Source organism: Pseudorca crassidens, chromosome 6 (genome assembly GCF_039906515.1).
Source record: "Pseudorca crassidens isolate mPseCra1 chromosome 6, mPseCra1.hap1, whole genome shotgun sequence".
In the NCBI taxonomy this organism is placed as follows: domain Eukaryota; kingdom Metazoa; phylum Chordata; class Mammalia; order Artiodactyla; family Delphinidae; genus Pseudorca; species Pseudorca crassidens.
The window spans coordinates 28443623-28504570 of NC_090301.1; the positions used below are offsets into that span (position 1 = coordinate 28443623).

The window sequence follows — 60948 nt, forward strand, 5'->3', positions numbered from 1 at the left end:
AGAAAAGAGCTATCAAATCATGAACAGACATGGAGCAACCATAAAATGCATACTACTAAGGGAAAGAAGCCGATCTTAAAAGGCTACTTACTCTATGATTCCAACTAAATGACAGTCTGCAAAAAGGCAAAACTGGGGATTAATGGTTGTTGGGGTTGGGAGAAGGAAGGGATTAATAGGTGGAGTATAGAGGATTTTTAGGGCAGTGAAAATATTTCTTATGATACTATAATGGTGGTTACGTTATTATACACTTGTCAAAACTCATAGAATATAGTACCAACAGTGGACCCTAATACAATCCATGGTCATTGGTGATAATGACGTTTCAATGTAGGTCCATTTATTGTAACAAATGTACCACTTTGGTGTGGGATGTTGATGATGGGGAAGGCTGTGCATGTGTGAGGGCAGGGGGAGTATATAAGAAGTCTCTGTACTTTCTACTCATTTTGCTAATGTTTTGTTATTTGTAATTTCTTCTAAAAAAAAAAGAGGATATTAAAAAAAAAAAGAAATGAGTTATCAAGCCATGAAAAGACACAAAGCGACCTTAAGTGCATATTGCTAAATAAAAGAAGCCAATCTGAAAAGGCTACATACTGAATGACTCCAACTATATGACATTCTGGGCAAGAAAGTAAAAAGATGTGATAGTCAGGGGTCAAGGGTCAAGGCGGGGTGAGGAAGTGATGATTAGGTGAAACACAGGAGATTTTTAAGGCAGTGAAACTACTCTGTAGGATACCGTATCGATGGATACATGACATTATTTGTCAAAACCTATGGAACTGCGTAACACAAAGAGCGAATCCTAATGCAAACTATGGACTTTAGTTAATAATGGTATATGAATATTGGTTCATCAATTGTAACCGCACTAAGGCAAGATGTTAATAATAGGAGAAACTGTCAGTGGGAAAAGGAGAGGATATATGGAAACTCTCTGTACTATCTGCTCAATTTTCTTTTTCTAATTTTATTTTACTTTATTTCTTTATTTTTGGCTGTGTTGGGTCTTCGTTGCAGCACGCAGGCTTTCTCTAGCTGTGGTGAGCGGGCCCACTCTTCGTTGTGGTGCGCGGGCTTCTCACTGTGGTGGCTTCTCTTGTTCCGGAGCATGGGCTCTAGGCACGCAGGCTTCAGTAGTTGTGGCACGTGGGCTCAGTAGTTGTGGCTCACGGGCTCTAGAGTGCAGGCTCAGTAGTTGTGGTGCATGGGCTTAGTTGCTCCACAGCATGTGGGATCTTCCCGGACCAGGGACTGAACCCGTGTCCCCTGCATTGGCAGGCGGCTTCTTAACCACTGTGCCACCAGGGAAGCCCTATCTGCTCAATTTTCTGTAAACCTAAAACTGTTTTAAAAAATTGTTTATTAATTTTTAAAAAAGTGCAACCGATGGCTTGACGAGTTCTGTATATACCACTTTCTTAGGCAGTAAATTATCTTTGCAGAGCGCCTTTGGGCAACAAGCAATGATGCAGCATAGCCCACATAGACAGAAGGGTTTTGAAGCCAACAAGCCTTCAAACTCATCCCCCCACTAGAGTGTGAGCAGGAATGACAGAAGGGGGAACAGAATGTGGTGTGTGGAACCCTGGGTCCCCCTTTTAGCTACAACCAAGAAGTCACTGAGCACAGGAAGGCAACCTTGCAGGGGTAGCACTGCTCTAAGAAACAACCGACACTTCTGACTTGTTTTACCCAAATAACTTAAATAAGCAAATAATAACCAAGTGATTCATCCTACACGATCTTCGGTTTTCCCATTGATACAACTGACGGTATTATGCATTACAGATGCTGCTGTGTTGTTTTCAAGTCTTCCCTGAAAGCCTTAACAAAAACGTCAAAACATACTCGCATACGATACTGATGATAAGGAAGTGGATATGTGTGATCACATATGAGATATCTTATTAAGGAAAGTGTGGAGGGCTCTTCTTTAGAATATTTTCAAAAAGCTCTTCTAAACATTAGATACATTTTTTATTACTTTTACTGCTGTTAGTCTCCTACTTGTTAACCTGAAGTTTTGTCTAAGGACCGCAGGGGTTTTCTTAACCTTACAAGTAAGTTTCTGTTAAATAGAACCTTGTCACGCCACTTGTTGCTATTGATAGACTTTGTTAACCCAGCAGTGAAAGCAATCTGTCCTCTCAATGCATGGTAGCCCCTCAATAGTGGAGATTCTGTAATGAATTTTAAAATCAGAGATGAGAAGCATTTCCTCCACCCACCCGGGATTGGAAAGAGAAAATTCAGTAAGACAAAACAGGATGCAGAGATGAACAAGTGGGTTAGAGCCCACGAAGTGCTAAGAATCACAACTGTTGAAGAAATATTAAGCAGACCAGACAATAAGTGAAATGAGTCCAGGTTGAGTGAGATTGAATGCTTTCCCCAAGTCCCACATGGTAACTGCTTTTTTTCTTCTGTATGGAGAAAAAGAATTGGGAAGAGAGTTCAGATTTCTAGAGATTCACCTGAATAGTTCCTACTGCACTGCTCACTGGGACAATATTCTTTCTCCTCCCCAAGGTGGCCATATGCAGCAGCAGTTCACCCCATCCATTCACTCTCATCACTTAGAATGGAGTTGTCCCCATTCAAACATCGAGGAATGGCACCGTGAGAATTGATAGGCTCATGAAAGCAAGGCTGATGGGAGCCCTGGGGTGCACCCCCAAACTAAAAGGACTCAGGTTGCAAGATCTGTCACTTAACAGTCACAGCAGGATATATTTTTGGTAATTGAAACCTAATTTGGATTGTGTTTTTGGAAAATGATAACATTTGTTTCCTAAAAACTAGAAAATTTTTTAGCAGGGAGTGGTGGTTCTCTCCAACTCCACTTCGAAGCGAACAAGGCAAACTGTTTAGAGTACAAACTTTTTCTTCCCATGGATTTATGTAGTAGATGTTTCAAAATGACTCTGGCAAATACATAGAATTCATACAAAGTTAGAGGCAAAAGGGTGCTCCAGAACCCTCTGGTTGAATCTCCTCACTCTATAGTTGAGGAAAATGAGGTCCAGAGAGGCTAAGTGTTATGCCCAAGGGCACATAGCTGGCTCACAAGATGAGACTTGAATCCGGATTGCCCATGTACTGGCCAATGCTCTTCCCTCTCTACTGTGCTCTACTTCCCAGCACCACAAGAGGACACCTATTGCGTCTTGCAGAATCTAGACTATTGTTTGAAAGCTTGGAACTAAACTTGTGACTAATTAGAATACAGTGTTCCACCACCTTTAAGTCACCAGCTAAAATCCACTGTTCCCCGTCGCAGCACGCCCGAGGCCTTCTGGGTAACCAAAGAAAGATTATTGTCTCAACTCAGTCCTCTGTGTCTAGGTACCCACAAAATGGAAATCACTTTACTTGGAGAAGAGCAAGAGGACAAGATGAGATGAAAAGGAAGCATGTTTAAAATGGATAAAAGGAGGCACTTTTTTCCCACTACATACAATTGAACTGGGGAACTCACTGCAGCAGGATATTAAGATCAATGGTGAAGATTTGTGTTTTAAAAGATTAGACATTTCACATGCATATCATCAACAGCGACACTCAATAGGATGAAAGTAAGATGGATGAAAGTTCTCAAGCTTCAGTGCATAAGTTGATCACCAACTGGGTCAGGTGAAAAGAAAAAAAGTTGTCTACTGGGTTAAAATTTCACAGAAAGGCAGATCTGGGGGGTTCGAGTCATTGCTGCTGTGCGACAAACCACTCCAAAGTAGTGGTGTGAACCAACAGGCATTTTATTATTCACACGGGTACTGTGCATCAGGAATCTGGAGAGGGCACAGCAGGGATGGCTTGCCTATGATTCATGACATCTGGGGTAGACTTGAACAACTAGGGGTGACTTGAGGTTGGGGGTTGGAATCATCTGGAAGCTTCTTTACCTAACCTGGGATGACCTGAAGGCTCACCCAGCTGGGACTGTCAAGTGGAGCATCTATATGTAGGTGTCCCAAGAGAAAGCACTTCCAAAAAACAAGTGTCCCAAGAGACCCAGGTAGAAACTACACGGCCTTTTATGACCTATCCATGGAAGTTTAAGAGCATCACTTCCAACACAGTCTATGGGTCAAAATCGTCACAAGCCCACTGAGATTCAAGAGGAGGAGACTTAGGACCTCCTACATCCCTCCCCTATGGGGAATGGCAAGATCACATTGCAGAAAAACCTGTGGGATGGGAGAGGTTTTTGCAGCCATCTTTGGAAAATGCAATCCCCCAGGGAAGGGGTGGGTGATGTGAGGTTACAAGAACACACAATCTAGTGGAAAAAACGGACATATGAACAGAGAATCACAGTACAATAAAATAAATTTCAAGGTAGTTATTTCCCCCTCTTTTACAGGAACTCTTTTTTTTTCCCTTTGATAAGAGTCATCACATTTAAATTTTTTCATTCATTTTCTGTCTTCCACTAGATTGGAATCTCCAGGCATTTAGTTTCCTACTGTAACCCCTGTGCCTAAAACACTACCAAGCCCAAAATAGGTACTCAATAAATATTTGCTGAAAGAGTATAGGAGTAAAGTGCTGTAATAGAGAAGTAGTGGGAGGGCTGTGGGAGTACAGGCAATAACAAAGCACTCAGCTTGATGGAAATGACATTTGAGTGGGTCTTGAATGCTCTTGAAGGATAAATAACAATTTTTCTGGTGGAAAAAAAGAGGGAATAAATTTTTCTCCTTAAATCTCCTCCAGAGACTTCATTAGCCAAGTTTAAGTGGGCAGATCCTCATCCTAAGTGTACAGACTGCATGTAGTAGTTACAATGCTCTTGGTTGCAAGTGCAAGAAAACAGGGACTCAAATGTATTTAAAAATAAGCAGTGTATTGTATCATATAACAGGAAGTCTGGAGGCCAACAGTTCAGGCCGCCTCAATGCCATCCTTCTTCACTGGGTCAGCTTAGCTCTTTTGTGGTTGCAAGATGGTGCCCACAGTGGTAGGCATCACAGGCAGACGAAATAATACCCAGCAGGGGAGAGGACTATTTCTCCTTTGGAGTAAGATCTTTCCCATAAGCCCCTGACAGACTTACCTCACATTGGCCCCCACACCACGCCTTATTGGCCAGAACTGTGTCCCATGCATGTATGTAACCTAAACGCTGATAAGAAGAAGGGGAGAAACACGAGCAGTTGGACTAATCACGTGTTACTCCTTGGGGCTTGATCTGAAGCTCCTGCCTCTCCTGAAGCACAGGGCTATGCAGAAAAGGGTGGATTCCCCAAGAAAACAGAACAAAACAAAACAAATAACGGGGGTTTTGTTAGGAAGGAAAAAGGGGAGATGACTCTTAGGCATGTAATCAAAAGTGTTTGCAACATTAGGCTTGGAGAAGGTTAATGTTCTGTTTTCTTTGTGGATGAATATTACCTAACACTTTTATTTATTCTTTTTCATGCTTTTTGCTCCTTTCCTTTCTCCTCTGCACTAGTAGTCAGCTGAATAAATCCAGAGCTGTATCAGTAGGAAAGAGTGTCATGTGTGCAGTGTACATACGAATCTAATTAATCAAAAATATGTAGATTAGATGTGAGTGCACTTTCAGGTAAAAACCTTGATTCATATGCTTCTGATAACATAGCCATGCCCAGCTGTTCACCACTTGGCTCATGCTCTTTCATGGCCTTGTACCCGTTACTTGTGCTGATTCCTCTGTCTAGGAAGTCCTTCTCAATTTCCTTACCTATAGTGGATACTAGGGATTGCCTCTCCAGCCTCCATTCTATCCTCCTAGTAATTTGCTTGAAGAGATTGAGAACTGCAAAACTACTTTTTTCAGACTCCCTTGCAGCTAGGGTCTTGATCTGAAGTAAGTTCAGTCAATCAGGTGCACTTGTGTAAGATTTGGAGGCAGATGCAAGGAGAAGGCATCATTCTGTTGCTGTTGCTGTCGGCCAGCAAGGTTTGAGCAATAATGTTAAGAGGCATTTAATGCTGTTGGACTCAGTGTCCTGTTTCAGTGGCTAGTCACCAGTTTCATGGGTGTGAAGAGCCCTTGCTGCAGCACCGTCCCCACTTCTGGAACATAGCTACTGTGGTAGGCCCTTGAACTCAATAGCCCAGGGGTACCCCCCTGACTTCTGCCCCTCCAGCTCATCAATTTTGTAAGCCTCTGTTTGATTCTCAGTATTAAATATTTCTCTGTTTGAAACACCTAGAGTGGTTTCTATTTCCTGTACTAAACCCTGACTCATAGATCGCTTAATTCACATTCAGCCTTCCAGGCACAGCCTGGGTCTTCCCCGAGCCACCAGGTTGGGCCAGGTGCTTCCTTGGTTCTCCCACCATGTCCTGCCTGGTAAGCCCATGCCTCTTCATCTTTGCACCCCTGGCACCAGTGTTTGGCTCACAGCATGTGCAGCATCAACATTTACCGAACTGAAGCTCCCTCTGCCAAGATACCAGAAAGGTCCTGAAATCTAGTCTAAAGGGTGCCCCACCTCATGCCTGGTCTGCAAAGCCCAAAGAACAAGTGGCTCTAGACTTATGCTGGATTCTAGATGAATCCAGAGCCCTCAGCTTTTCCGTACTTTAGTCCTCCACACAAGAGGCCACTCCAGAATTGAAAATTTGACCTGGTCCCCAGGAAAGGGATGATAAGGAGCAAGGGAAGTTGCTTATCTCAAGAGTTACTATCTGGTGGTTTTCAGGACCCTCTACTGCTGGGCCTACAATGAGGCCTGCAATCAATGGCAGCATAGCCTTTGGAGCGAGGAAAACCCAAGTTGGAAGGTGTGTGCTCTTGTGTAGCAAGCTACTTTCTGAACCTCAGATTCTTCATCTATAAAATGGGGTTGATAATATCAACCTCACGGGATTCTTGGGGGTAAAAGAGATTATATATGTAAAATGCTCAGCACAGTGCATACACATTGGAAATGCCTAATACCCATCAGTTACTGTTATGGCCACCATTGTTGTTGACTGTGCCATTACTGTACCACAATTCTGTTACATATTTTTTACTTCGTATACATATACTTTCCTTCAGCCCAAACAGACTCACATGCAATTAGACTAGAATGTACTTCTCTATACTTTCTCCCGAGGTGTTCCACTTTACATCATGATGTGATTAACCCTTTTCTGCAGAAGATCCAGCTAGGCCCAAGTTTGGGGCTGTGCTGAGGAAATAACAAAACCATCTATGTCAGTGGCTCTCGACCCTAGCTGAAAATCACGATCACCTGGAGAGTTAAAAACAAAAAGGCAACAAAAATAAACAAATAAAATGAAACCAAGAAACAATGTCTGGGTCCCTCAACCAGAGATTCTGATTCAGTAGGGCCCAAGCATCAGTATATCTTAAGGCTCCCCAGGTGATTGTAATGTGCAGCTGAGAGCCATTGTTGAGAGTGGGAAAGATTAGTACTCCCATCGCCTCTGGGAAAGAAGAAAGCAGCTCTTACTTTTCTATAATCTCCACCACAGTGGAGGAGGGGAGAGGACTAAAGATTATAGTTGAACGATTCCACTTATAATGTGAACAAGGCATTCTTATTATGAACCTGGATAAATGACTCATCATGGTAATCCTCTGATTAGTGTCTGGGTTTCTCATCTAGAGGTGTCTGATCTGATGAGGAGTTATCAGGAATGCTCTAGGACATGGAAAAAGCTAGTCTGGAAATACCTGTGAGGGATTTCAAGTTGGCTTGTGAGTGTCTGTCCTGTGCCAGCCCTGTGCACACTCGCACACTTGCGGGCTGGGGCTGATGTCAGGTGTACGCACTTTGATCCAGGGCAAGTGAAATGATCCCTGCTTTGGCATAAAATCTAGCTAATATCTAGATGCTAGAGAGAGCTGGTGACAGCTGGGAGTGTGCTCAGACATAAAGGACAGGGATACCTCATTTGATTGCGCTTTGCAGAATTTGCTTTTTCACAAATGGAAGGTTTGTGACAACCCTGAGTTGTCAGATGATGGTTGGCGTTTTTTAGAAATAAAGTATTTTAAAATTAAATATGTACTTTTTTTTAGACAGAATGTTATTGCACACTTAATAGACTGAAGAATAGTGTAAACATACGTTTTATAGACATTACTGGAAAACCAAAAAATCCATGTGACTCACTTATTGTGATATTTCCTTTATTGCAGTGGTCTGGAAGCCAACCCACAATATCTCTGAGGTATGCCTGTACATCTAAAAAATGTAACTTTTTTCCCATTATTAAAGTGATACACAAAAGAAAATAGAGTGGGAAAACAGAAAAATAGCATGAACCCAGGAGAAACTAATAACAGACTTAAATAGAGTTACGAGGTGCTAGACATGGTTTTAAGCTCTTTACCATATAAATTCATTTACCCCTCACTACAACTCGATGAGGGGTAACTCCACTTTACAGATGAGGAAAGAGGACCTGGAGCTGTTGTGTGACTTGTCCAAAGTGGCAGCTAGTAAAGGAAGAGCCAAGGTTTGGACTCATGCTGCATTTAACAGGGTATGGTCAACCTCAGAGATATATATAGCTCATAAGGTAAGCTTTATCCAAGGATTCAATGCCACTTGCTAAAGTTTAAAGAGTTAATCTCAGTTGCCATTTATTCATCCATTTATTTCACAAATATTTACCAAAGGCATCTATGGGCAGCATACTGTTCCAGGCTTGATTATCAAGATATTGAAGAGTATACAGAGGCTACCTGTCCAGTCATTCCTATAGCATTGAACTCTCAAGTGTCTCAACAGACTATACATGTATAATAAATACACGTCTTCTAAGATTAGAAATGCAATAACTATTCTCTGATTACAAAATCCAAAACCAATACTTCAAAACTTTCGAAATGTCACAGTCTTACTAGGTGGAATGTTTAGCATGATCCTCTGTATTTATCAATTAATAAGTACACCTTGGACAACAATTTAAGTTGAACCTCATGAATTCCACCTTGTAGCAACATGTTTAATATAGCAGTAGTGTCTTCAAGTCAGAAATTTGGTGTTTTTGGATGGATGGATGGATGGATGGATGGATGGATGGATGGATGGCTAGATGGAAGGATAGATGAGTGAATTAATAGCTAAGAATGCCTGGCAATGTTCTAGTTGCTTAAAAATTGCATCTTTAAAAATAATTCAGTGTTTTCCAGTTTGTTAAACAATAACTATGACTCAGAAGAAAATTGTGATTTCTGTCCTTTCCATGGACTAAATATGTAACTTCAAGGAAGCCATTATGATGCCAGTTCCATCTGATGTGAGGATCAAATGAGCTAACTGAAATGAATTATGTAGCACCCTGCCTAATACATGTTAAACAGCATATTTTAAACTGCCTTTAAAGTGAAATACTATATGTAGAAAAGCAAAAATTCAAATGATACAAAAAGCTATACAATGCAAAATACGTTTCTTCTGGCCAAGTTTTCCTGCTATTATTACTACTATTATTAGAGATCTCCAAGCAAAAATAACATCTCCCTGTGATTAAGAAGGGAGAGGTTTACAGACTAGGAGATAACATCCTTTGAGTCAGAACCAAGTGAAATAACACGTGTATTCTGGCTAAATTCCAGCATGAGTGATTAACATTCTCCAACTTCAAATAATTTTTATTATTAGCCAACACTTGTCCATCCCCAATAATACACATGTTGCATACAGGCCACAGAATGAGGCAGCCTCTCTTGGCATGTTCACAATCTGTGCATACTTTCCACTGAGGGTTTCCCTTTCTTTTTGATTGCTATTCCATAGCTTTTCAACTCCCACTACTTTCAACCCTGGGATGTTTGCCGACACTGAGTGCCAAGTAGTTCCAAAGAAACAAAAAAAATATGAGCACCTGTAGAATCCCAGGGAATGAAAGAGGTAAAGTACATTTTAAACATATTTATTAACAGTTTCGATGTTTGTGAAGCGATTTATATTTATTTCTTTGAATTTTGCGGCTGGGATTAATACACATATTCCTCATTATTTTTCACAAAGTCTTGCTGACAAGCAGGAGGAAGAGGGCTATTCTGCAATTTTGTCTCCCCGTCTGTATAAGTGGGATCCAGGACACAAGAACGACTCAGCCCTAAAGTGCAGTCCTGAGTCCCTCAAGAACTCAGGCCCTCCTGCCTTTTTTCTGCCTTCTTCCCAGTAGAAGGAAGGGGTGGGGGGAGCGGGAAACAATTCAAACCCTCTTTGTAAGCGTGTGAATGAATCTCAAGAATGCTAAACACCTCAGTCTTCCAACCTAATTAGAACACGTAGAAAAGAGGCATTTTCAGGACATTTAAAACTTGCAGCATAATAAGCCATCTGGAGAGCGCCACAGTGCGTCCCAGTGGTCGAGGCGCCCAGCAGGTCTTCGCGCGGGCTACCCGCTGCTCCGTGCGCCCCGGATCCCCGGCGGCGCGCGGGTGCGCGGCTCAGCAGCGGGTAGCCCCGGGGTGGGGGTGCAGCCCCTGCCCATCACAGAGCCCGGAGCTAAAGTTACTTTTCTCTGCGGGCGACTTCGAACTGCCTGGATTTTTAACCCGATAAACTGATAAAGGACTAACACGTCTGGAGTCTTCCAAAGACGGAAAGAAAATCACTTTCTTGTCGCAACAGTAAGATTTTGTTACGAAATGCAAAAGTAAAGGTTAAAGCCTGGGAGATAACCGGTCGCATATGGGGGGACGGGGGAGGAGGTGGTAAAAATTGTGGATGTCGCGTCCCAACTATCTCGGTTCGAATCCCAGGTTTGCCATTTGAGAGCCTACTCTGTGTTAGGCGCTCGGAATACCGCGCTGAACAAGATTATCTAGGTTGTGGCTTTCTTGGGGGAACTATCATTAGCTCGGTTGCCTTGGTATGCTTCTAAACTCTTGTTTCTTCACCTATAAGGAGTGCCTGCCTCATAGAATTGTCGTAAGGTTCTGAGACATCCTGTATTAAGATGAGAACGATTAACGCGCTGTCTGACACACAGTAGGGGCTCAGTAAGCATTTGTACTTCTCTCAATTTGAGCTCACCTGGTGAGGGCAGCGCAGAGAGGAGACAGGTCCCACGGTTAAGAATGATTCTTTGAGCAGTTCTTTTAAACAAGCGCTGGACTCTAAGGATGCTTACCTTCAGATAGGAGACCTGGTAGGTGTCCTGGAAGCTAGGGTTCATAAGCGAGAACATTACGGGAAACTGAGCCCCGCACCAGTGGGAGCCAGCAGAGAGCTCAGGAGGGACTTCTAGCTAGGGTTTCCCGCTCCGGGTCTCAAGAAGGCGTGATTAGCATTAGCCCCGCCCCCCATAGCTTCCCGGCCGGCGATTGGCCCACGCTCCTCGGCTGCCAGCTCCAGGCGGGGCCGGAGGGCGCCTGGAGAGAGGCCGAGCCCGCGGGGCAGTGGGCGGGGACGCGCGGAGAGCGTGGCGGGGCGGCCCACCAACCGAGCCCCAGCGCGAAGGGGCGGGGCCGGGGCGGAGCCTCCCGGCGGGCATTAGAAGCAGGTGACCCGAGCTGGGCGGGAGAGGCCAGTCAGCTCAAGGCAGTGACTCCGCTGCGGCCAGCGCCGCGGCCGCCGCCGCCGCCGCGCGCAGTTCAATACCCGCCGGAGGTGGGCCAAAGGGTGCTAGAGCGCGGGGGAGGAGCGGAGCCCGGCGCGTCCCGGGAGAACCGCCACCGCCCCCAGGAGTCCGCTGGAGCGCGGATCCCCCTGCAGGGGAGGAGGAGAGCGGCGGGCGGGACGCAGCGGCGGGCGCGCACCATGCAGTCCCGGCGGGGCCAGCGCTGGCTGCTCGCCGTGCTGTGAGGCGGCGGGATCCCCCGGTCGCCGCACACCGCCTTCCTCTTGCCCAGGTGCTGCCAGGCGCGCTCGCCCTTCGTCCGGCTCCCGGACCCTGGTGGAACGCACGGCCTGCCCCGCGTCCTGCCCCGCCCGGATCATGCGGGGGGGCCCGCAGGAGGTGAGGGCGAATGACCGGTCTGCGGCGACCTCGTTCAGGGGGCGACCCCCTCTCTGAGACGCCCCCACCTGCTGCCATGTGCTGCCTCCTCGGGTACCCAGCCTATCGCCAAACTTTCCCGATGCCAGCCTGTCTCTGAGTCGCGTTTCTGAGCGAAGTGTTCCAGAGACGGAGGGCCCAGGCTGGCTACGGACTATCTGCTTCTCTCGGGATCCTCAGAGGTGAGAGCCCGCGCCTTCCCCTTCTCCCCGTTCTTTTCCCGGCCCTCTGCCCTTTTCCCGGGGGCTGAGCGCTCTGACCTTGGGGTGCAGGCTGGCAGGCCCTGCGAGAAGGGAGGCGGGGTGAGGGGCGGGGAGTCTGTAGTTTGGTTCCAGGAGGTGGGAGGGGAGGGGAGGGAGAGAGGTTAACTTAGAGTTTTGGAGACCGCTTGCGGGGATTGCGCCGTTGACGCCTCTCTATTTGGGAGTGGTTGCAATTTTTCTTCTCCTCCACCTTCTTTTTTAAAGAGTACTTTCCTTGGAATCGGAGCCCTAACCGTCCCTCCCCAGCCCTCTCCAGCGAAGAGCTGAGCGCTCCCTGCGGAGGCAGCGCCCTCCCGAAACAGTTTATCTTTGGACGGATTTCTTTAAAAGAAAAAGAAACCAACAGGTTGCCAGTCCCGGCGCCACACAAGTCGGCGGAGAGGGAAGCCCGGATCCCGGTTTCCCCTGCCTGAGCTGGCCCCGCGCTGGCTGCGGGAGACGAGGGGAGGGAGGGGGCTATGGCTCGGCCAGACCCGTCCGCGCCGCCTTCGCTGCTGCTGCTGCTCCTAGCGCAGCTGGCGGGCCGGGCGGCGGCCGCCTCCAAGGCCCCAGTGTGCCAGGAAATCACAGTGCCCATGTGCCGCGGCATCGGCTACAACCTGACGCACATGCCCAACCAGTTCAACCACGACACGCAGGACGAGGCGGGTCTGGAGGTGCACCAGTTCTGGCCGCTGGTGGAGATCCACTGCTCGCCGGACCTGCGTTTCTTCCTGTGCTCCATGTACACGCCCATCTGCCTGCCCGACTACCACAAGCCGCTGCCGCCCTGCCGCTCGGTGTGCGAGCGCGCCAAGGCCGGCTGCTCGCCGCTCATGCGCCAGTATGGCTTTGCCTGGCCGGAACGCATGAGCTGCGACCGCCTCCCGGTGCTGGGCCGCGACGCCGAGGTCCTGTGCATGGATTACAACCGCAGCGAGGCCACCACGGCGCCCCCCAGGCCCTTCCCGGCCAAGCCCACCCACTCAGGCCTGCCGGGGTCGCCGGCCTCGGGGAGCGACTGCGCCACCGGGGGCCCGTCGGTGTGCAAGTGCCGCGAGCCCTTCGTGCCCATTCTCAAGGAGTCGCACCCGCTTTACAACAAGGTGAGGACGGGCCAGGTACCCAACTGCGCGGTGCCCTGCTACCAGCCGTCCTTCAGCCCCGACGAGCGCACGTTCGCCACCTTCTGGATCGGCCTGTGGTCTGTACTGTGCTTCATCTCCACCTCCACCACGGTGGCCACCTTCTTAATAGACATGGAACGCTTCCGCTACCCTGAGCGCCCCATCATCTTCCTGTCAGCCTGCTACCTGTGCGTGTCTCTGGGCTTCCTGGTGCGCCTGGTCGTGGGCCATGCCAGCGTCGCCTGCAGCCGCGAGCACAGCCACATCCACTACGAGACAACGGGCCCTGCGCTGTGCACTGTCGTCTTCCTGCTGGTCTACTTCTTTGGCATGGCCAGTTCCATCTGGTGGGTCATCCTGTCGCTCACCTGGTTCTTGGCGGCTGGCATGAAGTGGGGCAACGAGGCCATTGCGGGCTATGCGCAGTACTTCCACCTGGCCGCGTGGCTCATCCCCAGTGTCAAGTCCATCACTGCGCTGGCACTGAGCTCCGTGGACGGGGACCCGGTGGCCGGCATCTGCTACGTGGGGAACCAGAACCTGAACTCGCTGCGCGGCTTCGTGCTGGGCCCGCTGGTGCTCTACCTGCTGGTGGGCACGCTCTTCCTCCTGGCGGGCTTCGTGTCGCTCTTCCGCATCCGCAGCGTCATCAAGCAGGGCGGCACCAAGACGGACAAGCTGGAGAAGCTCATGATCCGCATCGGCATCTTCACGCTGCTCTACACTGTGCCAGCCAGCATCGTGGTAGCATGCTACCTGTACGAACAGCACTATCGCGAGAGCTGGGAGGCTGCGCTCACCTGCGCGTGCCCCGGCCCGGACTCTGGCCAGCCGCGCGCCAAGCCCGAGTACTGGGTGCTCATGCTCAAGTACTTCATGTGCCTTGTGGTGGGCATCACGTCGGGCGTTTGGATTTGGTCCGGCAAGACTGTGGAGTCGTGGCGGCGCTTCACCAGCCGCTGCTGCTGCCGCCCGCGGCGGGGCCACAAGAGCGGCGGCGCCACGGCCGCGGGGGACTACGCCGAGGCGAGCGCAGCGCTCACGGGCAGGACCGCGCCGCCGGGCCCCGCCGCCGCCGCCGCCTATCACAAGCAGGTGTCCCTGTCGCACGTGTAGGAGGAGGCCGAGGCCGAGGGACCGGGACCGGGGCCGGGAGTTGAGGGAGGGAGGTTGTTTTGTTTGGTAGCTTTGCCAAGGTCACTTCCGTTTACCTTCTTGGTGCTGATGCCCCCTCCCGGGGCAACTTGGAGAGAGGGGAGAGGGACCGTTTCAAGGGGAGTACCTGTCCCAGGACTTCTCAAAGGGGCTCAGCTCACGTCTGTTCTATCTTACTGCCTTTTCAAGAGGAACCCTGTTTTTAATTTATATGTAGTTTTCTTAATTTTTAACTTTGTTGCATTTTGGCAACAAAATTTACCTTTGCTTTGGGGGCTTTACAATCCTAAAGTTGGCATTATAATGAAGTTCCACTTGGTTCAGGTTTCTTTGAACTGGGTGGTCTAAATTGGGAAAATATATTTCCTATACTTCTGTCTTTAAAAATGTGAACAGTGAAAGTTGCTGTGACTGGGAAGTTGTTCCGTGTGCTTTTCCAGGTTGTTTCTCCTTCCACTGCTTAAAGTGTCCAAGATGCTTTAAGGTGAGCTGCTTTTCCCTGTTTATAGTTCCTAAGTTAGGGGACACCCTAAGTCATACCAAGGAGGGGGGTAGCATAATGTGGTTAGGGCCTCCGGAAAGTGACAAGGTTAGGCAATGTTTAGAGATTCTAATGTGTACGTCCTAGCTTCGTTTAGCAAGCTTCGGTTTCTTTTCTATAGTACTTGTAATCATTCTCGTTCTTAACAGTGCCAGCTTTGCTTGAATAAGTTAGAGGTAGCATTGCAGTGTCCGGAATAAATATTTGGAAGAATGCGAACCTAAGGGATGGTGATTGGTTGAACTTGAATTCTAGACTGTTAAGATGGCAGCTTTGTGCCCGAGGAGTGGGTGGTTCTTTTTTTTTTTTTTTAACATCTATAGTGAGTGGTTCTTAATAGGCTTTGGTGATGCCACTTTTTAAAACTTGTGTTAAAACTTTGGTAAAAATAAACCCACTTCCTTCTTCTGGAAGGACTTAGCGATAGTGCTGAAGGGGATTCCTTTTTACATTTAAGGACTAAAATGGATATAACTCCTGGAATTAAGTAAATTTCCAACACCTGTCTTATCTGCTCCACCCCCCCCCCATCCCACCTCCTTTATCATGTTAAACAGTCTTTTTGCTTTTCTTATTCCTCCTCTCCTGGAGGGCTGTGATTAGAAACCACACCCACCCTTGAATGAGGTGCTTGAACGGGGGGAGGGAGGCTGGCTACCTGTGAACAAACACTGGCAGCGATGAGGGAAAATAAGTGTCCCTGGACTTTGGACTAGATTACAGCCAGATATTCCAAAAGCATCGAGACACTGCTCTCTGCGGCCTCTGGAAACAAATGAAACCCATAACACCCTTGCATAAGCTTTTAAAACATGGATCAGTGTAGCAAAAGGAAAGCTGTTCCCCCTGCCCCCCTCGCCTCAATATATTTTTCTCTTCCTCCTCTTCTGAGAAAGCCTATATAGTGATGAGCACACACTTTACTGTGAGAGAATTCTGTTTGCTTTTCTAATCTGTTGAACCATTCCCTCACTTATATATGAAAGCCTATGTATTGATGAATATACACGTACACACACCACGCACACATACTTTACTGTTAAAAATCCTGTTTGCTTTCCTAATCTATTTAACCATTCATTCAAGAAGAGTGTGAGGCCATTACTGGGGATGGGGGTGACAGTGCATTGGCCAGCAGAATACCAGTGACCAGGACTGAGTGGGAACTAAATTTAAGAAGCTAAAATGGCAAAAACAATTAAAATTTGGGAATGTCTCCCTAGAGAAACAAGTGTAGGGGTTTGCGCTTCATTTATACCAAAGTTGGAAAAGTCAGATTTAAGCCCAGGCCAGTTTTTACATTATGGATATTAAGTAAACAAGTGTATACTTTCCATAGTGGATTTAAGCACTTTGCTGGTGGAAAGAAGCCTGGTGTTATAGTTTTCATGGACTTTCAAAAGCTATTCACGTTTATAAAAATGCACTGCTCTTACACACTCATCCTCTGAATCAAAATGTCAGTATATTCGACAAAACCTTGTACACAGAGCTACAGAACTTTTTGCACATCTAATTCCTCTACTTGTTCAGAAGAAGCTTCTTAGAACCTTGAAATAGATCCCCTGCCTGAGGGCCAGTTCCTCTCTTGTTTTTCAAATGAGGAACTTTTCTGATCACCTTGACCTCTTCCCTCAGTTAACATGTCTTCCCAGAAAGTACATAGATTATTCTGCTGCCTTAGGTCATTGTGACTAATTTGGGTTTTTCCTCTTCCTTTTTTTTTTTTGTGGAGGAATGTAAAGATGACGCAGAATGTATCTAAAAGTTGTGGGATGATGTGGTTGAAGTGATTTAATTCTTCCTTTTAAAACAACTATTTTTCATTTTGGCAACATACCAAACCTAAAAAGAACAACCAATTAAAAAAAAAAAAAAAAGACAGTTAAGACACAGGATACTAAGACAAGGAGAGGCAATACAGGTAATGCATTTGGAGATCTCGGTCCAGGCCAACTCTCAGAGCTGCCTCTGTTTTCAGCCTCTGTTTTCACCGCTGCCCTCCCCCTCCCTTACCTCAAAGATGAAGCCCACCTGCTTCCCTCAAGTTTTACCTCAGCCACCCCTCCTGCTACCCAGGGCACAGAAGCCCATCTATGTATGGTCGCCCCCTATTTCCATCTCATATGCTGTTTTCTTCTGATTTTTATTTTTATTAGGCAAACAATCCGTACTCATGAAAACAATTACAAAATGAAAGGTTGTGGGTTGGTTTAGCAACTTCTTCACAGCCAGCTCTGATTTTAGGAAGGATTTAAGGCCCAGTTTAGTTTCACAGGTACAGCTTTTGGGCTGTCCCTTTCATGGTTCAATTGTAAGCAGCGTCTCCCGTCATAGATTTTAGGGGGTAAAGATTTAGAAGGAACTAATATGTGACTTCTCAGTAAATCAGTTGACAAGACTTAGGAAGTCGTTCTAATTTATATTCTTAACCTCACACTTTGAAGTTGTCTAAATTGGCTGAAAATAAGTCTTCTCGGTGCCTTATTGGTTTATCCTTGCAAACCTTTGTCATGTTTTCTCGTAGTCATTTCCAGTGGTAAGCCTGTGTGTGTGTTGTGTGTAATTGTGAGCAATGTACAAGCTTAAATAATGTGCTGACAGCACTGTTTCCAAGTTGGTATTCATTAGGCCGTTTCCTCCTGGGCTAGGGCTGCACTAATCCTGACACCGGCTGCCAGGAGAAAACCTCATGGATCCCACACCGCACCTTAATAACAGCATCTGTGACCTGCAGTCTCAAGTACAGAATGGGAACCCCAGAGCTAGGAAATGTAGTTGTATATTTTAATGAACTGCTACCCCTGCTAAAGAGGCTTCTTTCACTTTTGTGCTCTACAGAAAGACCAAGGTGGGTAGGAGGGACAAAGCTTTGAATAACTGCTTTCTAACACCGAATGTGGCCAACAGGATAGAGAACATCACAAATCTAGGCAGGTGTGAGGTACAGTGGCTGAGGATTTCCTGCTCCCCCTGCATGCCCTTTCTTGCCTCCAAAGTCCAATCAAGTGATCCTGGGAAAGAAATACACCTAGGTTGAGGAGGGTGGTTTTGAAAGCAAAAGCTACCAAGACATTAAAGCAGGGTGAATGAAGGGTAGGCAGGATGAAAGTAAGTAACCTGGCTCAGAACTCTCAAAAGCTTCTAGCAGCTTGATGACAATTACAGGATTTATTTCAGTCTGTGGTACATCATTTGAAGACGATATTACTTCATGTTGTTACAAACTGTATGTATAGTATGTATGTGTTGTGGGTGTGTATATAAATAATATATATTATATATATGAGAGATTTAGTGACTTTTGATACGGGTTTGGTGCAGGTGAATTTATTACTGAGCCAAATGAGGCACATACTGAGTCAGTAGTTCGAGTCCAGGGCATTCAATACTTTTTCTGATTTCCGTGTATGTGTAGTGCCTGTCCCATGCGGTATTGTCAGTGTCATGTCAAATCCAGAACTCAAAGCAGAGCCAGCGATATTTTATTTGTAGACAATCAACTAGAATCTATAAAATTATTACTGGCAGATGATTATAATTCCAGGGTCCCTAACACTAGCAAAAGGAAACCCAGAGCATCTTGATAAGAAGTTTTCTGTTTTTGTTTTGTTCCTGGAAGTCAGTAGAAAAGCAGTTGTATTTGGTTATATTAGTGTCAAGATACTTAATTTGCTGACCTTATTATTTCAGAAAAAAAAAATTGTATGTATTATATTTGTGGGAAGTTAAACTAATGCTTTGAGATTTTTATCAAATATGGAGAGTAGTTATTTATGAAAAACAAAGAAATGTCTATTTTTGTTTCTTTGTTCCCAATTCATGTAGATAAATTTTAAAGTGCATTAAAGCAATGGTAAAGCAAATAAGATGCTGTACAAGTATTTTTCTCATGCTTTTATGGAGAGACACTGTTTTCTAAGAGTATCTGAAGGAGGTATGTGCATTCTAATTTCATGATCAGATTTCTCAGATGTACTTTGAATATAAGTGGCAATGTTTTTATTGATAATAAAATCAAGGAAATTCCAATCACCAGAAGGAGAACTAATGAAAACATGTTTTACCTGAATATACTTCATAGGTTTCTCCTGCTGATCCTGTGATTGTTTCATGATGCACTTGAAGAAATGAAGGAAAATCCACGTAAGAACAGAGACATTGCCTGAGATTGTGTTCTATTTTATCAACCCTCCATCTATACTCTGTACTGAAGCAATTTGGATAGAAGTGCTGCTCTTGTGTGTGTCTGGTTTGCAGTCAGAAACCCCCAAAACTTTATCATTCAGCAGTTAGATCCACAACTTTGTATTAAGGTCTAAATACAAGTCAGGGAACCCCGATAAGATAAGAGGATATATGGTTCTCCCTCTGTATTTGTGGGTAATTGGTTCCAGTAGTCTCCCTCCCCCCGTGCCGCCCCATACCAAAATCCATGGATGCTCAAGTCCCTTATATAAAACGGTGCAGTATTTGCATATAACCTACGCACAACCCTCCCATCTTCCCCCGCACCCTCCTTTATACTTTAAGTCATGTCTAGATTACTTATCATACCAAATACAAATCCTAAGTAGTTGTAAATATAATGCAAATGGTTGGTGGTGTGCAGCCAATTCAAGTTTTGCTTTCTGTAACTTTCTGAAATTTTTTTCCCTAAATATTTTCAATCCATGGTTGGTTGAATCCACTGATGCAGAACCTGTGGATACAGAGGGCCAACTGTAAATTGATTTAGAGTTGGCACTTCCCTGACAATCTGGACAGATGCTTAGTAAACCTGAGATAATTAATTTAGCATCCAAGTGAGTACTATGAGATTGGTACATGTTAGGGCATTTGGGAGAACAGAAAATACAGCAGTTGAGCTGGATCCTGGTGCAAGAGCCACTGTGCCTTACCCGTACAGGTCTCTAGTTGGCACATCTTCCCAATGCTTTCTCATTGTTCATTCCCCCCAGTGGGAAAGGGGGGCACTGTTGGACTTAGGAAGTTGGAGAAATAGGTAATAATGCTTCTTTTAGTGATTTAGTTACAGAGCTCTTACGTGCAACAGAATGAGCGGAAGTAGAATGGTTCTGTGCATAGACTTGGGAGCTAGACTGATTAGGGATTCAACTCCCAGCTCCATCATTCATGGGCTGTTGATCCTGAACAAATTACTTAAGCTCTTAGTACTTCATTTGTGTACTTCATCTTAGTACTTTCTCATCTGTGAAAGGGGCATAATGATAGTACTTATATTTTAGGGTTGAGAGGATCTAAAAGATTAAATCAGGTTAAGGTAAGTAAAACGAGGAGGAAGCAGCCATTCAGGCGTGGAATGGAAAGGGAATTGAAAGATGAGGTTTCAAATTTGTGTCTGCATAAGAATCATTTGGGGTTCCTATTAGAAATGTAGATTCCCAGGCTTCAGCTCCAGGAATTGAGATTAATTTGGGATCCAAGAATTAGGTCTTTTTGTTCTGTTTTAGTAAACTTTTAGAATTATTTTAGGCTTACAGAAAAGTTGCAAAGATATATCCATTTTGCCCTAATATTAACATTATCATAGCACATTTGTTAAACTAAGAAGTCAACATTAACGCACTACTGTTAACTCCAGACTTCATTTGGATTTCACCAGATTTTCCACTGATGTTCTTTATCTGTTCTAGGATTCCACATTGCATTTAGAGGAGAAGCTTCATTTCTTACAGGGACTTTCAGCCCATGAGAGGCAGGTGTGGTCTGGAGACCACATCTTGAGAAACACTAGGACATGTCAAGGGCTGAGGAAGGTCAAATTGCCCCATCCTCACCACCATCCTGGTGGTGGTGGGGTTGGATATAGAAATTTGACTTGAAGAGTCGGGATGGAATCCTCTCCCTTAGATGAGAGGGGTTACCTTAAGAAGTGAGGCATCTATTCCTAATGCCAGATGAAATGAGTTTTGGAGTTCGGAAGGTGGGGTTGCTGCCTAGCCTGAGGAGATACATCTAGGGTTGTGGGCAGATCAGGGGAGTGAGTGCAGCAAATTGGGAACAACTACTTTGTGGGAACACAGGAGGGCTCAAGTAGTTGATTAAAGGGAATTACCAGGGGCCAGTTAGCCTGGGAGACATATAAATCCTGTATTTCCTGGAACCTGGTGATAATGTTTTAGAAATGGGTCATAGTAGTAACCAACATCAAGCACTGCCACACTGGACACGAGCAGAAAGTCAAAGGGTGAAGCTGAGATGACCTTGTTGAGAGAGTGCAGCGGGAGGTGGACGAAACACTGACGCCCTGTGTTTGGAAGAGTCGGTTCCCCCAGTGAGGAGATAAAGGGCCACCATCTGGGGAGCTAGATGTAAAGGTCAGTAGAATTGAGAATGGTAAGATGAAGGAATAGATGTTGTAAGAAAAAGCTAGCAGAGTAATTTGAGGTCTTGAAGTAGAGATCGACATATTCTTGAGGACCTTAGGTTCTGAGGCTGTCTCTAATCACATTCAAATTACTTAGCTGCCCTCACAGCAGTTAGTCATCACCTAACCTGTTCCTTTTTTTTTTTTAAAGAACATTAACCTCTTTCCATTTGACTGTGGATTTCTAATTTCTGTACTACTTCACTTTCCTGGTTTTTTCTGCATGTTAGAGACCCTAAACCATAAACTGGTATTCATAACATTTGTTTCACATGAAGTGCATGTTATCTCATCTGCCAAACCCATTTAAAATGGACTAGTGGAAATTGCCTCAGAAGCCAAACAGGTTGCACCTGTGTACAAGGGACCAGGTGTCTCTGAAGGGCTCCTAGATCTTTTGTATTCTTGCTGGCAAGGTGTCAGGCTGGCCAGGTTGGTAAGTGGCTAACAGTTAAGATTTTAGGTGATCTAATCCTTAACTTGATTGATAGATGCTGGGTGTAATCTACAGATTCTGCATAGAAATTAGCACTTACCTCTGGGAGAGCCCCTACCAGCTGTCCAGTGTTTTACCAAATAGCTCTATACTCAAGAATGCGGCTTCTGGGTGAGGGAACGGTCGTAGTCATTTTACATGTGGTTAGAGAGAAGGCTTGGGTGATGAAAGATTTTAGCTAACCTACACGCTATAGGTAAACATTTTCGAAAACACTGCATAACCTGAATACAGAGTGAATTGTTTTCCAGTAAATACTGGCTTCAGCATTTTTCAAAAATCAAGGAATGGTATATTTTATAGAATGGGAAAACTAAGAAATGAAACTTGACCTGTTGTAAAACTAGGATTTAGTGCTGTTGAATTTCAATAACGGGCATACAGGGTACATTAGGAGTAAATGTCAAAGAATAGGGTCATGATGGGATCTGATACAGGGTGGAAAAAATTTCTCTTAACCAGAAACACTGGGCCCTAAGAAGTTGTCTTAGGGTCAACCATATGAATTTAACATACAAAAACGGCAATTTAATTTGGTTCAAACATACATTTCAAACCTCTGTCTTTTCCTTGTAAAGAAAAAAGTTCAGTTCACGATATACCAGAGTTAAAATTGCACGTGTCAGTATTCCACTAGAGAAAAAAATTTTTTTTAAAAAGCGAAAAAATAAAATTTGAGTTCAGGTAGTCAGATATTCTTTTATAGTCTTACTACTTTAGGGAACAAACCCTTCCTAGGTATAAAATCCTGGAAAAAAATGCCATAGTTGCCACCCTATTAGTAACTAGTTTCCATGCCCCATATTTGTTGGAGAACCTACTTTCAGTGATGTTTAAATTTTTACCTTAATTTGCCTCAATTTCCCATTTATTAAAATGGCTGTATTGCCTCTAGAATTAAAGCTGAAGGGAAAAAGCAATTTTTAGTGATTCTCCTTATTCTACCAACTTGTTCTTGAAGCTACAGTCATGTCCAGTGTTCCTACCCCAATTTTTTTTGTTTTAAACCTTCGACCACTCGAGATATGTCAGCATTTCTGCTTAGTAACTGGCATATTATTACGCGGTGCAAACTATTGATATAAACAGTGACTTGTGATAGATTTTTTTCCCTTCTGTACTAAATAAGATCATTTCTCCTAGTCAGCAACTTAACAAGAACAAAGTTAAAGATCTGACCTTAGGAAGGTAATTAAGCTGGATGAAAACATGGCAATACTATCAGGACTGATGGAATATTGCTCAAGTGCAGTGGCTAGGGTCTAAAAGAAACTTTAGAGATCTGGTATGTTTCCAACTGAATGTAAGTGAAATAGCATGTTAAAGTCAAATTACGTGGCTTGTTTAAAAGTCACCCTCTTAGGGGCTTCCCTGGTGGCGCAGTGGTTGAGAGTCCGCCTGCCGATGCAGGAGACACGGGTTCGTGCCCCAGTCCGGGAGGATCCCTACATGCCGCGGAGCGGCTGGGCCCGTGAGCCATGGCCGCTGGGCCTGCGCGCCATGGCCGCTGGGCCTGCGCATCCGCAGCCTGTGCTCCGCAACGGGAGAGGCCACAACAGTGAGAGGCCCGCGTACCGCCAAAAAAAAAAAAAAAAAAAAAACTCACCCTCTTAACAGCAACCACAATTCTACTGCTTCCTGTTCTTCCATTTTCTTTCCTGTTCAATTGCTTGAAGCCCTCAAACAACTCAAGTTCTGATTCTACAGTATCCCTGTAATTCCTTTCTCTGTGTATTTACCTACTTTTATCTTTCAATGTGCATTTCCATCTTGGCACCATAACAAACAATTAAAAAATGCCATCTAATGCATTATGCCACCGAGCACTGTAGCCAGTGATTTTAAGTTAGATTATCTTCAGGTTGAAAAGAGCGTAAGCTGAAGAAATAAATGACATCTTAACTAAAGGCAAGGGTCAAAACAACTTATGGTTAGTTTGAAAATGCTTTAAGGCCCGACTATCAGAGCTGATTGAAAACATTTGAGTTAGACAGAGTTGTTATGTGACTAGTGAGAAGTGTTACAAACACAGTAGCCATATATTTTAATTAAAATAGACTTTATTAGCTTTTCTTTTAATATAAACATGAGGAAGAAAAACCACATAAGTTGTAGCATTCTTTTCAAAATAAAACTGCAATCAGTATTTGAAGCTCCAAACTCCATAAACAATATTTTTTGAGGTGGTAGATTGTAATATTTTATATACCGTAATTTATCATTTATGTCTCTGTCCTTTAAAAATGATGGAACCTGCAGCACTCAATATAATGTGAAGCCTTGCTATAAAGAGAGAAAGTATTTCTGGCCCAGAAATGCTTTGTTTACAGGCAAAATTCCTAGGATTACATTTGAGAAGGTAGGAGGAGAAAGATTTCACATACTTGAGAACACTAACTTTTTTTTTTTGACATTTCAAGTTTAGGTGACATCGTTACCCATCTCCTAAAAGACTGATTACTGGACCTCCCTGCCTTTTAAAGCCTGAGGTAAGGGTTCCTAAGGTTTTACATGATTCCTCTTAAATAGCAGAACTTGAAGTGAGACACCTACAGCCAGGTTAACACATAGGATAGAAAAGCTGTTTCGTATCACTTACTCTATCACTACTATTAGGGTCCAGTTCCTTTCAATTTATTACATGTGAATTAACACTGGTGTTCACAATTCCTTTACCAAATCTAGAAAAAAGAAACTTAGGTGATCAAGCAGGTAAGCGGCCCAGCCTTGCAAAGGACTGCTTTAGAAAGAGATGGGCAGGTCTATGAAGATACAAGGTATCCTCTTAAGTCTTAGTGCAATTTTAAGCTTTGAAACTTGTAGAAGTGTAAATGCCACAAACTTACAAAACATCATTTGAAAGTTTAATTGAATTTCTTCTAAACTCATTTTTTTAACATCTTTATTGGAGTATAATATTGCTTTACAGTGGTGTGTTAGTTTCTGCTTTGTAACAAAGTGAATCAGCTGTACGTATACATATATCCCCATATCTCCTCCCTCTTGCGTCTCCCTCCCACCCTCCCTATTCCACCCCTCTAGGTGGTCACAAAGCACCCAGCTGATCTCCCTGTGCTATGCGGCTGCTTCCCACTAGCTATCTGTTTTACATTTGGTAGTGTGTATATGTCCATGCCACTCTCTCACTCCGTCCCAGCTTACCCTTCCCCCTCCCCGTGTTCTCAAGTCCATTCTCTCTGTCTGCATCTTTATTCCTGTCCTGCCCCTAGGTTCTTCACAACCTTTTTTTCTTTTTTAGATTCCATATGTATGTGTTAGCATACGGTATTTGTTTTTCTGACTTACTTCACTCTGTATGACCTCACTACAAATAACTCAATTTCGTTTCTTTTATGGCAGAGTAATATTGCATTGTATATATGTGCCACATCTTCTTTATCCATTCACCTGTCAATGGACACTTAGGTTGCTTCCGTGTCCTGGCTATTGTAAATAGAGCTGCAATGAACATTGTGGTACATGACTCTTTTCAAATTATGGTTTTCTCAGGGTATATGCCCAGTAGCGGGATTGCTGGGTCGTAGGGTAGTTCTATTTTTAGTTTTTTAAGGAACCTCCATACTGTTCTCCATAGTGGCTGTATCAATTTACATTCCCACCAACAGTGCAAGAGGGTTCCCTTTTCTCCACACCCTCTCCATTTATAGTTTGTAGATTTTTGTTTTTTTAATATGGAACGCTTCACGAATTTGCGTGTCATCCTTGTGCATGGGCCGTGCTAATCTTCTCTGTATCATTCCAATTTTAGTATATGTGCTGCCGAAGCAAGCATGTTTGTAGATTTTTTGATGATGGCCATTCTGACCTTAAGCTCTTAATTTTTTATTTCAGCCCATTGTTTGCTATCCTCAAGAGGGGCTGAAACAGAACATTAATATTAAAAGCTTAATGTTTAAAATTTACAAACCTAAATGAGTTTAGAAGAAATTCGATTAAACTTGCAAGTGACGTTTTGCCAGTCTGTAGCATTTATAATTCTGCAACAGTGTTCTGGAGTATCCAAGCACACTATATTCAGGCTTGCAATTTCACTGAGACTTCTGGGACACCTTCTAGTTCACTGCCGGCTTGTTAATTACTGGACCACCATGTTGGCTGGAATTATGAAAATATCCTTTAATACAAGTATGTAATAAAGAGGAAAATCATCACAAAATCAGAAGCACCATCATAGTTAACAAGAAATGCAGCACGGACCCAATAGAAGTAAGTAAATAACCTACTTTCTCTGTTTATGATCCCAAACATGCTAATATGCTAATAAGTACTGCCTGCAAAGAATGTGGATGACAAGTGTTATTCAGCAGCTTTTTGGTTTAAACTGATTGCCAATAATGACTAGCAGCTTCAGTGGTATAGTAGGGAGGAAGAACCCTTCAAAACCTAACGATGCTACAACAGTCTGTTCCTAAGTTTGGCTTTATGAGTTGTTAGGAGTCACATTTTTTAATGGTAATACTGCACTGATTCTAAAGGAATATGCAGCAGTATGGGACAGTGAGGCAAGAAAAACAGGAAAAATTATATAGTTAGTGTCTTTAAAGTCTAAAAATTTAAACTATTAATTAAAAAACCTCACATAGTTCACAGCTATCGGCCTACACAGTAAGCAGATATTTGTGCGTGGATTGGGAGCTTTTCGCTTTGGAGTGGTTTTTGTAACTCTGTTTACATTAAAAAGGACAGAAGAGTGTGTTACATTGACGAGGTCCCGTTCTTTCCTACAGCATAATCTTCGCTTGTCCATGAGTCTCTTGAATTCAATGTCTTTCTTTAAGGTGAAAATACTAACTTTGCTGGTTTCTGAGCAGGAGAGGTGATATTTCTCCAGTCCTTGTTACGAGGGGTTTATGATGTTACAACCCCTCACTTCTCCCTTAAGAGAGGATGGCATTGGAGCGCTGAATACCAATGAAATTATCAGCGCTGAAAGACCTTCTCATAGCAGCTCTACACAAGTCTTTGTATTTGTCTTCACACAATCTGGAAATGGCCTAGGAAAGTCAATCAGGTAGAACATAGGTACAATTAGGGGAAAAAAAAATGTTCGGACCTTAAAAAAACAAAAAAGCATCATTGATAAGGCACACATCTACATTCGTTTAGATAGTTCATAGTTACTGCTACTTTGGATAGCTGATATCTACACTAACTGACAATTCTCTAAGGTGATAACCTTTAAGGGCTATGATTAGATTGCTGGGGCAAGGGATAACTTGCCCTAATAACTTGGAGTTACTTAAAAATTGGGTTCCTAATGATAGGCTCCTAATAGCAATATCATCTGTTACCTACACACTTGATCCTTAAACGTAATGGACATACACTTGGGCAAAATCAGTGTTTACTCAGCTATTCAACTTCTATTCAATTTTCATTAGTTATTACATACTCTAAGAAAATTTTAATGAGGTAGGTATGTGCTGAAGGTAGGAGAGGTCTAATGACTGAAGCGCTGAAAGGTGCTATTTCACTTGCACATAAATTATGGTAGAAAAACATCTTATTCTAAAGTACCACCAAGGTACCACAGAAAGTATCAATTTTAAATGTGTTCATTTCAGTTGTGAATTTTGCTGTATACCCACCAAAAATCATAAGCCATAAATATTACTTTGTTCCATGTACGTTACCATTTACATTAAAAACTCATGTACTTTCTACATCCAGTATCTGAACCCACATTTTACCTTCCAAGTATAGGTCTCTCAGGTTAGCCACCGATGCTTTGTCTAATAAACTCATGGGACTGAACTGTGACACACACACACACAGACACACACACACAGACACACACACACACACACACACGAACTGCAAGCTGAGTAAAAAACAGTTAAGAGGGATTTCCCTGGTGGCGCAGTGGTTAAGAATCTGCCTGCCAATGCAGGGGACATGGGTTTGTGCCCTGGTCCGGGAAGATCCCACATGCCAAGGAGCAACTAAGCCCGTGCGCCACAACTACTGAGCCTGGGCTCTAGAGCCCGTGCTCTGCAACAAGGGCAGCCACTGCAATGAGAAGCCCGCGCACCGCAATGAAGAGTAGACCCCGCTCGCCGCAGCTAGAGAAAGCCCGCGTGCAGCAGCGAAGACCCAATGCAGCCATAAATAAATAAATTTATTTATTTAAAAAATCAAGACAGTAGAAATAGTAGAAATAGTCCAAAACATCAATTATATATATAAAAAAAAAGACAGTTAAGAGTGGTAAGTAGATTATGTAGGTACATATGATTAGGGATACAATTTTAAGAAATTATTCATGTATGGTTATATGTTAAGTGTAGAGGTTCAAATGGAAAACCATTAAGAACAGATTAAATATGATTTAAAGTATTCTGAATTATGGTTACAGAAGAGACAATTTTTTTTTTATAATGTGAGATCCCTGTATAAACCATAAAAGACACAGGAAATATGATGCCAACGGGTTAATAAGCTCTTCAAACTGTTAACAGCTTTCCATTTTCCTAATCACTGCTTAATATAATTTAGCTACAGATGTGGCTTCGGTGGCTGACAGAAAACCCCAGTTAGTGATTTCACAGCCTTACCTCTAAGTTCTGTGCTCTTTCTTTGCTAAGAGGAGTGAATAGAAAATTCAGGTTGTTGTCATCTGCTAAGGAGCGAAGGTCAAAGTAGTATTTGGCATACACACTGGCGGGAACATTAATATTAAACTGAAGTAGCTCCAGGAAGTGCCTTTCCATCTCATTCCTGGGGGAGGAGAAGACAAAACCAACACAGGACAATTTTAGTCAACTGGGCTATCTTCAAAAATACCATTCTGAGCTACTAGGATGGCTCTAAATACTGTTTTGAAACAAATAATGGCTACACAGCTGGATTAATACCCTAATGTTCAAACAAGGTACAGCTATTTGTGGTCCTTTCTGCGTCCCAGCACTTTGAGTTTGGGACAAGGGGGAAGAGGTTATGGCCCTCTTATGCACTCATGCTGCTGACTCAGGGGCTCATTCTTCAGAGTTCCATTAGTGCAGCTGTACGATTCATGCTCCACACTCACTCACAAGGCCCCGCTATAGTGATCAGATGAAAGGAATGATGTATGCTGTTTATTAGCTCTGAAGAACTTGCAGACATTTTCACCGGGCTGATGACAGGAAGGGGCTTATTGAAGTAGAGGCGAGCCAACAAAAGGAGTGGGCACATCACCACGGCAACAAATGGATCCATCGGGAGCCACTGCTATTATCTCTGAGGGGGGAAAACTCTTGAGGCAACAAGGATTCATCTCAAGTAAATAAATAAATAAGCTACATTCGATGGGAAAGGGAGTCCCCCCCGCCCCCGCCACAATGCATGGGGCTGTGTCAAAGGACATAATGCAAGTTTCTGTTCACCTTAACCTTACTAGGGTGAGTTGTTGTCACCATGACAGGACAGGATGCACTTTTTAAGCTTAGGAAGGCAGTAAGATTATGTCTCAGCTAGACTAAACCCACTTTACGGTATGACCTCTGATAGAGCAGTTGTTTTCCCCCGGTGTTAGGAGAGCAGCCCAGGATGTTCAGACCTACCGCCCCCTGCCAGGTGCCAGGAGGGACTGCACACGCCCACAGGGAGCGAATTCAATGAAGTGGGAAAGCAGAGTGTTGGGAGCAGGCTTCTGCTATATGACCATATCCAGCCATTTGCTTGCCAAATGTTTAAGTAAATAACTATAAAATTAGAGTAAATCTTACCACTTTTCACAGCAATCACTTTAGAGAGTTGATTATATAAAAATGATAAATACCCAAACAAACATGCGAGTGGCTTATTTTACAATACCTTTGGTTTCTTGGTTTTAAAGTGTTAATATTTTATCCACTGGATAAATCAACAAATGCTCCATGTTCTCCTGTATGGAGAGCAGAGTATGAGCAGAAATGAGGTTTCTCATTTGTTGAACTTTAAACCTAACTGAACCTACTTCCAAAATTAATTTCCTGTTCATACGGCCAGAAGTCTATAGAAATGTAAATCAGATAATGTTTTGATAATCAGCTAATCAGGACTTAATTTACTACAGGAATAAATGCACTTCACTATCCCTTTTATATTTTCTCCACTAATACATTTTAATTGTGTGGAAATACAGTACTTCATAGGATTAACATGTCTATTAATAGAGCTTTAATCACTGAAGAAAAGCATTATGCCTATAGAATATGCATCTTCTGTGTTTTTTGTTGTTTTTTAAATGGCTAGATGGCTGAAGAGCATACCATTTACAGGTGCAGCAAATTTTCTGAACAGCAGCTGCTCAGTTTAACTTACTCTTTTGAAGGGAAATATATATTTAACAAGACACATAGATGTTAGAAAGTTTTAAAGAAAAGCAGATAGGCAGCAATTTTTCAATTCAGACTCAAAATGAGACCATTACAAATAGTGGTCAACAGCAGAGGGATGAAACAAATGTCTATTAAACACTTTGCTGTAATGCTTTCCGACTTCCAAAGATCATAAACAAAAGCAGCCTATTATAAACATAACTCCTGGTGATTCTCTGTTCTACACAGAAAAGTGTTGTTTAGAAGTAGTTTCTTCATAGCTGGACACTGCCGCCAGTGCTCCTGGGCTCACATCTATGAACACCCACACAGTTCCCTGCATGTTCTCTGATGTTGTACCTGGAACCAGAGCCCCAGTCAGCTCAGTTGCAGATTCTGAGAAAATTTCAGCTGCCATCAGGGCAGGGATGGTGTTCACGATTACAAATTTTCCTTCCTTCAAGGGACCAGTTTAAAGACTGATGATAGTGTTGGTCAACGTCACTTTAGTTTCTGCAACTTCCAAAAGTACTTCTATTCATTTCAAATTCATTATCTGCTGTTACACTGTTTGCTAAGATTGCTACCAGCAATATCACCATGACCACCCGGTTTACATTATCACCGAAGTGGACATTTTCACCAAAAGCCACTTTGACAGCTACTGACAGTCACTGGTCCCATCTCTTAGTCACAACTTTCCTCGCTTCAGCTGTAAATATGCACTTTGGTAATTCTGAATTATCTAGAGTAAGGGGCAAAGGTAACAAAAACAAACTCTTGCCCCTGCCTGCCATCTTGATCGGCCTCTGCTGTCCAATATAATCAACAGGTGTCCTTTCACATTTTCCTGAATGCCACCCACAAAGACATTTTCACTGTCAAGCGGGCACTTCAAGAGTCTGCTGGAATTACCTCTCTGGCTCATCCTGCTTCCCACCCTTGGGGCCCTTCACCAGAGCCAGATTGGAAGCCTGGTGTTTCATGCCAATGTGAGCGTGCCATCTGTGAGGAGAACCTGCCTAGTTAACTCAAGGCCCCACAAAGTGCTGCTGCTGTGTTTGCTGAGTGCCCTGGGTGAGGCCCCAGTGATGCTTCCCGGCCTACCTGAGAGGCAGGTGTTTCCTAACTCAGCAGACTTTAGGGGAGGAGACAGGAACACAGGGATCTGAAACCTTTATATGTGGCTACCTGTACATCATAGTTTCTGTAACAACAGAACCTCAGATAAAAAGGAGGAAAAGACCAGCAAAAGCAAATACACAATGTGTGACTCAGGTTGAAATTATAACCTGTCAGTAGTCTAGAGGCCCTAAGACCTTAACAGTGGCCACTTGCTTCAAAGACCAGGCATGTGCCCCTTAAAAATGGACTGGACCTGGTAGACAGCTTTAAGAAAGCTGTGAAGTTACTTGCTGTACCATGTTGTTCTGGTAGTGAGCTTGTAAAATGTTTGGCAAAAACCACCAGAAAAATAATTTCAATTTATTAAGCAGAATATTACAACAATAACACATCAAGACCTACCAATTAATGAGGGGAAATACAAGTTGTTATACTACAGCTAGATAGAAGGAAGGCTGTAATTTTATGTCTATTTCAGCTCTCTGCACAATGTAACATTTCTTAAAATGTAAACTTTATGGGAGCAAATGAGGCATTGGAAAATGGTTACAAAGTTCACCGTAACCTTACAAACTCACATGTCCTCAACTGTAATGTCCTTGAGGATCTGGCAGTAGTCCACATTCCATACAGCCTGATCGTCCCAAACCTTGGAGGCAAGAAGAATGGCTCCCAAAACAATTCTTTTCCAGTTAGTGGGGCAAATGTCGATCTCAGCATAAGTTAAAAGCCTTTCTAAGTAAACCTGCAAAAGTAGAGCACTGATCTTTGATTTTAGTTCAGTTTAAGTGCTGTGGTAAGAATTGTTAGGAATGACAGATTTCATCTCTTTTTGACATGCCTTTTATTCCTAGGTTCTGCAAAGACTTTGCTCAGACAAGCCAAGGCCAGAGGCCAGGTCACGGTTGTAAGTCAGATGTTTCTGTTAGTCTGATATTTCTACTCTGCCCGTGTGAATTTCCAACCGAATTTTGGTCACAGGAATGAAAGGACATCTCGGCAAAGGGCATTCTAAAGACACGCATTGTATTATTACCTACCCACTTGTAAAGGGCAGCACATACAGCCCAGGGTCGATTTCAACTGTTCAGTAAATGCTTGAGTGCCTACCACGTGCAATGTACCTACCAGACTGGTGGTGGCTGCATGGCGATTTTACATAATGCTTGAGTGTGTAAAATTCTGGTAAGACTGAGCACATCTTTATCTTCTCTTCAGAGTAACCAGTCCTTTTGTGGCATGAACTTGAAGATAAAAACTGGTGGTCAAGAGAGCCTCCCAGTGGCTGCTGTGTGGCACAGCAGGACAGGCAGTACAAAGGGGCTTTACAACTGTGGAGTATTCCCGTATTTTAGTGCCTTTTTAAGGAACACACATGTATACAAAGGGTAGTCCTTTTCATATCCCCTATTTTTCACATCTCCATTATCATTTCATTATTCATTTCTGTCTTCCATAATCTGCAGCTTAGTCAATTCTTTTGGTTTTAAGGTGGGAAGAGCTGCCTGTGTCTGTATCCCTGGGGCTCCTCTAAACCTGCTGGTTTGTGAGATGATTTCATGGTTTCTTTTACATGTATCAAATGTCTATCCTACAAAGAACTGGATGGAGTTAACAGCTGAGTAAAGATTATAGAGGTAAGCTGTGATTTGTTGTTACCTCTGCAGAAGAGTATATATGCCATTTGACAAAAAGAAAAATGTCCAGTTTTAAAGAGTATGTTTACTCTCTGAAGGGTTATCAGATTGACAGCTCAGATTCGCCAACGCTCCCCAAACTCTACTGTGTTTTCAAACACGGGTATTGAGATTATATGTTCTTAGTGAAATTCTGCTCCCATTCCCCAGAGAACTCAGCACTCTCTAGTACCCTAAGAACGACTCTCCCTGCAAGGTTCAACTCTCTACTTTGTGGGACTAATCAGAGGCACTGAAACGACACTGGCAATCTCTCAACTTCCTCTCACCTTTATACTGGCAAACTTGGTACACGTGCCGATATTCATTTATCCCACTTGCCCTCCTGTCTCGGAGGAAGCGAGATTTCTTTCTTTTCACTGAAGCTAACTCTTCTCTGAATGAAGTTGATCCCATCTCACTTCCGCAGAACACTGTTCGCACAGTTAGTCTCTTTTTGAACAACTTCTCCCTCTCTGTCAGAGGCTTCCTCCAGTGTGAATGCTTACACGTCCCCAGCCTGTCCCCCGCCTGTCCCCCAGACAGCGTCCTCATCTCCCATCCTCTCCTTAACCCACTTCAGTCAGCCTCCTGCTGCTACCACTCTACAGAGGCTACTCTTGCCATGGTCACCGGTGCCTTCACACAAACAACCCAGAGCTCTTCATCCCAGAGCTCCACTCCCCAGGCCTTCCCTCATACTGAAAGAGCACTGCCACACGCCCAGTCGCTGGGACCAAAAACCTGCACTTGAGTTATCCTGCTCCAATCTGTTAGAACTTCTTGTTATCTCTGCCTTCACTGGTACCCTGACCGCTTTTCTGTCTGTCACTTCTGACTTGTATCGCTGCCACTGCCTAACTTCTCTGCCTCCACTCTGCCTCCCAACAGAGTACAGTCTGTTCTCCCCAAAGCAGCCAGGAGAGCCTCTTAAATGAAGAGTACTTTATGCGGCTGCTCCAGATCTGCCAGAGGTTTCCCATCAAACAAATACCTTCTTCCCGTGGCCTGCAAGTTACGAGGCCCTGTGCGGTACGGCATTGTCCTTCTGTGACCTCATCACCTATGTTCTTTCCCTCGTTCCTCACTCTGATCACAATGGCCACCTTGCTTTTCCTTGAACACACAGCATGTTCCTGTCTCAGAGCCTTGCCCTCGTCCCCTCTGCCCGTAATGCCAGCGTTCCTGCTCTTCCTCAGTTCAGCCAGGTGCTGGGTTCAAACATCACCTCTTCAGAGAGGCTCTTCCTGATCTTTCTAGGAAGCCCCTCTAATCACTTTATCTCTTTACCTTGCTTTCTCTTCATGGTTTTTACCACTACTTGAAATAGTCACCTTTTAAAAAATACTCATTGGGGCTTCCCTGGTGGCGCAGTGGTTGAGAGTCCGCCTGCCGATGCAGGCGACACGGGTTCGTGCCCCGGTCCGGGAGGATCCCACATGCCACGGAGCGGCTAGGCCCGTCAGCCATGGCCGCTGAGCCTGCGCATCCAGAGCCTGTGCTCTGCAACAGGAGAGGCCACAACAGTGAGAGGCCCGTGTACCGCCAAAAATAAATAAATAAATAAATAAAAATTAAAAATACTCATTAAAAAAAAACATAGTTTGCTATACACCTGAAACTAACACAACACTGTAAATCAATTGTACTCCAATTAAAAAAAAAACATTTACGTCTTCCACAGTTGCTCCATAAAGGCAAGAACTTTATTTATCCAACCTATTCTCTCCTCCACCCCCCACATGTAGAAAAGTGACACAGAGTAGGTATTCGGTGGGTATTTATGACATGAGCAACTTCTTGGTAGCATTTAGCGTTTGGACCACATTCTCCTTCTTGAACCTCTCCTGGTGTCTCTTATGATTTTCTGCTGGGTTTCCTACCACTGTAGCGGCTCCTCTGGGGATTTGTCCCTTAAGTGCTGATAGTCCCTACAGATCCATCTTCTACCCACTTTTTTTTTTTTTTTTTTTTTTTTTTTGCGGTACGCGGGTGTCTCGCTGCCATGGCCTCTCCCGTTGCAGAGCACAGGCTCCGGATGCGCAGGCTCAGCGGCCATTGCTCACGGGCCCAGCCGCTCCGCGGCATGTGGGATCTTCCTGGACCGGGGCACAAACCCGTGTCCCCCGCATCGGCAGGTGGACTCCCAACCACTGCGCCACCAGGGAAGCCCACCCACTTTTTATTTTACATACTTTCTCTGCATTTGAACAGCTACACTTAATTCCCTCCCTCTAACTCAGATTCATGCTCCAATGCTATATATTCAAATGATTACTAGACACTGCCATTCTGCTGTCTCGCAGGTACATCAAGCTTAACCTGGCTACAAAGAAATGCCCCTCTTCCAACCCAAATGCTCTCCTTCCTGCATTTCCTAGCTCTCCACATGCAAGCACCATTCCTGCCTCTCTCAAGTATGTGCTAAGCACCCCAAGTGGCCTGTAGCTCCAAGAAAAGGCCTGTGTCTGATCCAGTACCCACTGAGGGGTCTCTTTTCAAAAGGACAAGCCTCCTCTCCTAAATTCTGCCTTGATAGGAGCAGGCAGTGAATGGCCTAAGTATTCCTTCCCTGCAGGCCATGCAGCTGACTTTCCCCCCTACAGGTTTGCTATAGGGAGGAGTAAAACAATCCCAACTACCTCTCACTTGAATATGATTTATTATTCAAATGATAAAATCTTACCATAGGAATTCAGAATGGATGACAAAAAGGTCCTTACAGCTGTAGCTTAGCAGGCTAACTAGAGTAAAGCCTTTTGAAGCACTACTGGCACCCTAATCCTGGGCAACTTCACATGCAGGCAGTAAGAGGACAGCAGGGATGGTTAACACCATTATCCGAGGAACAGAGAATTGAGGGCAGTAGTTCTCAATCAGGACACACATCAGAACTGCCTAGGCAGTACAGTCTGGGACTCAGCTTCAAACTACACGGAACCTGTTTCTGCCTGTGGACCAGATAGTTCAGTTATCGCCCCACCCTACCACCACAGCATGCGTCGTCTGTGTGTGCGTGTGTGCACTGCACGTGCATGTGTGTCCTCAGGTGTGGAAGGAGAAGCCAGAAATCTCTCCTGCTGCCTTTAATAGCAATTGTTTTGTGATGAGAAAAGCAATGGCAACATTTAAAATCATAATGATTATTAAAGCTCAAATGTGTACACTTTACTTTCTTTTGATAGGTTTCTCTTAATAAAGTTCTAATGATCATTTCAGGAACCTACTTTCATTTGGGAAAAACAGGACCATACCATGTGTACAAGACAGAAATTTCTACAGATGCTTTATGAAAGAAAAAATCTTACCAAAGTTACTATTGCACATTCAGCAGTTAGTTGTGCGGCACTAAAAAGAGTACGAACAAATCTGTAAATGAATTTGTGTTCAGGATCATGCTTAAAGTATTCCTCTGGAACCTTTTCTCGCTGAAAAGGAGAAAACATGCAATATAAGTGTCCATTGAAGAAAAATACTTAAAAGTACCCTTAAGATAGCAGTCTTCACACTTGGGCCCACGTGCCCCTTAAAAGAATTTTGATTGGGTGACATGTCTTGTAGCCTTTTAAATATAAACAATGGGATCCTAAAATACCACAGAGATCCAATACTCACCACCATTCATTAAAGAAAAATACAGGCACAACCTCAGAAAATTTATGTATTTCCACCTTCCTCCCCACAGAATTCTAACCAAATGTAAACTACTGGGTTGGCCAAAAAGTTCAACTGGTTTTAAGTAAAAATAAAAGACACAGCTTTCATTTTCACCAAGAATTTTATTGGACAATATATTCACTAACCGAACAAATTTTTTGGCCAACCCAATATTTTTAGGCTCAAAAGTCTTGCTGATCACCATATGTCACATTTTCTGTCACACATTTCCAGTGTCCTGTAACCATAAGGCTCTAAGAATATGCTGTCCTATACAGCAGTCACCAGCCACATATGGCCACATAGCACCCGAAGAAGTGAATTTTAAAACTTGGTCATTTTAATTGGTTTAAAATTTAAACAGTTTTCTAACGTTCTTCTTAAAGGTCTTACCATATTAGGTTTATTTATAAATATTTATATTGTTTGATGCTATGGAAAATCATCCTTTCAAAAGATACATTTTCTGTTACTTGGGTATGTTTACTTACCTGCTCACTATTCATACAAAGTGCAACTCGGTTCTTATCCATCAACCCCTTATACAACATGCCTTCGGTAAAATGACTAGACACAACATGGCGGGGGGAAGAAGACTTAAAGGAAGATGGATTTGACTTCGAGCTGGAGGAAGTAATTTTCTTCTAGTAATTAATTTCAAAGCAAATCAGCATGAAATAAACACAACTGTATAAGAGAAAAGTACAACTTCAATAAAACTGACACTTACTGTGAGTGGATGTGATCTCTCATCAAAAATATCCAAGGATCTATCTGCATCTCTATAAAATAAGAATGTGCATTTAAAAAATTAATTCAGGAGTTACTATCTTAGTAAAATATCTGCTAGGAGTAGAGAGAGGGGTAGAGGAAGCTTAACCTTCAACAAAGCAAACAGTATAGTATAAACTCTTCTCCTGGATTCCGCCCTTAGAAAGGTTTCCTGACCTATTTTTACTCAGCACATCAAGTTCCGTGAAATCTTTTCTACAACAACCAGCCAGAGTTGCCTTAATAAGCACTGACCCTCCCTAACAGGCAATGCTAGTAAGCCAATATATTTTCACTCCTCTAACCTCACACTGGAATATGCAAGAACATCTTATAAAGCAGTGGTGGTGGGCAATACATTCTTCTAACTTCAATGAATGTGAATATGACATTCATGGTTTTTTCCCGTTTTTTTTCTCTTTAGTTCTTTATATTCTTATTGTGTATTTCTTCCTGTCTCTTAAATAGTTTGAGTTAAAAATGTAATTGTCTTTTTATTTTAAAAGAAACCAGGCTTTTTATTTAAAATTTCACCACACTAATACATTGTGCTCATTTAAACAGCGGTTCTCTAAATGTGGTCTGCAGACCTCTGGGATTCTCCCCTATCCCCTCTTCGGGAGGCCCAAGAGGTCAAAACTGCTTTTATAAGAATACTAAGACACTACCTGCCCTTCACACTGTGTGACATTTGCTATGGATGTATAAAAGCAAAAGTGGGTAAAACTGCTGGTTTCTGAGCATGAATCAAGGCAGTGGTACCAAACTGAATTAGAAGTCATTCAATTATTCACTGCCACTTGCAGTTAAAACTCTGCTTTAAGAACATCCTTGATAAAAGAGTAAAAATTAATAGTGTTCTTAAACCTTGGTCCTTCTTTTTAATATTCTGAATAAGTGGAAAGTATGCATTAAGCACTTTTACATACTGAAATATGGCTGTGTTAAGGAAAAGCACTTGTGACTTAGTGGTAAGTCATTTTTTTCATAGAACACCATCTTTATTTGAAACACTTTTTTCATCGAACACCATCGTTATTTGAATGTACAGCTGACAGTTATTCTTTCAAATATGAACAAAGTGAGCCTGTCACTTCAAGGAAAATAACTCTAAAGTTACTTGTTGCCAATGATAAAATTCAAGCCATCAAGCTAAGAATATCAGGATTTTTGGAAAACTTGTACCTTCTATTGTGAACTTGACAACTTCTCAATACTTAAAAGACTTTTCTGGTAAGACTGGTGGTGATACTAACAAAAGTGAGTTTTTGACACTGTCTAAAGAAATGTGAACCAATACTTTCCAAATGACCAACGTATAATATTATAAAGTCACGTACAGGTAAAAAGATCTACTCAGTATGCATGACAGATCAATGGGTATTAATTTAACATAGTATTTACTACAAGTTCATTGATATGATTTAGAATTCCATTTTAACTAATTTAAGAAACTAGCACATGCAGACTTTTGGTACAGTATCAAAGAATATACCAAATTATCTGAAGGCTTTAAAAATACACCTTTTCCAACTATATATCTGCACGTGGCTGGATCTTCTTCATATTGTTTCTTCAAAACAAATGACTGAAGACAGAATAGATATGAGAATCAGCTGTCTTCTATTAAGGAGATACTTTTCTCTCAACATTTTTTGTCGTGGAAAATAGTTATTTTTCATTAAAAAAAATGACTTATGTTAAACACTGGGGTTCCCAATCAGGGGTGATTTCGTCCCCCCCGGGGACTTCTGGCCATGGCTGGAGACAGTTTTGGTTTTCGTAATGTGGAGGGAAGAAAGTGCTACTGGCAACTAGTGAGCAGAGGCCAAGGGTGCTGCTATATATCCTATAACACACAGGACAACACCCCACAACAAAGCATTATCTAGCTCAAAATTTCCATAGTGCTAAGGAAAACTCTGTCTTAACATACAATGGATTTAATTTTTTAAATTCTCAATTTCAATTTCTAATACAGTAAATTATCAATATAACCCATATAAACAAACACTCTGGGATGCTCGGTAACTTAAGAATTAAGAGTCCTAAGATAAAAATGATTCACTTCAATATTGTAATAAAAGCACTCTAATAATAAAAGCTTAAGCCAGTAACGCCTACAGTTATTACCCAACACTAAACTTGATACCTTGTAAATTAATTAGCTGGAATAACAAGATAGGTTTTAAAAGAGCTCACCTGTTCTTTATGTGGTAATATATTGCTAAGGTCACACTGTGGAGGGAAAAAAATACATTGTAATAACTGATTTTTATCATATCAGGCCTGAAGACATTTTTAAAAAGGGGTTAGCAAGGAGGGAAGACCTTCCAGAGGCCCAGTGGCCCTGAAATCCTCTAATTCAGAACAGTACCACATGGGTGCTTTCCCCCTTGTTTTAGGTTCTTCGGCTTTTAGCAAAATTAGGAGACCCAAAATGCTAGATATGCTGTTAGAAGGCATGTTTGGTTGATTATTATAATATTTAATTATTACATATTTCCCATCATTTGTCCTTCTACCCACAAAACTTTCTGTCATGTACAAGTTATATCTATCTAGACACATGCTTAAATTTAAGCCATATAGTAGTTTGTATGTGTGTGTGTGTGTGTGTGTGGTTTTTTTTGTTAGCCCCTGCATTTCAGTTGATTTAGTTCGCTATCCACCTACCCATCCGTTTTCCATTATTTCCCTAAAAGTAAATAATAAATATACCAAAATGACTTAAAATCACTTTTACATAATTATTAGAAAATTTAATAGCAAAATTTTATAGCCACAAAACTGATGATAGGTCTAGCTCTCCTGAAATAAGCAGTGCTAATAATACAGCATAATACTGCACAGTATACTATTAATGACAGGTATTTCCAAATTATTTTAAATAAAGTATTAACGAACAGATAGATACCAGTCCTTAGGTACTCTTTTTTTTTTTTTTTTTTTGCAGTACGCGGGCCTCTCACTGTTGTAGCCTCTCCCATCGCGGACCACAGGCTCCAGACACGCAGGCTCAGTGGCCACGGCTCACGGGCCCAACCGCTCCGCGGCATGTGGGATCTTCCCGGACCGGGGCACGAACCCGTGTCCCCTGCATCGGCAGGCGGACTCTCAACCACTGCGCCACCAGGGAAGCCCCTTAAGTACTCTTTTTTAAGTTACTATATTCCTAAGTTATTCACAGATGTTGTATATTAGGCAACAAAGGGGTTCTCTGGTTAAGTTTTATGCTCCCCTTTGTTCTCAGTGTCTAAAATGAAACTCAAAATAACTGAGGGAAGGCAAATCTGAATTTTATAATAGGTCTATAGAATCTTAGCACTTGTATTAAGGCCTGTAACACTGTTAGCATCAAAGATGGATACTTCTATAGTGCTTCAAAGTTTCATCTTCAAATTGATTTTAAAATCACAGAATTAGAAGTTTTATGATGGAAAGGACCACTGAACCGTAGATGACATTTAATTAAACAACCCATTTTACAGATAAGGGAACCAAGGCTTAAAACTGACTTACCCAAGGTCCCACCAATTATCAGAAGCAGTTCTCTTTCTCCTGCCCTCTAACCAAATAGTGGCTCCCAAGCTCAGCTGCACACTGGGATCATCTGAGCAGCTTTAAAAACTGCCTGGCTTCTGCTTCAAGATGTTCTGATTTAACCAGCACTGGGTATGACCTGGGCATCAGGATTGTTTTTAAAGATCCCCAGATGACTGCAGTGTGCAGCAAAGTTTAGGAATGAATGAGTTAGGGTTAAGATCAGAGAATCACTCGGGATGCTTTTGTCCATATGATCATGCTTCACATCATTCCCCATCCTGTCAAAAGGTGTGTGTGCATGGGTGAGAGAGAGACAGACAGACAGACAGGCAGACACTGTGTCTTGGAGGCAGGGGCAGGCGGGTGGACTTTGTGCATCCTGAAACATATATCTTGAAAAGTTGCATAAGTGATTCTAATAAGGCTCACCTACCCCACTGAGAACAACTACCCCACTGAAAACTAACCCCATGATAAACATTTTCAAAATCATTCCTAAAAGCCAACTGGCCCTATTTATTTTCTCAGTAAACCTTTATTTCACCAATAATATATGTGATGAATGATCATTTTTAAAACTTAATGAGAGCAAATTAAAATTTACTATACTTCCAAAAATTAGACTAGGTTGGAAAAAAAAGGATGAAACCTACTTGTCTGAGCAAGGTTAATCTTTTTTTTTTTTTTAATTTTATTTAATTTTATTTATTTTTGGCTGCGTGAGGTCTTGGTTGCTGCACGCAGGCTTTCTCTAGTTGCCGCAAGCGGGGGCTGCTCTTCATTGCGCTGCATGGGCTTCTCACTGTGGTGGCTTCTCTTGTTGCAGAGCATGGGCTCTAGGCGCATGGGCTTCAGTAGTTGTGGTTCGTGGGCTCAGTAGTTGTGGCTCGCGGGCTCTATGGCGCAGGCTCAGTAGTTGTGGCGCACGGGTTTAATTGCTCTGTGGCATGTGGGATCTTCCCAGACCAGGGCTCGAACCCGTGTCCCCCGCGTTGGCAGGTGGATTCTTAGCCACTACACCACCCGGGAAGTCCCTGAGCAAGGTTAATCTTCAAAGTACTTTTGAATTATATACTGGACATCAGACTCTTTCGAATTCAAAAGAAGCTGTGACTCTAGCCAAAGTAGAGTGGTTTTTGTACCCACAGATTCAGTGTCTTGGCTGAATAAAAACATTCAGTGATTATGTGATAAGTGCCCAAACTCAGGACTTCAGAGAGAGATGGGGCTCAGTTTTTGCTGAAACATGATTTGACTGCAACTATTATTGTAAGCAAGAGAGGAAAGTTACATTATTATGACTGTGAACCTGCTGTCTTTAATTAAAGTAGAAGTTACTGATAATTTAAATAGCTAAAAAAAAAGCTGGCACATTAAAAACCAATTAAAAATATAATTAGCATATAAACTTAAGACGAAAAATAAAATTAAGGATAAGGATATTAATATTTTCAAATAGCATTTCCCAAACTGTGTCCTGGAAAATCAACGTTCATATCCTAAGGAGATGTTAATGTTTCGTGGACAACTGCGAGGGAGGAGGCAAGAAGCGCTGCATCCCGTTTGGCTTTTTTCTCTTAAATAAACTTGAAAGGTTCATCATTAGGGTGTTTTGAAAGTGCGTCTCCAATTGTGGACTATGAAGTGCTCCCAGAAATTAAGGAATAGTTTTCGTCATCATGACACTGTTCGTGTCTTCTTAAGTATAAGCCTGACCACAGCCATGTTTCTGAAACCTTATCTCTTTTATTGTTCTCTGCTGTGATTGATACAGTTGTGTGTTGGAGATATATTTATATATATAAACAAAAATTAAATCTATCTATTAAGTTAAAACCTCAGTTGAACAAATTTCATCTACAAAGAAATTAAGCTTGAGTGTGTATTTCTTAAGACTGGTTTGATATATTTTCCCCCTCTTTGGGGGACAGGAAGGAGAAGTAAAATTTCATACAGAAATAGTGCAGGAAAAAAAATGCACAGTGGGATAAATCTGACAAAATCCAATTAAATTTAAATGCAGATTCACTTTGGTGCCAGTAGGGGACAATCTGTTCCTTCTTCTAAGAGTAGCTTCCAAAGTAGTATACGTTGTTTTAGGACTACAGCTCATAAAGAAATAACTTTTTCTAGAAATAGCCAATAAAAAGTACCTCTCTCATTATGTTCAACAACGTCTTAACAACAGAAATGCGTCATATAAAGATTTATACTTTTTCTGGGATTTCTTATTTGCTAACTGGCTTTCCCTTCTATCATGCACTCTAAGATTACAATGGAAACTGAAAATTCATATTTAGGTCCTTGAAATCAATATATAGTTGACACCAGTTTTTTAACCTGATCACTGAAAAGGACAATTCAAATGAATGAAATTATGTATGGCTAGGATGCTTTTAGCGATAAGGGGGTCTGTCACTCAGCCCTTGGCAACCTAGTTGTACTCACCATTTTATTGTGGTTCTAAGATTAGGCTGGCTGACTGTGCTGTCATCTAGAAATATTGTTGAGCATGAGCTATACTTTTTAGTAAGCTGCCCTGGAGATACCTGAAGGGGAAGGGAAATAGAAGAAAATGTCACAGTAAGTTAAACCTATAAAAGTGTGTTTTTTTCCTTGGTTAAAATGTCAAACGATAAAGCATTAAGATTTTTCTTACACTCCATGAACTCCCTGAGTGTGATATCATGTGCAGCTCTATGGGAAACCTCTATACTCTGACTTCCACAGACGAGCTTTGAGAAATGAGTTATAAAATGCTGCCTTGATATAGTACCTATAATCAAACCTGGCAAGCACCTATTATAAATTACCTTTTATAATAATGTAAAAAGTTTAGAATAAGATTTCAGGGTTTTTTCCTTAAGCAATGAAATGCAGCTGAGATTTCCTATTTCTATTCATTTACTACAATAAAACGTAATGCTTTATATAATACCGACATAGGAGTATTTCACTGCAGTAAATGAACACCAGTAATAAATGTATTACTTCAGGAGACAGTGTGATGAAACAAACGTTTTCGAATCAGAGGCTGGGCATGCCAGAGCTGCTCTATCACTAAAAAGCTGGGGGCCGTAAGTCTCTCTGGGCCTCAATTCCCTTATCGGGAGGACAAAAAGGTATTGCTTAAAGATTCTCTCGCATCCAAAAAAACGGATAAAACAACTCGGAGAATTTAACTTCTCACTTCATGTTTAAGTAAGACTGCCATTACATTACTCAAGTGAGAACCTCAGAGAATACTTTCCATTCATTTCAAAATTGTACTAATTCTGTTCTGTGTTATCTGACACTCCTGCCTCACCCATGCTGCTCTCTGCCTGCAATGCCTTTTTCTTCCTCCTGTCCCAGCAAGCTTGACCCCATCTTCCTCTAGGATCCCTTTGCCAGCAGGCATACCACAAAACTTCTCACTTTCTGCACACTCACACATCTAATTTACCAACTGTTCCATGGTCTCAGCTGCTTGCATAGTACTACTCTCTTAAGTAAACAAGCTTCTCCAGGTTAGGAAGATTCTTCTCCTACCTCCAGCTACTGAGCACAGAATCTGGAACAAATTAGGATTCAACAAGGGTTTGAGAAATTATTTAAGATCAGTTACAACTAGAAGGTAAATCTTACTAAAGATACAAATTCGTGAGAGTTTATCTACAGTGGTATTGGATAGGTGACAAAGAATTTTTTGAGACCCTCTAGAGAATGAACTATCTTTAAAACACTTTAGAAGTATCCATTTATTTGTGAAGAGCCCATGAACACGGCAATAGTCAAATACTAAAATGGCCTAAACTATGTTAGGACAATTCTCTTCCTTAAGTAAGGCCAATAACCAAATCCCAATCACTGAAAGCAACTGGAAGGAATAGTAGCATCCTTTAATACCACAGAATACAAACGATTTTAAAGCTGGGTTTTGTTTTCGGTTTTCATTTGTTTACTAATTCAGATGAGCCTTCCTTCCTCCTACTAATATAAAACAGTCTTCACCATGCTGTCACACTCTCCCATCGGCATCCTCCACAAATACATGAAAGGTGAGGCAGGGAGAAAATCTAGTTGATGCTTTTTAAAATACAGAGCATTTAAATAAAAATTGCCAGTATCCAATAATCAGAAATACCCAAATGGTATATAAAACACCATTCTGCTTGCTTCAGATGCTTTATGCAAGGCCACTTATTCCTTATTAACAAAAAGTTCTAGATGTAACGTATTTGAAAAGTACCACTATTTGGAAGACTAATTTCTCCTTCAAGCTAGAAATGTTTTAAACTAAAACTCTGATATGGCCCTTAAGTTATTTGGTTAATGTGTAATTTTAGAATCTCAAAAAACAGATACAGCATGAAAAATGAAAATTCACTCATTCAAATACTTTGATTCTAAACGAAGCAGGTTATCTTTTAAGGTCACTACTATTAGGGTATAATAAGACATACACTACACGTAATAAAAGTCAATTCTGACCAAAAATCTATATATATGAGGGGAGTAAAAATAGTAAGGAAATGTACCAAAATATAGACTAGTTGGTAGAGCTCCGGGTGCTATTTATCCTGTTTTCCTCTATTAAAATTTTTTTTTTCTATTATGAAAGTATATCGATTTGTCTTTGGAAATATTAGTGCTAAAACATTAAAAATTTTTAATTAGATGTGGTCTATAGTCCTATGGGGACTCATTTAATGTATCAGCAACTTACAGTCTAGTGGCTCGATCCTACAAAAGAAACACTTCCACAGGCCTACTCCTGAAACTATTCAAACTTTCCAGCATCTAGTATTCACTAAAGGATGGCAGAATTGAAGCCTCTGAGCAAAGCCTAGATATATTAGCTGCCAGCAGATTACTTTCCTCTCATCTTGCTTGAAAATTTAAGATAACTGTCCTTTATGATTAAAGCCTTACCATTGCTGGCTCACAACCTCAATAAACTACACTGGCACACATAAGGGTATAAAATGCAAATACAAAAAAAGTCAAGTAGCAAAAAACACTACTGACAGTTTAATGTTCATAGGTATTATTTCAATTGGTCACTGAAGAAGAGTATTTATCTTCATTCAGCACTAAGGACAGAATAGATGGACTTTTACAATCTTTACAAGGGGAAAGGTTGCTTAGTAGACTTCAGGTTTAGTGGTGAAGACTAGAAAATAATCACACCTAGGAGGCTAGTAAGTAACAACCCCCAAAACTTATCATGGTTGAAATCCTGCCCCCACCCAATGAATCTTCCCATTGTGCCTCTGATTTTAACCCATTAAAAGAATAAAGCTGAAGTTCACTTTTTTCCTCCCCCTTTTCACAAGTTTTGGATGTTTATTAAGAATCAATGACTTTAACTGAAAAATTCGTAATACTCCATCTATGTTGCACATTAATGGACAATATGGTAGGGTGAGTGGTTTGAACAGAATTCATACTCAAGGCCTTAGTAGAAAAGTATAATATTCTAATTATAGGTATAATCAAAAATATTGTCTGAATGAATATCGTTAATTATATTGAATTAAAACTTCAAACTTAGAACCTATAGTCAAAGAATAAATCTAAGTTTGAGTAGACTGACCACAAATCTATTTCCTCTCCCCCTTCTTTCAGAGATATCATCTCATTAGAATTAAAGGCATTTTTTAAAAAGGCTATACATAAGACAGGATAAACAGCAGATGATTTTTAATGTTTGAAAGGTGAAAAGACTAGATAAAGGAGTGGTAACTGACATGGCAGAACAGAGGAAGCACAACCTCGGTACCTACAGAGAGTGACTAAGACAGGAACAAGAAACCAGTTTGTCTTACAGAACCCAAGGCAGGCTCAGAGTTCAGAGGCGTGGTCCCCAAATCCTTGCAGTGAGGCCCATCAGTTAACGAGTTGTCCAAGTGATGCTTCCAATTAGATCTTAACAGCCAGCCAGGGACCATCACACGTTTGAGGGAAGCCCCCAAGTAAGAGATCAAAACAGGAAGAAGGAATGGGACTTCCCTGGTGGTGCAGTGGTTAAGAATCCACCTGCCAATGCAGGGGACACAGGTTCGAGCCCTGGCCCAGGAAGATCCCACATACCACAGAGCAACTAAGCCCGTGTGCCACAACTACTGAGCCTGCACTCTAGAGCCCATGAGCCACAGCTACTGAAGCCCGCACACCCTAGAGCCCGTGCTCCACAACAAGAGAAGCCACCGCAATGAGAAGCCCATGCACGGCAACAAAGAGTAGCCCCAGCTCACCGCAACTAGAGAAAGCCCGCACGCAGAAACCAAGACCCAATGCAGCCAAAAAATAAATAAATAAAATAAAATATAAGGATGCTTTAAAAAAAAACAAAAAAAACAAAACAGGAAGAAGGAATTGATGGGAGTGATAAAACTCAGGAGCAAATGAAAACTTGAAATTGAATCAGTGAAAAAAAGAATGACAGGATATAAGAGAACTCTATAAATTGAAAATAAGGTAGACAAAACAATATATCCAATAGAAGGATTAGAGCATAGTCAAGGAAATCTCCAGGAAGCAGGACAAAAAGAAAATGCAAAGCAGGAGGGGAAAAAAGTTAGCGATCTGGTAAGTCTAAGACTTCCAACATCTGAATAATAGGAACCTGGAAGAAAAAAACAGAATATCAAAGAAACACACAAAAAAGGTCTATACCAAACCAAATTATGAAATTTCAAAATCCCAGGGAGACAGAAGGTACTAAAAGGTTCCAGAGAAGGAAGGGATGGGGGAAAATGACTAAAATCGGTAATGAACAATGTATCATACAATGTCAACAGGTTTAAGAGCAACATTGTAAATGAGAAGATGAGAGGGAAATGTCTTTAGAACTGCAAAAATTAGCTTCAACCTAGGATTCTATACTTTATCAAATAGAATGAGTTTCAGAGAGGCTAGATCTCTATAAACTTTCTGCCCATGTGCCCTTTTCTCAGGAAAATGTGCTCCAGTAAAACAAGGAAGTATAACAAGAGGGAAACAGAATCTAGGACATAGGGGATCCAACACAAGAGAGCAGAGTTATGTGAGATCCCAGATGACTTCACACAGATATCCCAGGAAAAGAGGCACAGAGCAGGCCTAGGGGAACACCAGTCTATATGGGAGTAGGAAGACAAAAGATTGGGGAAAAGTGTCTCCAAGAAAAAAATGGAACAGATGTGGCTTAGTAGATGGAAAATATTTTTGATAGGCATGTGACAAATGGTAAAACATTTGGGGAAAAAAATAGCTGTTAGAAAACAGGCAAGTGAATATAGTCAGGAAATTAATTCCACAGAAAAAATGAAGAATGTGAAAGCAGGGAGACTGGGCAGGGAGCTACTTACTGTATCTGGCTGTGTGAGATCACGTTGGCTAGGAAAAGGGGGATTGGATTATCCTAGAGAAGTGCAGAAGTGCTCCAATGTCATTAATATTTAAGAAAAAGAATGAAGGGTGTACAAGGATGAGGCACAGTCAGAGAACTATATGGCTCAGCAATGCACACACAAATTTGCAGAGTTGTAGTAATGTAAACATTGATTCTGATTTAATAAAAACTGATACATGTTGAGGGAACAGAGGGAGGGAAATAACGTCATGGTGGAGTGAAGAAGCTAAGCTTTCACCTGCTATGACAAGAAGTCAATGGACAGTGCTAAAAATTAACTTACCTATTATACTTTTATTACTTTGGTTAAAAAATAAGATCAAAAAAATAAGGCAAAAGAATTTAAGGCAGATCTTTATACTACAACCGTATTATTGAAATTTAACTTAAATTAAATTAATTTAAGTGCCCTTAAAAATGGGCACTACTAAGTCAAAGACTTTCCTGAATACATTTGATAATTAGGAAAATAGAGATTTAGAAAATCTACAAAAAAGATTCTACAGTATTGGATCCATCATATTTTTTAGGAATCATGGCAGACATATTTTTAATTCAAACTATTAATTTCTTAACTTTTCAACTGTTTACTTACATGGTTTAAATGGTTGCTCTTCCTCTTTTCTCGCACTAAGAATAAAAAAAATTAACTGATGAATTCTGATACAAATGCCATAGAAAAATAAAAGTAGTCACTAAAATTATTTGATGGGTTACCAATAACACGAGATAAAATTCCATTCTATTTTTTAAAATAATTTCCAACAAAATATATAATTTAAATCACCCAGCAAGATGAATCCTATAAATAAAATCTAAAAACTTAGTTTTACTTTTTTGACCTAATAGATATTCTGTATTAGGCACAAATAAAGGACTCCCCATTTACAAAAGAAAAGGACAAAGCACATTAGGCCAGGTGAGAAACTTAGCTAATAAAAAAATTTACCTGCTGCCTAGCTGAACTACTAGCCAGTAGTATTTTCTAATTCTTCATTTACACACAGCTTACTTTAATTACCACAATCTACAGATGACGACCCTAAGAACTAGTTTCTGGCCAGGCACTCGTCTCTGGAAGCATCCTGAACCACTTAATGGTAACCTACTCAAATACCTTACTGAAAAAATACACAACTGGAAAGTAATCTATGTTAAAGGTAAATTTTAAAATGAGTGTGCCAACCTAAATGAACACATCTACAGCACACAAAACTGTTTTGCTCCAACAAAGGCCAGAAAAATAAAAGCTTGAAGAGGGTCTCAGGCCACACTCTTGCTCACATTGCCTCCTTTAACTCCAGACGGGCATCACAGGCACAGATTCCTTAAGGCTGGAGAGAGACAGGCATGGGGCAGCTTTTCTTTTACTGTCTCCAGAGCCCCTCTACATGTGAGCAGCTCATGGCTCTGGAAGAAACTGAGAAACAGAGCAATCCTAACCAGAAATGAGTGGCTCAAGTACACACACTAGAAAAATGCAAGTTAGAAACCCCGGGAGCTTCCAGGTTGGTGAACATGTAGTACCCTTGCAGAGGGCATCAAAGCTCTATGCCCTGTCCCCATGCCTGGCCCTTTGCATCTCTTCCATCTGGCTGTTCCTGAGTTATATCCTTTTATAAAAACCAGTGATCTAATGGAAAAAAACAAAAAACAACAACAACAAAAAAACAAACCTCCGTTTTTTATTGTGCTGCATCACTTTAAATATTGTGGAATGTTCACTTCTTGTATTCCTGCTCTCGTTATCAACTGAAAAACTTGGTCATGTATGGCTTTTTAGCAAATAAACTAGGATTTAACATAACATTAAGGAAGACAAGCAGGCAAGCAGGAGTGCAAAAAATTCTACAGTTCTGATTCCCATCTTAAAACAAGGAGGACAGAGGAAATTTATATGAGTTTCACATGCTGAGGATAATCTTCTGGGAAACCCCATAAGGCATGTTGCTCTCATTACCCTGGCACAGCACTACATTAGGATGAGAAAGTTTTGAATAGCTTCAAAGTTCTGAGTAGCATAAATCTGGATGTGAGATAGGCTCGTCTGGTTGAACACTGGGTAAAACAGGGCCAAAATCACAAGGCTCAATTCCCATATATAACAACTGATTTTTCTGATTTGATCAAATGAAAATCTAACTGTGACCTAAACCCTATCATATGTGCTCTTTGGAGCAAGCGGAAAAGGACAAAGTAGCACAGAGAAATAGACCACATCTAAATCATGTGGCCAGTTGACTATGTTGATAAAGAGGTGGCGAAATGTATAAACAGACAGTCTAAGTGTTCTCCTCACTAAAACACTGACAACTAAAGGAAAGTGCATCATCAACATATTAAAATAAGACAAGTGAATACATGAAAAAGTGAAACATTTAAACCACTGTAAGAGTTTTTCTAAATACTTCCTATAATACACAAAACAAAAACAGTTTTCACTCTTTTTCTCAGGGGAAAAAGAAAAAAAACATTGTCTTACCATCCGTTTGAGATTTGCTCAGGAAAATTGTGCTTGCCCTTGGGTGGTCAGAAGGGTTTGATTCCAAAGCTAAGTCTGTATAGGAAGAAGAGAAAAAGGTGTGGTGATTAGTTGAGTAGAAAAATACGTGATTTTAAAGATAGCAACACATTGATATAAATCAGTTTTAATAGCCTTGAGAAGAGCTTTTAGTAATGACAAAAAGGCAATTTTAGTAAAGGCACAATATAAAAATTCTATTGGGAAACAGCAAAATTGTAGAAACTCTCCATACATGTGGAATAAAACCACGGCTATGTCTTAGACTTCTTTAACTTGCACCTAAATGATCGATGCCATTTTTAGATGAATCGTATATGTGACTCCCCTCCTACTTATCAATTAAAAATTCAGTCACCCTCCTTTAAAGCTGGTATTACTAGCACATTCCAGGAACAGTCTCAAGAAGCAAGTTATGCTGTAGCCAACTACTGTCAGATACCAGCTCAACGTATCAAATATGCCAAAACCAAGTGAGTTGCTTTTGGCAAATGTTCTTCAGACAATCAAATGGCTAATTCTAACTCCATTCAACAAATGAACTCATTTAACTGGCTGTGGTTTATCTGGGGGCTATTCATCATGGCAGATTTAAGAGGACTACATAAAAGTTCAATGTTCTAATCTATAGCAACACTTCCGTGATAGTGATTTTTAACTTTGCCCTCTATTTCCAAAGCTGAACTCTCACTTCTTCATTCCACGCTGCATGATTAATTTGGGGCTTCAATAAGAGTACTTCCTGGAGCAGATCATAGGGCTACTTGAAAAACACTTCTGGCCACACCTACATAAAAAGGTGGGTCTGCCTGTAGTCCACCTCGCACCAAGGTGGGATAGTGTCTTCTATTTAGGCAGAAATACAATACAAAACAAGCACAAGCTACCACATAGGATAATAAGGTTGTTGTTTAAAACAAACAAACATAGAAGCCCTATGATGACACTTCCTTAGCAAAGTCCATCTCAAACCAATTAACCAATCTTTTAAGAAACTGGACCACGATTCAGATAAAGCGTAATGGTTAAGGCAATTATTTCCCAAACCACATAATAATTGATCTATTTTTGAAAGAGGGGTTTGATGGTCAAAGTGAAATACAAATATATCCCTGCCTCTTAGAGAATCAAAAGAATACACACATTGATATATTAAAAACTAATTAGTCTAGTAGTGAATTCTGTCTAACCCAGCATTTCACAAACGTATCTACCTAGAATCCCCTTTTCCCGCCCACAAAGAATTTTGCACGAACAGTAATTTTGGATTTCCCATTTTAACAGGAATCTGAGCCATCCATTTTAATGTTACTGCCAGCACTAGTAATTTACATAGCTAAACCAACTGCTTTGTTCTTCATGAAAATTCCTTCACTGAATTTGAAGTTTATCAAGCTGCTTTTGGAGAAAATATTCTATTCAACATTTTTATGTAAAAGACCCATACAATTATTTTAAAGTTTTTTTCTCCTACATATTTGAAAAATTAAACAATGGGAAAATAAATTATTTCAGCTGTACACAAAATGGCAGGCAGAGGCTTTCACAGCTGCCTCTAACCTATGGCTTCCGAAAGGATTCATGACTACTTACCTATACCAAAAAAGAAAGTAAACAGACTACATTTGAATCTAAAAAATAAGCAGAAATGTTTGCAAAGTAGCTGTATTATTTACCACTGTCTATGGCATGGTAAAAGTTAACAATTTTCAATGGAAGTCCAGGAAAAGTAAGTGCCAGAATCAAAGAGAAGCAAGCTTTAACACACACACACACACACACACACACACACGCCAAACCAAGATGTGCCACTACAGATCTAAATACAAAAATCAAGAAGGCTAGGAGAAAAGAAATGACAACATGCAAAAAAAAGTAAACTCAGCCCAAGTGACCAGAAAAAAGCTGGCACTCTCCCTACTCTGTCCTAGGGGATTCAAAGGTGGGCACAGGACCTAGGACTGGCCAATCAATCACAGCTGTCCTGGGACTTCCCAAGAAAAGAGAAAGGCAGAACTGTACTCTAGGATCCTTAGCTTGTCTTGAGCTGCTGGACACTCCTCTTGCTATCATGAGGGGAAAGGCTTTTCAGGAGACATCAACAGAGGAGAGCAGAACTGAGGAGATCATTTAACTCCTGGGTCAAGTAGTGCTTAACTCTGTGAATTTCTTTTAACTTGCAACTGAAGGAGACCTGGTTAATCAGCAGTACTGATGATCACACTAAAGGTGGGGAAAGGTAAAAGTCACTTGCTCATTCCTTTAACAAATATCATGAATAAAAATCTGCATGAGCCAAAACAATGCTCTGTTTAAAAATCATTCACAATCATTAACACAGTGATTCACAACCATTACTTTTAGTTGCTTTTCTTATACGTTAAAAAAAGCTCTAATTAGTGTACAATTTATGTCTTCTTGTTACTAACAAGCGCTCTCCACCCCACTGTTGCATATTTATTGTTTAATGAATACACACTGGCCCATCAAGTGTTATTCCTATACTGGACTTAGCCAATCCCCTATTGCTTACAAAGTTCTATTCTTAAAATATTATGAGGAAAATCTTCATGTATATAGTTTTTTGAAATAATGGTTTTATCTCCTTAGCAAAGATCTTTGGAAGTGGGATGACCAAGCCAAAAGGTTAGATCGCTTTCACGGCTCCATGTACAATGCTAAATTGCTTCCTAAGAAGGTGGGGGGCACATTAGGGTATAATGCTACCAATCATGACATTTTGAGTTCCTACCCTTGCTTTGGATACTTGAAAAAAAAAAAATTCCTACTGATATGAATGAGGAAACTCACCGTAGATCTAATTTGTATTTCTTTGGTTACACAGTTTGACCATGTTACCACAGTTATCAGTGTTATTTCCACTCTGGTGAATTGGCCTATCATTTGAATGTACTGTAAACACCAGGGCCCTACTGCTGTCAGTTTGCATGAGGTTTTCAGAAAATATTAATCTTCTGTTTATAGCCTATATAACTAACAATTTTCTATAGAACTTGCACTTTTTGCTAATGAAAAATACCACATCACTATTTTATAGAATGGACTTGTGAGCCATTAGACAGTAAACTCATACATACACACAATATTTCTGCACTTTCCATTAACTATCTTCCCAAGAGCCTAAGGAGACTACGTTAAAACCTACCACACTCTTCACCATCACAAAGGTAAGACTGCCAACTATTAAGTAAAGCTTTACCGCCCACCACCCCGCTCATCCCTCTCCCCACCACATGCACACACAGTAACTTAGAGACTTCAGGAAATTACTGTGCATTCAGGAAATTACATGGATTCTTCCTAAAGTTATTTCTTTAGAAACCTCTGAGAATGTTTTACCCAGGAGAAATATTCTTGAGCTCATGATTAGGGGTTATGATTAAAATTGTATTTTAAGACCCATCACTTTAGTATTATCAATTTAAATTGCAACTTATTTGACAGCATGATAGGTCGATGTAGAAAAAGTATGATTAAAAAGAAATTAAACTCGGGTCTTAATGTAAACATTCCTCAGAGGAAACCTGTAAAACACCACCGACACTGAATACTGTTTTTCCTCCAATCTAAGATTCTACCAGTTGTTAAGATCCATCTCAATTGCAGTTGTTAAAAATGTGAAAATATAGGCAACTTAGAACAAATGAAATGCATTACTGAAGGCTAAAAGTGTTAAAGCTATGCTATCAAACTGTCAATAAATGATTTTTCCTTGTTAAAATATTAGAAGGAGAGGGAAGTGACCAAGAAAGCATCTAACAGAAGCAGCATATTTCAGAAAGATTAATATCAACATATTGATTTCGATATATTCCAAATAAACAGGAGATGTCAGCAGTTTCTGGGCTAACTGCTGAGCACCAGTTTACTTAAAAGTAACCACTGCATTTACTGAACTGCCCTAGCATCCCTATACTGTACAGTGTATTAGTTTTATGGCTCATAACACAAATATTATAATTCTTACAATTACCATGTAAACTGATGATTTCATCTCCTTGAGTCCACACTTTCCACCCCAGTCAGGGAGTCCCTGCCAGCCAGCCCTGAGCTGGGCTGCCTCACCAGAGGGTACACAGCAGGCTCTGCACCTGCCAGTCTACTGCGCACCCAAGCCTTGATCCTGCTTTCCTAGCTTCTGACAATCCTGGCTTCCAAACTTCCCAACTCTGGTTTCCAACTGCTTCTGTACCTGCCTCTACCTTGGTTCTCAGTTTTGCCTTATTTTAATCCTCAATCAGTTTTACAGTGATCATGACTGAGAGGTGACATATAGGTAGGTACACCTGGCTTTATATATTGCTAAAGAGTACTTTACTCAGTTTCTTGGACTTTTAAGAAACTTTCTGGGTTGCAAGTTACCTTCATTTCATTTCACATTATGCAGTGTTACTGTTTTAACTCTAAAGTTTTATTACTTTAATACGCTAAAACAACAACAACAAAAGGGTGAGAAAAAAGACAGTATTGGGCTTCCCTGGTGGCGCAGCGGTTGAGAGTCCGCCTGCTGATGCAGGGGACATGGGTTCGTGCCCCGGTCCGGGAAGATCCCACATGCTGCGGAGCGGCTGGGCCCGTGAGCCATGACCGCTGAGCCTGCGCGTCCAGAGCCTGTGCTCCGCAACGGGAGAGGCCACAACAGTGAGAGGCCCGCGTACAGCAAAAAAAAAAAAAAAAAAAAAAGGTAGTATTCTAAAGAAACTCACATAATGTCATCAATAAATTCTGTTCCTATATGCCATGCATTTGGAATTTACAGTCCTACTAACAATATTCATTTTTAAAACCTTGGACAACTCAATTTGTACCTAAGAGAAAAATTACTACACTACCTAACTCAGAACATGGTGAGAATCAAATGAAATGCAAGAGCAATCTATATACTACAGCCTATTTTAGGCCCTGATTAATATCGCTTTTTTGTTCGAGCCACTGTTGGCTCTCACCTGAGCTACTGCACCAGCCTCCTAACTGGTCTCCCTCCCTGCTTCCTTCCGCCCTTACAGTCTATTCTCACACAGTAGCTGGTCTCATCTCCCTCCACCCTCTCTACCCCCCTTCCCTTTTTCTAAGAATTAACATCATTCCCTTGCATATAACCCTTCAATGGTTTCCCATTACAATTAGACTAAAATTCATATTTTTTTGTCAAGGCCCACTAGGCATACAAGGTCTTAATCCCCTATATTCCTCCTGGCATTCATTCACTCAGCTGCAGCCACCCATCCTTCTGTCCTTTGCACGCATCAAGCATATTCCCTTCTTAGGAACTGCACAGAAGCCTCTTCTCCCACATCCTCACATGGCTCTCTCAGGACTGCTCATGGGTTGCTTAAGGAGAGAAGCTGTCTTTAACCACCCCTTGTAAAACTGTCCTCCTCCCCAGCCCATTACCTTCATTTTCTTTCTTCTCAGTGTCTCACTACCTGACATTATTCTTGTGTTGTCAGCCCCCAGGCATCTCTAGAAAGTAAGGACCTGAGTTAGGGTACAGGCTTTGTCTTGTCTAACCACTGTCTGTCCTGCCTCTGGACTGGTGCCTAATAATCATGTTTCAGTGTATCCAAAACCAATTAAGTTTCTCCCAATTTTCCCACATCATCTAAGATTTCTTCTAATGCTGTCTTTTGATGTGTCTGTCACCTAAGACCAGAGTTATTTTCAGATCTCTTAGAGTAGTAGTTTAGTTACTCAGAATCAAAGACACAAGACAGGTTACCAAGAACCACCAAAACCTAAAAGAGGAAATCTAATGTTCAGTGAAAAACCAATGGTAACTTTAATTTGGGAAAAGAACATTTAACGTTAAAATACTTTAACTACAAAATGACTCACCCTATGAATTTAATTAAGTCGTAAGACAAAGTGTACAATCAGAATGCTATAGGGAAGTATCAATACAATGCGTCAGTTTTTATCTGTGTCCCCTGAATAAAGCATTATAATGGGATTATAAAAGATGCTCAACCATAAAGGCTGGGTAAATGAATTATGCTCCAACCATTCGATGGCCCAGTAAACAGTTGGTAAAAGGCAGGCTGTAGAGCTATGTGCAGCTGCATGGAAATACATCATCCTGGAGCACTCTCTAGGTGTCAGCACAGTTCCAGGAGCTTCATGTCATTACTTTTCATTACAAAGTGGTACATAAAGAACAATCTCATCTTTGTAAAATAAACACAGTGTTATGTTTATATGCATAAAAAAGGTTCAGGAAGAATCAACACCAAAATATTCATAAAAATTCTGGATATTCTGAGTGTGAGTGAAGGACTTTTCTGTGTTTTCTAAATCTTTTACATCAAATGTTTATTAATACTGTCACCAAAAAAAGTAAAAAAAAAAAAAAGTGTTTAAAATAGCTACTGGAGAGAGGAAAGATCTGTTGCTCAGAGGTTTTTCCACATCATATTGCCAATTCCTTCCCTACCCACTCTTCAGGGGAATGGGAGGGAGGGGTCACTTGAGAGAGCACCTTTCACCAGAAAATTAGCAAAGCTCCTAAGGTCACAACATAAAGGCTGTATGAAAAGTTGATGAATAAAAATAAAATCAGGTAATACGACCGTAGCATCTTATTTTCTATTATGACACTACCATCAGTTATATTAGATATACTGTTAAAGACAAAGAAGTAAAAAAAATTCTTTTGAGTCTATCTGAAATCTATACTACGTTCTTAGGAGTTACTTTTTTGAAATGGCTTGAAGAAATGTTGTTCTTCTCCAATGTTTCTGAAGAACAAGATAGAGCATCATTTATGTACGATTTTCTCTAAGTAACCAAATAATTCTCCACTATAGAAAAGCCAAAATGTTTCATATCTGAGTAGGTATTTCTCAGTTTCCAGGGAAACTGATATAAAATTGTCTGAAATAAAGACATTAAGAGCAAACTTCTAATGTGCCTGTACTTTATATTTGGCGTTCTGACCTTGTTTCTATGGAAACTTAATTAATAGGCAAATGCTGAAATTGAGGTTTCTCTTATCACTTTATTGAATGCCTCCCCAAAAAAGACAAATTGAAATGAAATTTTAACAATCATGTTAAACATAAAAAGGTAAATTCTGTACTCTGAACTCTATTTTTCCAGTTCCTGATTTAGCACTCCTTCCTTATCATACATAGTCGTATGCTAAATGCTTAGTACCTTACCTGCCCGCTTACCAGCTTCCCCTTATGTCCCTCTGTCCAGGGCATTCTCGGCTTCAATTGGATTTCACCAGAACAAACTCTTTAAAATATATCAACGTGTTTACCTGACTGGTAAATTTAGGCTACTTCATGACTTCTACTTTTATTCATATCCATTGCAATGAATGTACAGACATAGAATGGAGAGGTAAATGTTGCTTCTGAGTTGTGTACAGTAAACTGGAATGGCAATAATCAAAACTGGAGTATGCTGAGATAGGCCTAACTTATGGATAAATTATAAAATATAAGGTGCGCTCTAAACAGTTTCTTAAGCATCCCAAGAACTGAATTTGGCATATCTAACACCTCCCAAGTCTGTCTCTTTTGTTCAGTAGCTGTGTTACACAGTCATTTCAGATCTCTAAGTCTTGGCTTCTTCATCGGCAATAGAGGGAGAATATACACGGGCCTTATTTGTAGATGGAAGGGCCAAGTGAAATACACATGAAAATGCGTTGTAAATCTTAAAAGAATTCTATAAAGGTCCAATTTTCGTCTCTCATCCTACACTAGCCAACTACTCACTGTTTTTAAAAATCTTTTAGAGGCTTACCTTACAGCAACAAGCAGAGCAGTTTTCACAAGCACTTACATGCTTTGTGTTTAAAGCTACAATTAATTCACGTAATTTGTTCATTTTTTCACAATATCTAACTATTCTGAAAAGGGAGTAGTTTCCACTTACAAAGCCACGTCCATCATAAGGGTGAATCCACAGGCTTAATTATTCTAACTTCTAAGGAAATTAAGTAAACCCAGCTAAAATTTAAACAGAAGAGCTGTAAGACATTTCGTCTATGAAATAATGAAATAAGCTCTGGCATTTAAATGAAACAAATGGGCCAGTGGGGCTTTAACACCTTTATGATACAATGTTTTATACTTCAAAGAACACAATCTTTATTAAAGTGCCACTATGCTACCCAGAAATTTTTTTTAACCTAGAGCCATCCCTTTCCGAAATTCTAGAGGCAAAAATCAAACATTTCCTCTCTTCTTTCTCTCCTCTCCTCCCCGACAACACCCACCCCCCCAGCCATTTAGTCTTCAGAATTTTACCTGAATATTCTTAAGTTGAATAGGATTCTACTGGTGGGGGGGGGGGGCGGGGGAGGGAGCCATGGAGACACTTTTCTGCTTAATGGATGTGGCATGTTAACTCCCAAACCTGTACATTACAAATTACAATCTGAATGTTTTTTCTCCTTTGAAACTTTTGTCCAGCAGTCTCAGGAACCACGTCGCCCCCCCCCCCCTTAGAACGGGTAAATGAAGTCGGTTAAGGTTGTGCAGCTGAAGACATACTTGTGTCAAAGTGGGAATTTTAAAGTAATCAGAACTCCATGGGGTCTCCTTTGGTAAAGAAAAAAAAAACAAATCTATTCTCTGCAGCCGTGGCATTAACGTTTCACACCGTTCACAGTTATTTTAAGCCCCCTCCCACCATTTTCTTTCCTATCGTGTTCAAATTATAGTTAGAAGGGATAAAGTAGCTTCTATCAGGGCGACTGAAAACATTAAAATCCAAAGGATTTTACTTAAGAACACCACATTGACTCTGTCCAGATCTATTTTGAATTTAAATGACAAATCCTATAATGTTTGTCTTAATTGTCTCGAGTATCAACTACCTTCACGAATGAAGTCTATCATCAGGCCCTTACCTAGTTCCTTCGGTTAGGTGCCATCTGGATAGGGAGACGGGATGGATACGCCGAAGTTAGAGTATTTAAGTTTTCATTAAGAAAAGAGAGAATACACCAGAAAGTCTTTGCTAAGTCCCACGAGATGTTAAATAGAACCACGAACAGGACGGGCCGCGGACTGGAGGGTCTCAGGCCGGGCTGGGAAATGGGAACGGGGGAAAGAATTGGGCATTCGGGTAGGGAAGAGGAAAGCAGACTGGCCGGACGCGACGGGTAAAGAATAAGGGGTGGGGACGCCAGGCAGAACCAGCCTTCGTCCCCGGTGCCCAGCCCTGGGAGAGCCAACTCCGGGCAAGAAGGAGCCCTAGGCGGCGGCTCCCTCCCGGGGGACCCTGGGGGCGGCGGAAGCCAGAGGTAAGCCCGAGAGCAGACGGCGCCGACCCCGCGAGGAGCGAGGCGCGCCCGCTGCTTCTTACCTTCGGGCATCTCCCGGTCGCTGATGTGCTGCAGGTGGTGGCCTTCGCCACCTCCGAAATCCAACTCGGCGGGTTCCACGGCAGCCGGCGCCGGAGCTACTGCCACCGCGTCCCCGGCCGCCGCCTCGTAGACCTCAGACTCGTAGTCCGGCTCCGCTGACCCCGTGCGCCGGCCCAACTTGGGGCTGGCATTGGGGGACACGCAACAAGACAGCGAGTTCCCCATGGGGCGCCTCCACTCCTCGCCGCCTCCGCCTCCGCTCGCCCCCCGACTCCGCCGCGCTCAGCAGCCGCCCCCTCCCCCAACAATGGCGCGGCGGGCACTGGCAGCCCCGGGCTATGCCGGGGCTGCGCCACGCATGCAGGCGCGACCTCGCCCGCCGCTCGCCAGTCCGCCCAGCCGCCGGGCCCCGGGCAGGGCTCCGGCCCCGGCCGCACCCCCGCCGCCCCCGCCTCCCCGCAGCCAACTAGTCTGTGAGGGCGGCGACCAGACCGGCTTATTTAAAAGGGGTGGGGACCAGACAAGCGCTGAGACGCACAGCCACTGCCGGGAGAGAGCGCAGCCGAAGCTCCTCCTCCTTCCGCCGCCGCCTCCCGACTGAAAGTAGCTAGCCTGGCCGGCCCTTGCCTACCGGAACGTGTCCTTCGGTCACCTGGTTACGACGGACCAATCACGACCAGAGTTCCCTCCACGCGCCCTCCTCAGCGCGCAGGCATGTGAC

The 60948-nt window shown here is 41.9% G+C and overlaps 2 protein-coding genes, 1 long non-coding RNA gene and 1 other non-coding gene across 6 annotated transcripts; 1 reads left to right on the top strand and 3 right to left on the bottom strand.

Moving 5' to 3' along the window:
- Nucleotides 1-11475: 11475 nt before the first annotated feature.
- FZD5 (frizzled class receptor 5) lies at nt 11476-15242 on the top strand. Its single transcript, XM_067740822.1, has 2 exons — nt 11476-12140; nt 12426-15242. Exon 2 carries the CDS (start codon nt 12680-12682, stop codon nt 14441-14443), a length of 1764 nt encoding a protein of 587 aa, XP_067596923.1. The 5' UTR covers nt 11476-12140; nt 12426-12679; the 3' UTR covers nt 14444-15242.
- Nucleotides 15243-16890: 1648 nt separating this feature from the next.
- On the bottom strand, nt 16891-19399 carry LOC137226280 (uncharacterized). Its single transcript, XR_010944279.1, has 2 exons — nt 19091-19399; nt 16891-18037 (listed from the first exon to the last, which is right to left on the bottom strand). It is a non-coding gene; the product is annotated as an uncharacterized lncRNA (long non-coding RNA).
- A 4553-nt stretch (nt 19400-23952) lies between these two features.
- Nucleotides 23953-60524, bottom strand: CCNYL1 (cyclin Y like 1). Of its 3 annotated transcripts, XM_067740823.1 has the most exons (10): nt 60227-60522; nt 50846-50920; nt 48959-48993; nt 43434-43534; nt 39642-39677; nt 37399-37450; nt 36320-36439; nt 31914-32080; nt 28486-28648; nt 23953-26925 (listed from the first exon to the last, which is right to left on the bottom strand). In XM_067740823.1, the coding sequence occupies exons 1-10, from the start codon at nt 60450-60452 to the stop codon at nt 26809-26811; spliced, it is 1092 nt and encodes a 363-aa protein (XP_067596924.1). In that variant the 5' UTR covers nt 60453-60522; the 3' UTR covers nt 23953-26808. The 3 variants fall into 3 exon arrangements, with proteins under 3 accessions (XP_067596924.1, XP_067596926.1, XP_067596925.1); XM_067740825.1 differs by lacking the exons at nt 37399-37450; nt 43434-43534 and having other exon boundaries at nt 60227-60524; XM_067740824.1 differs by lacking the exons at nt 48959-48993; nt 50846-50920; nt 60227-60522 and adding an exon at nt 44431-48897.
- Nucleotides 25597-25703, bottom strand: LOC137226896 (U6 spliceosomal RNA). Its single transcript, XR_010944589.1, has one exon. It is a non-coding gene; the product is annotated as a U6 spliceosomal RNA (small nuclear RNA).
- Nucleotides 60525-60948: the final 424 nt, after the last annotated feature.

What these genes read in the sequence shown, in the direction of transcription:
- CCNYL1 (XM_067740823.1), bottom strand. Translation starts at nt 60,452, where the DNA reads ATGGGGAACTCGCTGTCTTGTTGCGTGTCCCCCAATGCCAGCCCCAAG. An exon ending in TATTACCACATAAAGAACAG is followed by an intron (nt 37,451 to 39,641) that starts GTGAGCTCTTTT and finishes CTTATTTTATAG; the next exon opens with AGATGCAGATAGATCCTTGG. An exon ending in AAAGAGCACAGAACTTAGAG is followed by an intron (nt 26,926 to 28,485) that starts GTAAGGCTGTGA and finishes TGACTTTCCTAG; the next exon opens with GCCATTTCCAGATTGTGTGA.
- FZD5 (XM_067740822.1), top strand. Translation starts at nt 12,680, where the DNA reads ATGGCTCGGCCAGACCCGTCCGCGCCGCCTTCGCTGCTGCTGCTGCTC.